Source organism: Scyliorhinus torazame, chromosome 4 (genome assembly GCF_047496885.1).
Source record: "Scyliorhinus torazame isolate Kashiwa2021f chromosome 4, sScyTor2.1, whole genome shotgun sequence".
Taxonomy (NCBI): domain Eukaryota; kingdom Metazoa; phylum Chordata; class Chondrichthyes; order Carcharhiniformes; family Scyliorhinidae; genus Scyliorhinus; species Scyliorhinus torazame.
The window spans coordinates 50,989,097-51,057,376 of record NC_092710.1 but is presented as its reverse complement, the minus strand read 5'-3'; the positions used below and the strand labels follow the sequence as shown (position 1 = coordinate 51,057,376).

The 68,280-nt window shown below is 46.7% G+C and overlaps 1 protein-coding gene, 1 long non-coding RNA gene and 6 other non-coding genes across 8 annotated transcripts; 1 reads left to right on the top strand and 7 right to left on the bottom strand.

Moving 5' to 3' along the window:
- Window positions 1–23,125: 23,125 nt before the first annotated feature.
- trnat-ugu (transfer RNA threonine (anticodon UGU)) lies at window positions 23,126–23,199 on the bottom strand. Its single transcript has one exon. It is a non-coding gene; the product is annotated as a tRNA-Thr (tRNA).
- A 1,371-nt stretch (window positions 23,200–24,570) lies between these two features.
- Window positions 24,571–24,644, bottom strand: trnat-ugu (transfer RNA threonine (anticodon UGU)). The gene has a single exon. It is a non-coding gene; the product is annotated as a tRNA-Thr (tRNA).
- A 1,590-nt stretch (window positions 24,645–26,234) lies between these two features.
- Window positions 26,235–26,308, bottom strand: trnat-ugu (transfer RNA threonine (anticodon UGU)). The gene has a single exon. It is a non-coding gene; the product is annotated as a tRNA-Thr (tRNA).
- A 434-nt stretch (window positions 26,309–26,742) lies between these two features.
- On the bottom strand, window positions 26,743–26,815 carry trnak-uuu (transfer RNA lysine (anticodon UUU)). Its single transcript has one exon. It is a non-coding gene; the product is annotated as a tRNA-Lys (tRNA).
- A 2,528-nt stretch (window positions 26,816–29,343) lies between these two features.
- LOC140411594 (uncharacterized) lies at window positions 29,344–43,410 on the top strand. The gene is made up of 3 exons (XR_011940886.1): window positions 29,344–29,428; window positions 30,982–31,083; window positions 43,009–43,410. It is a non-coding gene; the product is annotated as an uncharacterized lncRNA (long non-coding RNA).
- trnat-cgu (transfer RNA threonine (anticodon CGU)) lies at window positions 29,523–29,596 on the bottom strand. Its single transcript has one exon. It is a non-coding gene; the product is annotated as a tRNA-Thr (tRNA).
- Window positions 33,266–33,338, bottom strand: trnak-uuu (transfer RNA lysine (anticodon UUU)). The gene has a single exon. It is a non-coding gene; the product is annotated as a tRNA-Lys (tRNA).
- On the bottom strand, window positions 41,597–42,974 carry LOC140410979 (probable G-protein coupled receptor 139; the record flags this gene model as incomplete). Its single annotated transcript, XM_072499853.1, has 1 exon — window positions 41,597–42,974. A coding segment is annotated over one exon (1,014 nt), but the record flags the coding sequence as incomplete, so codon positions are not given.
- Window positions 43,411–68,280: the final 24,870 nt, after the last annotated feature.

Genomic DNA, 68,280 nt, shown 5'->3' with positions numbered 1-68,280 from the left:
TTCATTTCAATAATTGATGCATTTGCAACCCCGGTATCCTAATAATAGTCAGTGATTCAAATGAGAGTCCACTGTCTAACTGAATGATTTGAGCCAGGGAGGAATGTCTCCTATTCCGGGGATTGATCCGAATCCTGGATGGGTTACAACCTCGGGAGTGACCGAAGTCCAGAGAAGGGTTTGCCAACCGATCAGTTTCTTTGTTTCATGATTAGAATATTAAACATGCCTCACAGAATCACAGAAAAATACAGTGTAGAAAAGGCCCTTCGGCCCATCAAGTCTGCACCGCCGCATGGTCTGCCCATCCTAATCCCATTTACCAGCACTTGGCTCATAGCCTCGAATGTTAAGAGATGCCAAGTGCTCATCCCGGTAGTTTTGAAGGATGTGAGGCAACCTGCCTCTACTACTCTCCCAGGCAGTGCATTCCAGACCGTCATCACCCTCTGGGTAAAAAGGTTTTTCCTCAAACCCTCCCTGAACCATCTGCTCCTCACCTTGAACTTGTGTCCCCTCGTAACCAAGCCTTCAGCTACGGGGAACAGCTGTTCTCCATCCACCCTGTCCATGCGCCTCATAATCTTGTACACCTTGATTAGGTCACCCCTCAGTATTCTCTGCTCTAGTGAACACAATCCAAACCTATCCAACCTCTCTTCATAACTAAAATGTCCCATCCCAGGCAACATCTGTTGAAACGCCTCTTCAGGCGCTCCCGTGCAAACACATACTTACTATAATGCGAATACTAGAACTGCACACAGTATTCCAGCTGTGGCATCACCAATGCTCTACATAACTCCAACATGACTTCCGTGCTTTTACTATCTATGCCTCGATTGATAATTGCAAGTGTACCATATGCCTTTTTCACCACCCTATTAACCTGCCCTTCTGCCTTCAGAGATCTAATTACAAACACGCCAAGGTCTCCTTGTTCCACAGGACTTCCCAGTGTGGTGTCATTCATTGAATATTTCCTTGTCAATTTGCTCCTTCCAAAATGTAACGCCTCACACTTTCCGATAACTTTCCCTCCCTGTGACAACTTGCTCAATAACCTCACAATCTCTCTCCCAGAGTTCCATAGCTGCCTCCTCATTCTCCTGGGTGAAGATAAATGTGAAATATTAATTTAACACACTACCAATCCCTCTGGCTCCACCACAGATTCCCCCCTTGGTCCCGAATGGACCCTACTGTTTCTCTAGTTATCCTCTTCCCATTGATATACTGAGAGAATATCCTGGGATTTTCCCTACTTTTACCAGCTAGAGATTTCTCATATCCCCTCTTTGCTTTCTCAAGCTCAATCCTGCCCTTTCTGTACTCCACGAATGTGTATGTTGATTTGTTTCCCTTGTACTTATGAAGGGCCTCTCTCTTCCTTCTCATTGTATCCTGAATATCTCTGGCCATCCATGCTTCTCTGGGCTTGTTACTCCTTCCTGTTACCCTAAAGGGAACATGTTGGGCCTGTACCCTCCCCATTTCCTCTTTGAACCCACCACCCACCCCCCCCCCCCCCCCCCCCACTGCTCTTCCGTAGATCTCCCCGCCAGTAACTTTTCCCAATCTACCTTGGCCAGATCCGGCCTTATTTTATTAAAGTCTGCTCTTCCCCAATCCAACAAAACTTCCTGCAATTTGCTTATTTCCTTGTACATAATAAATTGACATTGCACCATGTTGAGGTCGCTATCACTAAAATGCTCCCCCGCCATCACGTCTACCACTCTGTCTGGCTTCATTCCCCAGCATTAGGTCCAGCACTGCAACATCACTTGTTGGACCCTCCACACATAAGTTTTATGAACTCTGCTCCATATAAGCCCTTAACACAATGACTACGCCAGTTAATATTGGGAAAGTTGAATTCACCCCCGTTTAATTACTCTGTTATTTTTACATCTGCAAATTACGCCCATATTTGCTTCTCAATTTCCCTCTGGCTATTCGGGGGTCTATAATAAACACCTAGCAATGTGGCTGTCCCTTTTTTATTCTAAGCTCTACCCACAAAGCTTCAATTAATGCAACCCCCAAGATGCAACACTAGGCAGCACGGTATCAGAAGTGGATAGCTCTGTGGCTTCACAGCACCAGGGTCCCAGATTCGATTCCCCACTGGGTCACTTTCTGTATGGAGTCTGCACCTTCTTCCCGTGTCCGTGTGGGTTTGCTCCGGTTTCCTCCCACAGTCCGAAGACATGCAGCTTGGATGGATTGGCCATGATAAATTGCCCTTAGTGACCAAAAAAGGTTCGGGAGGTTATTGGGTTACGGGGATAGGGTGGAAGTGAGGGCTTACGTGGGTCAGTGCAGACTCGATGGGCCGAATGGCCTCCTTCTGCACTGTATGTTCTCTCTCATCTCTCCTTACTGCAGTAATTGTCTTCGTAACTAATAGTGCAATTCCTCCCCCTCTTTTGCCCCCTCCCCTGTCCGTCCTGAAGATTCTGTATCCCGGGAGGTTAAGCTGCCAATCCTGCCCCTCTCTCAACCACGTGTCCGCGATGGCTACTATATCATAATTCCTCGTGTCAATCCTCGCCCTTAACTCATCCGTTTTACCTGTAATACTCCGTTAATAAAGCAGAGGCCATTCAGCCTTCTCTTACTCTCCTGCAACTTACTGCCACTGTATTCCCTCTGACTTGATTGTTTTTCTGTGATACACTCTGTCCCTATTCTGGTAACAGTCTGCGTCCCCTTCCCCTGCCACCTGCAAGTGATCTGCTGCATGTCCCAGCTGCTTATCTGTTCAGCCTGGAGGTTTAGCTCGGAGACAAGGTGAGGTCATTATTGCGATTTTTTACCTCTTAAGCAATCCCAAATCCAGTGTTTGCGTGACAAAAGCAGTCCTTACTACATGGGCTCAGAAACCAGGAATGTTTATTGGTAATTTTCAGTCTGCCCTCTTTCTCTGACAGCGAATTTAATGGTAATTGTGATCGTGTCGCAGGGAAAGTGTGGCCTCTCCGCTGGTACCGTTCGTTACCTGGTAGCCATGGCAATGGCAGATCTCCTGTCAATTATCACTGAGGTCATACTCAACCGAATCAATAATTATTATTTCCCAATGGTTTTAATGGAATTCACCCCTGCGTGTCGAGTTCGATATGTCCTGCTCCGTATAGGCATCGACTGTTCTGTATGGTTCACCGTCACCTTCACTTTTGATCGATTTGTCCTTATTTGTTGTCAGAAGCTGAAATCTAAATATTGCACCAAGACAACTGCGGAGGTGATACTAGCAACAACCGGCATTTTTCTCTGTTTAAAAACCATTCCCCTGTACTTCAGATTTGAACCCAGCAGGATAGTTAACAATGTTGAAATCAGATGTTCTAATAAGCCAAGCTACTTTACTGACCCGGTTTGGATTGGATTCAGAATGTTTGATAAGGTTTTAACTCCTTTGCTGCCATTCGGTTTAATTCTGCTGCTCCACGCTCTGACAGTCAGACACATTTTAGTGGCCAGTCGAGCCCGGAAGGCACTCAGGGGTCAGAGGAAGAGAGAAAATGTCAGTGACCCAGAGATGGAGAGCAGAAGGAAATCTATGATATTACTCTTCACTCTATCGGGCAGCTTCATACTCCTGTGGTTTATGTATATTTTATCTTTTTTTGATGTCGACGGATATTTAGATAATAGTTCTTCTTATATCTTTTAAAAATTCTCATACATGCTGCGGAATTTAAATTGCTGCACCAATGCGTTTATTTATGTGTTGACTCAGTCCAAATTTAGAGAACAGGTTGTGAAGTTAGTGAGATATCCGGCTGTGTCAATTATTAAATTAATGAAGAAACAGAAACACTGAGAGGAGCTCAATGGCCCAGTGCTCAAGGGTAACAGAGGAATGCAGGAGGACTGGAAGGGAATCCCCCGAGGAGGGAATACGACAGATCGGGCCACGATGGATAAGCGCTGACATTCAGAGGAGCAGCTGTAAAGGGGCCAGGAGGGCAGACAGCACAGTCTCTGAATATCAGGAAATACTGATGTGGAGATGCTGGCGTTGGACTGGGGTGGGCACAGTAAGAAGTCTTACAACACCAGGTTAAATCCAACAGGTTTGTTTCTAATCACTAGCTTTCAGAGCACTGCTCCTTCAGCAGGTGAGTGAAGAGGTGGGTTCCACAACCCATACATTGACAAAATCACTCGACACCAGCATCCCCCATGAAGACGGCATTGCTGCAACAGCCTCAGTCCTCAACACCAACAACTGCCAATCTCCACACGCAATTCTGCAACTCATCCGCTTCATCCTGGATCACAACGTCTTCACCATCGACAACAAGTTCTTCGTCCAGACTCACGGAACAGCCATGGGGATCAGATTTGCATCCCAATACGCCAACATCATCACGCACAAGTTCGAACAAGACCTCCTCACTGCACAGGATCTTCAACATCAGACACATTGATGACATTTTTTCCTTTGGACCCACAGCGATGAATCACTGAAATGACAACACAATTACATTAATAAGTTCTATCCCACCATCAGACTCATCATGGACTACTCTCCAGAATCAGTTGCATTCTTGGACACATGCATCTCCATCAAGGACGGTCACCTCAGCACTTCCCGCAAGCCCAAGGACAATCTCACGATGCTCCACTTCTCCAGCTTCCACCCTAAACACATTAAAGAAGCCATCCCCTATGGACAAGCCCTCCATATGCACAGGATCTGCCCAGTCAAGGAGGAACGTAACAGACATCTATAGACACTGAAAGACGCACTCGTAAGAACAGGATATGGTGCACGACTCATCGATCAACAGTTCCAACGTGCCACAGCAAAAAACCGCACCAAGCTCCACAGAAGACAAACATGGGACACAACCGACAGAGTACCGTTCGCCGTCCAGTACTTCCCCAGGGCAGAGAAACTACGACATATTCTTCGCAGCCTTTAACATGCCATCAATGGAGACGAACATCTTGACAAGGCCATCCCCACACCCCACTACTTGCCTTCAGACAAGCACACAGCCTCAAACACGCCAACGTTGTCTACCTCGTATGCTGCAGGAAAGGATGTCCCGAAGCGTGGCACATTGGCGAGACCATGCAGACGCTGCGACAACGAATGATCGGACATCGTGCGACAATCGACAGGCAGAAATGTTCCCTTCCAGTCGGGGAACACTTCAGCAGTCAAGGGTATATAACCTTTGATCTTCGGGTAGGCGTTCTCCAAGGCGGTCTTCAGGATGCACGACAATGCAGAATCGCCGAGCAGGAACTGATAGCCAGGTTCTGCACTACAGCCTCAACCGAAACCTTGGACTCATGTTGCATTACATTCATCCCCCACCATCTGGCCTGGGCTTGCAAACTCCTACCAACGTCCTGACTTGAGACAATTGACACCTGTTTAACCTGCGATGATACTTCTCTCCAGTTGCTCCGTCTGAACCTGTAAAGACATAATTACCTGCAAAGACTCGCATTCAAAGTATCGTCTTGCATCATTGACTTTGTCTGTATATGTGGATGTGGAACTCACCTCTTCATTCACCTGAGGAATGCGCTGCGCTCCGAAAGCTACTGATTTGAAACAAACCTGGTGGGCTTTAACCTGGACTTCTTGATGCATCAGGAAATACAACAGCAGGCCCGTGCCTCCTCCACCTCCTCTGTCTCGATTCTCAACACCTTCAGTCGTCTCAGAAGAAAGAATAGAGCTTTCACAAATACAACAGGCTGCCCATTGTGGAACCCTTGTGTGAATACATTTTATTTATTTATTATTCTATTTATTTATATGTGCCACTTTCATTCGCCCGCCTGATCATTGCGAACTCTCGCTCTCTCTTTCTATCCCTCCTCTCCCCTGGATAGACAGACAGTGGGTGGAGGGGAGGGGTGGTTATAAGGACCTCAGTGGGGAGCTGAGAACAGTAAGGGATGCGAGGGCAGTGAATGGATTGGCAAACGGTACTGACAACCCTTAGACTTAGCTTGGGGCTTTCTTGACGACTCCATCCCTCTTCCAGGGAACTGTCTGCAGCTGGCGGTGCCTGTTTGCAGACTGTTCATATCTGACATCAGACAAGTTTCCAACCAGATATCCACCACTCTGCTTCTCACTGCCAACACCAATATGTCTCTTCACAGTCCATTGTTCCCACCTTCAACCCTCAGGCTCCACTTTTGCTTTCTGCCTCCTGCTCAATACTCACTCTCCTACTTTATCTCTCACTCAACATCACACTGAATTCCTCTCCCATTACCTTTCCTCACTCTCCAGCATAATCAGTCCCTCTCGCCTCCCTATAATCATTTCCACACATTTTATTTTATTTCGCTCTCCCACTCTCTATTTATCAACCATACTGCTTGCTCCCCTTTCTCTCAGTCTCACCCTCTGTCTCTCCCCTTCCTTGCAATCTGTCCACACCCATTGCGTTTCTTCCAATGCAGGCCCCTGAATGGGTCTAACGAAAACGTGTAGAGACCCTTATTCTGCATCTAATGGGCACTTTAATTGCCCTGGAAATGTTGATGGGACAATCTAAAGGGGCATTTACTCTTCAATTACATCTTGATACACCTGCCCAGGACGTCGTTTTTGGACATTTTCGGGGACTGCAATCTCGAGAGAACCATTTGATGGAAGTGCTTGACAGGGACAATATCGAGGGAGCTTTGGATGTATCTAGCTCCATGTTCCCTAGGAGGGACATTGTAGAGCTAGCTTTACTTTGTATCGAACCCTGTGTTTGGGGGCATTTGATAAGTGCGGTGCAGAAGGAGATTTATTCTGTGGATAATCGAGTGTAAATACATCCCGTGAGTATTCAATGTCAACACTGCGGACATATTTGTACTCAGCGTTCCATCCAAATTCTTCCCCTTCCAATAAATAACAATAAAACCTAAGGAGCATTCTCTGACCTGTGATATATTTAGTCATGGCTTACTTTTCTGCATGTTATTTTTATCACAATCTCAGCTGGGACAGCACGTGACACGTGAACAGGAGAACACATGAACATGATATTTGAGGCATGCACTTTCAGCCACAATCGAGCCTGGTTCAGGGGAACCACCTGTGCAAAGTAAAGCTCTCTGTGGACCCCGAGATGTGGGACGAGGAACAACAAATATCTGTACAGAGCGGAGGGGTGACAGGGAAGGTCATGATGAGGAGGAGAATACACCAAATCCTACAGAATCTTACATACAGGGTCACAGAGTTGCTCACTTGGACAGGGATTGCCGAAGAGCAGAACTAGATTGACATGGGTGAGCAGTATGTTTGCAGTGTACATGACTCACAAAATGCAAATCGGATGCTCAACTTTATTACAAGTATAAAAGATGAGATTTCTTGATGTACATGGCATTGGAGAGAACACAGTGTTGGTCATCTCCAATTAGATGACACTCAGAATCGTTTCACTTGGCTTTTTCCTGTTATGAAGGTGTTGGTTAGGAGGAGACTTTGCCCATGTTGGGCAATACTCATTAAATCTTTGAAGAATGAGAGGTGATCCTAGTGAAACATGTCCCATTCCGAGGAGGCGTGGCAGGCAAGATTAGGAGAAGATGTTCCTCTCATTTCAGTAATCTGGAGCTTCGTGAACATTAAAAGCGGGGCGAGGTTAAATTTAAGATGGAGCGGAGTGAGAATTGGTTCAACCTGAGGGTCGCTGGTATTTCCATTCCCTTTCCCAGCCAGCAGTGGAAGCTCTGACCAGAGGGACTGTCAGGAAAGTGGAACTAAGATCACAATCAGGCCATCCACGGTATCGCTGCTCGATGGGCCGAATCGCCTATTGCTGATCCTGTGTATTACTATATTCATGATTCCAATTATTCTTAATTTATTTTAATTTATTCAAGATAATATTCGAGGTTGGAGTACATACTCCCAGTTCAGCCATTTTAACCATTGTGTTATTCCAATCAATCTGCACATCACAGCCCGTTTCTAGCATCAGAACCGTGTGAGTTCAAGTCAGCATTGAAGAGCGGCCGCATTGTCAGATCGTAATACTTGGGATAGTTCCACATAACAAGAGGTTTAGTGCTGTGAATAACAACTCACAGTCTGAGGCTCAGTGCTGGGGACAGGGCCACACTGACAGAGGTTCAGTACTGGGGATAGTGTCACACAGACAGAGGCTCAGTACTGGGGATAGTGTCACACAGACAGAGGCTCAGTACTGGGGATAGTGCCACACAGTCAGAGGCTCAGTACTGGGGATAGTGTCACACAGTCAGAGGCTCAGTACTGGGGATAGTGCCACACAGTCAGAGGCTCAGTACTGGGGATAGTGTCACACAGTCAGAGGCTCAGTACTGGGGAGAGTGCCACACAGTCAGAGGCTCAGTACTGGGGATAGTGCCACACAGTCAGAGGCTCAGTACTGGGAATAGTGCCACACAGTCAGAGGCTCAGTACTGACAATAGTGCCAGACAGTCAGAGGTTCAGTACTAGGGTTAGTGCCACACAGTCAGAGGCTCAGTACTGGGGATAGAGCCACACAGTCAGAGGCTCAGTACTGACAATAGGGCCACACAGTCAGATGTTAAGCACTGGGGACAGTGCCAGACAGTCAGAGGCTCAGTACTGAGGATAGTGCCACACAGTCAGAGGCTCAGTACTGGGGACATGACCACACAGTCAGAGGCTCAGTACTGGGGATAGTGCGACACAGTCAGAGGCTCAGTACTGGGGATAGTGCCACACAGTCAGAGGCTCAGTACGGGGGATAGTGCCACACTGACAGAGGTTCAGTACTGGGGATAGTGTCACACAGACAGAGGCTCAGTACTGGGGATAGTGTCACACAGACAGAGGCTCAGTACTGGGGATAGTGCCACACAGTCAGAGGCTCAGTACTGGGGATAGTGTCACACAGTCAGAGGCTCAGTACTGGGGATAGTGCCACACAGTCAGAGGCTCAGTACTGGGGATAGTGTCACACAGTCAGAGGCTCAGTACTGGGGAGAGTGCCACACAGTCAGAGGCTCAGTACTGGGGATAGTGCCACACAGTCAGAGGCTCAGTACTGGGAATAGTGCCACACAGTCAGAGGCTCAGTACTGACAATAGTGCCAGACAGTCAGAGGTTCAGTACTAGGGTTAGTGCCACACAGTCAGAGGCTCAGTACTGGGGATAGAGCCACACAGTCAGAGGCTCAGTACTGACAATAGGGCCACACAGTCAGATGTTAAGCACTGGGGACAGTGCCAGACAGTCAGAGGCTCAGTACTGAGGATAGTGCCACACAGTCAGAGGCTCAGTACTGGGGACATGACCACACAGTCAGAGGCTCAGTACTGGGGATAGTGCGACACAGTCAGAGGCTCAGTACTGGGGATAGTGCCACACAGTCAGAGGCTCAGCACTGAGGATAGTGCCACACAGTCAGAGGCTCAGTACTGGGGATAGTGCCACACAGTCAGAGGATCAGTACTGAGGATAGTGCCACACAGTCAGAGACTCAGTACTGGGGATATTGCCACACAGTCAGAGACTCAGTACTGGGGATAGTGCCACACAGTCAGAGGCTCAGTACTGGGGATAGTGCCACACAGTCAGAGGCTCGGTACGGGGGATAGTGCCACACAGTCAGAGGCTCCGTACTGGGGTTAGTGCCACACAGTCAGAGGCTCAGTACTGGGGGATAGTGCCACACATTCAGAGGCTCAGCACTGGGGATAGTGCCACACATTCCGAGGCTCAGTACTGGGGATAGTGCCACACAGTCAGAGGCTCAGTACTGGGGTTAGTGCCACACAGTCAGAGGCTCAGTACTGGGGACAGTGCCACACACTCAGAGGTTCAATACTGAGGATAGTGCCACACAGTCAGAGGCTCAGTACTGAGGATAGTGTCACACAGTCAGAGGCTCAGTACGGGGAATAGTGTCACACAGTCAGAGGCTCAGTACTGGGGATAGTGCCACGCAGTCAGAGGTTCAGTACTGGGGATAGTGCCACACAGTCAGAGGTTCAGTACTGGGGATAGTGCCACACAGTCAGAGGCTCAGTACTGGGGTTAGTGCCACACAGTCAGAGGCTCAGTACTGGGGATAGTGCCACACAGTCAGAGGCTCAGTACTGGGGATAGTGCCACACAGTCAGAGGCTCAGTCCTGGGGATAGTGCCACACAGTCAGAGGCTCAGTACTGGGGATAGTGCCACACAGTCAGAGGCTCAGTACTGGGGATAGTGCCACACAGTCAGAGGCTAAGTACTGGGGATAGTGCCACACAGTCAGAGGCTCAGTACTGGGGATAGAGCCACACAGTCAGAGGCTCAGTACTGGGGATAGTGCCACACGGTCAGAGGCTCAGTACTGGGGATAGTGCCACACAGTCAGAGGCTCAGTACTGGGAATAGTGCCACACAGTCAGAGGCTCAGTACTGGGGATAGTGCCACACAGTCAGAGGCTCAGTACTGGGGATAGTGCCACACAGTCAGAGGCTCAGTACTGGGGATAGTGTCACACAGTCAGAGGCTCATTACTGGGGATAGAGCCACACAGTCAGAGGCTCAGTACTGGGGATAGTGCCACACAGTCAGAGGCTCAGCACTGAGCATAGTGCCACACAGTCAGAGGCTCAGTACTGGGGATAGTGCCACACATTCAGAGGCTCAGTACTGAGGATAGTGCCACACAGTCAGAGACACAGTACTGGGGATAGTGCCACACAGTCAGAGACTCAGCACTGGGGATAGTGCCACACAGTCAGAGGCTCAGTACTGGGGTTAGTGCCACACAGTCAGAGGCTCGGTACTGGGGATAGTGCCACACAGTCAGTGGCTCAGTACTGGGGATAGTGCCACATATTCAGAGGCTCAGTACTGGGGGATAGTGCCACACCTTCAGAGGCTCAGCACTGGGGATAGTGCCACACATTCCGAGGCTCAGTACTGGGGATAGTGCCACACAGTCAGAGGCTCAGTACTGGGGACAGTGCCACACAGTCAGAGTTTCAGTACTGGGGATAGTGCCACACAGTCAGAGGCTCAGTACTGGGGATAGTATCACACAGTCAGAGGCTCAGTACTGGGGATAGTGCCACACAGTCAGAGGTTCAGTACTGGGGATAGTGCCACACAGTCAGAGGCTCAGTACTAGGGTTAGTGCCACACAGTCAGAGGCTCAGTACTGGGGATAGTGCCACACAGTCAGAGGCTCAGTACTGGGGATAGTGCCACACAGTCAGAGGCTCAGTCCTGGGGATAGTGCCACACAGTCAGAGGCTCAGTACTGGGGATAGTGCCACACAGTCAGAGGCTCAGTACTGGGGATAGTGCCACACGGTCAGAGGCTCACTACTGGGGATAGAGCCACACAGTCAGAGGCTCAGTACTGGGGATAGTGCCACACGGTCAGAGGCTCAGTACTGGGGATAGTGCCACACAGTCAGAGGCTCAGTACTGGGGATAGTGCCACACAGTCAGAGGCTCAGTACTGGGGATAGTGCCACACAGTCAGAGGCTCAGTACTGGGGATAGTGCCACACAGTCAGAGGCTCAGTACTGGGGATAGTGTCACACAGTCAGAGGCTCAGTACTGGGGATAGAGCCACACAGTCAGAGGCTCAGTACTGGGGATAGTGCCACACAGTCAGAGGCTCAGTACTGAGGATAGTGCCACACAGTCAGAGGCTCAGTACTGAGGATAGTGCCACACAGTCAGAGGCTCAGTACTGACGATAGTGCCACACAGTCAGAGGCCCAGTACTGGGGATAGTACCCACAGTCAGAGGCTCAGTACTGGGGATAGTGCCACACAATCAGAGGCTCAGTACTGGGGATAGTGCCACACAGTCAGAGGCTCAGTACTGGGGATAGTGCCACACAGTCAGAGGCTCAGTACTGGGGATAGAGCCACACAGTCAGAGGCTCAGTACTGGGGATAGTTACACACAGTCAGAGGCTCAGTACTGGTTTTATTGAAATTTTTTTTCCCTGAGCAACATTTTTCCCGCTTACAAAACAAACAAAACGATAACAATAACAAAACAGAATTTTTAAAAAACTTTTTAACAATAATAATAATAATAATAATATACAAGTAACAAAACCTCGTACTCTATTGACCTATACTGAACTAAGCCTCCTCCCCCCTCCCCGCCCCCCCCCTCCTCCCTGGGTTGCTGCTGCTGGTCATCTGTCTTCCCTCTAACGTTCCCCTTGGTAGTCGAGAAATGGCTGCCACCGCCTGGTGAACCCTTGAGCCGATCCTCTCAGGGCAAACTTTATCTGCTCCAGTTTAATAAACCCCGCCATATCGTTTACCCAGGCCTCCAGTCCGGGGGGTTTCGCCTCCTTCCACATGAGTAGGATCCTGCGCCGGGCTACTAGGGACGCAAAGGCCACGACATCGGCCTCTTTCGCCTCCTGCACTCCCGGCTCTTCCGCAACTCCAAATAGAGCTAACCCCCAGCCTGGTTTGACCCGGGCCTTCACCACCTGCGAAACACTCCCGTCACTCCCTTCCAATACCCTTCCAGTGCCGGGCACGCCCAAAACATATGTGCGTGGTTTGCCGGGCTCCCGCCACACCTCCCACATTTGTCCTCCACTCCAAAGAACCTGCTCAATCTTGCCCCCATTATGTGTGCTCTATGTAACACCTTAAATTGAATCAGGCTAAGCCTGGCGCATGAGGAAGAGGAATTTACCCTGCTTAGGGCATCAGCCCACATACCCTCCTCTATCTCCTCCCCTAATTCTTCTTCCCACTTTCTTTTTAGTTCGCCCACCGACTCCTCCCCCTCTTCCCTCGTCTCTCTATAAATCTCTGACACCTTGCCCTCTCCGACCCACACCCCTGAAAGCACCCTGTCCTGTATCCCCTGTGTCGGGAGCCGCGGAAATTCCCTCACCTGCATATATCTCAAGAAATTCCCCCGGGGTAACTTATACTTTTCCTCCAGTGCTCCCAAGCTCGCAAAAGTCCCATCTATGAATAAATCTCCCACCTTCCTAATTCCCAACTGGTACCAGCTCTGAAATCCTCCATCCATTCTTCCTGGGGCGAACCTATGGTTGTTCCTGATAGGGGACCCCACCAGGGCTCCCCGCACCCCTCTCTGTCGCCTCCACTGTCCCCATATGTTCAGTGTTGCCGCCACCACCGGGTTCGTGGTGTACTTTTTCGGTGAGAACGGTAGCGGCGCCGTCACCAGCGCCTCGAGCTTCGTCCCTTTACAGGACCTTCTCTCCAGCCTTTTCCATGCCGCTCCCTCACCCTCCATCATCCATCTATGTATCATTGCCACATTGGCGGCCCAATAATAATCTCCCAAGTTCGGCAGTGCCAGTCCTCCTCTGTGCTGCAGGAACCCCCTCCTTACTCTCGGAACTTTCCCTGCCCACACAAAGCTCGTAATGCTCCAATCTATTTTATTAAAAAAGGTCCTGGTGATTAAAATAGGGAGACATTGAAATACAAATAAGAACCTCCGGAGGACCATCATCTTAATTGCCTGCACCCTGCCCGCCAGCGATAAAGGCTGCATGTCCCACCTCTTAAAGTCCTCCTCCATTTGTTCTACCAGCCGTGTCAGATTAAGTCTGCGCAAGGTTCCCCAGCTCCTAGCGATCTGAATCCCCAAGTATCGGAAGTTTCTTTCCACTTTCCTTAGCGGCAAGCCTTCTATCTCTCTACTCTGGTCCCCTGGATTTATCACATATAATTCACTCTTCCCCATGTTTAACCTATACCCCGAAAATTCCCCGAACCTCCTCAAGATTCGCATAACCTCTATCATCCCCCCCGCTGGGTCCGACACGTATAGCAATAGGTCATCCGCGTATAACGAGACTCGGTGTTCTTCTCCCCCTCTAGTCACCCCTCTCCATTTCCTGGAGTCTCTCAGCGCCATGGCCAGAGGTTCAATTGCCAGCGCAAACAACAATGGAGACAGCGGGCATCCCTGTCTTGTTCCCCTATATAATCGGAAATACTCCGATCTATGTCGACCTGTAACTACGCTTGCCGTTGGTGCCCCATAAAGTAGTCTAACCCAGCGAATAAATCCGTTCCCAAACCCAAACCTCCTTAACACTTCCCATAAATACTCCCACTCCACCCTATCAAATGCCTTCTCTGCGTCCATTGCCGCCACTATCTCTGCCTCCCCCTCCACTGAGGGCATCATTATCACCCCTAATAGCCGTCGCACGTTAACATTCAATTGTCTCCCTTTTACGAACCCTGTCTGGTCTTCGTGCACCACCCCTGGGACACAGTCCTCTATCCTCGATGCCAGCACCTTTGCTAGCAGTTTGACGTCCACGTTCAATAGTGAAATAGGTCTATAGGACCCACACTGCATCGGATCTTTGTCCCTCTTCAAAATTAGCGATATCGTCGCCTCCGACATTGTCGGGGGTCGTGTCCCCCCTACCCTGGCCTCATTGAACGTCCTCGTCAACAACGGGGCCAACAAGTCCACATATTTTCTGTAGAATTCCACCGGGAACCCATCCGGCCCCGGGACCTTCCCTGCTTGCATGCTTCCCAGTCCCTTAATAACCTCGTCCACCTCAATCGGCGCCCCCAGGCCTGCCACCGCCTGCTCCTCCACTTTCGGGAACCTCAACTGGTCCAGGAACTGCCGCATCCCCTCCTCTCCCTCTGGGGGCTGAGACCTATACAGTTCTTCATAAAAGGTCTTAAACACCTCATTTATCTTTCCTGTCCTTCGCACAGTGTCTCCCCTTTCATCCCTAATTCCTCCTATCTCCCTCGCTGCTGCCCTCTTTCGCAGTTGGTGCACCAACAGGCGACTAGCCTTTTCCCCATATTCATACCTCCTCCCCTGTGCCTTCCTCCACAGTACCTCCGCCTTTCTGGTGGTCAGAAGGTCAAACTCGGTCTGGAGTCGTCTCCTCTCCCTGTACAGCTCCTCCTCCGGGGTCTCTGCAAATTCCCTGTCCACCCTTAAAATCTCCCCCAGTAATCTATCCCTTTCCTTGGCCTCTGTTTTCCTTTTGTGGGCCCCAATAGAAATCAGCTCTCCTCTGACCACCGCTTTTAGTGCTTCCCAGACCACTCCCACAGGGACCTCGCCGTCGTCATTGACCTCCAGGTACCTCTCGATACACCCCCTCACACTTGCACACACTCCCTCATCCGCCATCAGTCCCACATCTAATCGCCAGAGTGTTCTCTGCTCCCTGTCCTCTCCTACTTCCAGGTCCACCCAATGTGGGGCATGATCCGAAACCGCTATGGCTGAGTATTCAGCTTCTTCCACCCTAGAGATCAACGACCTTCCTAAAACAAAAAAATCTATCCGGGAGTACACTTTATGGACGTGGGAGAAGAAGGAATACTCCCTAGCCCTGGGTCTAAGAAATCGCCATGGATCCACTCCCCCCATTTGGTCCATAAACCCCTTAAGTACCTTGGCCGCTGCCGGCCTTCTTCCAGTCCTTGAGCTGGATCTATCTAGCCCCGGGTCCAGCACCATATTAAAGTCCCCTCCTAAAATCAAATTTCCTACCTCCAGGTCCGCTATACGCCCCAGCATCCATCTCATGAACCCCGCATCGTCCCAATTTGGGGCATACACATTAACCAACACGACCTCCATTCCCTCCAGCATACCACTCACCATTACATATCTACCTCCACTATCTGCTACGATGTTCTTTGCTTCAAATGCTACCCGTTTCCCCACCAAAATGGCCACCCCGCTGTTCTTTGCGTCCAGTCCTGAGTGGAACACCTGTCCCACCCATCCTTTCCTTAGCCTAACTTGGTCTGCCACCTTCAGGTGCGTCTCTTGGAGCATAGCCACGTCTGCCCTCAGTCCTTTCAAATGCGCGAGCGCTCGGGCCCTTTTTATCGGTCCATTCAGGCCTCTCACGTTCCACGTGATCAGCCTTACTGGGGGGCTACCTGCCCCCCTCCCGTGTCGACTAGCCATTACCTTCTCTAGGCCAGTCCCATATCCCGCCTCCGCGCTCCCGCTCGCTCCCCCAGCGTTGCATTCCGCCCCCGACCACCCTCTCTTTAGCCATTTCCTTTTGGATTTCACAGCAGCAACCCGGTTGTCCCCTCCCACCGCCCCCCCCCCCCAACCCCCCGCCCCCCCCTCCCTATCTAGCTTGATTGCTCCCCTCATATCACTTCCGTAAGTCAGCTGACTTCAACTGACCCCGGCTACTCCTGCTCCCTCCTCGACCCCCCCCGGTGTGAGGGAACTCCCATCCGCCTTGCGCCTATTTTCCCGCCTTATTCTTTCTGGCGCGGGAACATCCCTTTACCTGACCCGCCTCTTATGGCGCAGCTCCCTTTCCCCTCCCCCTCTCCTTCCCCATTCTCCGACTATGTCCCGCCTCTCCCCCCTCACCGGCGCCCACATTTCCCCAGTGTCCCCCCCTTCCCTGTTTACTTCCCCATCCCATTAACAAAAACAATAATAACAACAATAACAGTTCCCTGCAGCATCAGTCCCTCAGTTCCGGTCCAGTTTCTCTTCATTGATGAAGGACCATGCTTCCTCCGCCGTCTCGAAATAATAGCGTCTCTCCTGATGCGTGACCCATAGCCTTGCCGGCTGCAGCATCCCAAACTTCACCTTCCTTTTGTGCAAAACCTCTTTGGCTCGGTTGAAGCTCGCCCTCCTTCTCGCCACCTCCGCACTCCAATCCTGGTAGATCCTTACCACCGCATTCTCCCATCTGCTACTCCGCACCTTTTTAGCCCATCTCATGACCTCTTCTCTGTCATTAAGGCGGTAGAATCGCACGATTATCGTCCTCAGTGGCTCTCCCGCTTTTGGTCTTCTCGCCGGGATCCGATTTGCCCACTCCACCTCCATGGGGCCCGCAGGGGCCTCAGCACCCATCAGTGAGCTCAGCATCTTACTTGCGTACGCTCCACAGTCCACTCCTTCCACACCCCCCGGGAGACCTAGTATCCTCAGGTTCTTCCTTCGCGCTCCATTTTCAAGGGCCTCAATCCTGTCAGCACACTTTTTATGAAGTGCCTTGTGTGTCTGAGTCTTGACCGCCAGGCCCAGGACCTCGTCCTCAATACCTGACACCTTCTGCTCCACCACGCGAACTTCAGTCTCCTGGGTCTTTAAAGTCTCCTTAAGCCCCTCAATTGCCTGTAACAACGGGGTCATTACGTCCTTCTTCAGCAGGTCCACGCACCGTCTCACCACCTCGTCCTGCTCAGGCCCCCATATCACCTGTGGTTTCTCCGCCGCCATTTTGTTCCACTCCCTCTGACCTCCTGGCTGCAGATTCTTCGGGCTGTAGCCGCCGCCGCCGGTTTTTCCCTCCGTCGTTCGGGGGGGACTCCCTTCCCTCGCGCCTCGCACCGGGTTTTTCGGCCGTCAAAGTCCCCGTTGGGGCTCTTAAAAGAGCCCGAAGTTCCGTCGGAGCTGGAGCCGCCGAAACGTGCGGCTAGCTCATCCCTGCCGCAACCGGAACTCGGCTCAGTACTGGTTTAAGTTGGTGCTGTGACTTAGCTTGTTAAAGCGCCTGTCTAAGTAAACAGGAGATTCTAAGTTCAAATCTCAGCAGTGCCTTCATACCTTTACGTCAAAACAAGTAACCTGTTATGAAAAGCTCCCAATTTAATGGTGAGTGCAGAGTTTGTTGGCAAAATCTCCATGGCACTAACCTTGAAGGTGCCCTCCCTACTCTTAGACTAGGGAAAGAGTAGGACCAGTCAAGGACAGGGATGGGAAGTTGTGTGTGGAGTCTGAAGAGATAGGCGAGATACTAAATGAATATTTTTTGTCAGTATTCACTTAGGATAAAGATAATGTTGTGGAGGAGAATGCTGAGACCCAGGCTAATAGAATAGATGGCATTGAGGTACGTAGGGAAGAGGTGTTGGCAATTCTGGACAGGCTGAAAATAGATAAGTCCCCGGGTCCTGATGGGATTTATCCTAGGATTCTCTGGGAGGCCAGGGAAGAGATTGCTGGACCTTTGGCTTTGATTTTTATGTCATTATTGGCTACAGGAATAGTGCCAGAGGACTGGAGGATAGCAAATGTGGTCCCTTTGTTCAAAAAGGGGAGCAGAGACAACCCCGGCAACTATAGACCAGTGAGCCTCACGTCTGTAGTGGGTAAAGTCTTGGAGGGGATTATAAGAGACAAGATTTATAATCATCTAGATAGGAATAATATGATCAGGGATAGTCAGCATGGCTTTGTGAAGGGTAGGTCATGCCTCAAAAACCTTATCGAGTTCTTTGAGAAGGTGACTGAACAGGTAGACGAGGGTAGAGCAGTTGATGTGGTGTATATGGATTTCAGCAAAGCGTTTGATAATGTTCCCCACGGTAGGCTATTGCAGAAAATACGGAGGCTGGGGATTGAGGGTGATTTAGAGATGTGGATCAGAAATTGGCTAGCTGAAAGAAGACAGAGGGTGGTGGTTGATGGGAAATGTTCAGAATGGAGTTCAGTTACAAGTGGAGTACCACAAGGATCTGTTCTGGGGCCGTTGCTGTTTGTCATTTTTATCAATGACCTAGAGGAAGGCGCAGAAGGGTGGGTGAGTAAATTTGCAGACGATACTAAAGTCGGTGGTGTTGTCGATAGTGTGGAAGGATGTAGCAGGTTACAGAGGGATATAGATAAGCTGCAGAGCTGGGCTGAGAAGTGGCAAATGGAGTTTAATGTAGAGAAGTGTGAGGTGATTCACTTTGGAAGGAATAACAGGAATGCAGAATATTTGGCTAATGGTAAAGTTCTTGGAAGTGTGGATGAGCAGAGGGATCTAGGTGTCCATGTACATAGATCCCTGAAAGTTGCCACCCAGGTTGATAGGGTTGTGAAGAAGGCCTATGGAGTGTTGGCCTTTATTGGTAGAGGGATTGAGTTCCGGAGTCGGGAGGTCATGTTGCAGCTGTACAGAACTCTGGTACGGCCGCATTTGGAGTATTGCGTACAGTTCTGGTCCCGCATTATAGGAAGGACGTGGAGGCTTTGGAGCGGGTGCAGAGGAGATTTACCAGGATGTTGCCTGGTATGGAGGGAAAATCTTATTAGGAAAGGCTGATGGACTTGAGGTTGTTTTCGTTGGAGAGAAGAAGGTTAAGAGGAGACTTAATAGAGGCATACAAAATGATCAGGGGGTTAGATAGGGTGGACAGTGAGAGCCTTCTCCCGCGGATGGAAATGGCTGGCACGAGGGGACATAGCTTTAAACTGAGGGGTAATAGATATAGGACAGAGGTCAGAGGTAGGTTCTTTACGCAAAGAGTAGTGAGGCCGTGGAATGCCCTACCTGCTACAGTAGTGAACTCGCCAACATTGAGGGCATTTAAAAGTTTATTGGATAAACATATGGATGATAATGGCATAGTGTAGGTTAGATGGCTTTTGTTTCGGTGCAACATCGTGGACCGAAGGGCCTGTACTGCGCTGTATTGTTCTATGTTCTATGTAATCACTCAATCTTTGCTCACAGACATCGCTGACAAACATTCAAAATGTTCCTACTGGATTTCCTGAGGTCAATTTCCTGTCGTGCATTCAAAGGAAAATACTGCACATGTTGTGAATCTGCATGAGAAACTAAAAATGATTGGATTAAAGCTCATATAATGGGCCCTGGTAGCTCAGTAGGTCGAGCATCAGACTTTAAATCTGAGGGTCCAGAGTTCAAGTTCCTGTCAGGGCTTTGATTTAGATAGAGCAGACAAACACGTGGCTAAACAGCTGGTGTAGGAGGGAGGGTTTCCGTTATCTGGACCACTGGGAGCTCTTCCGGGGCAGGTGTGACCTGTATAAAATGGACGGGTTGCATCTAAACCGGAGAGGCATAAATATCCTGGCCGCGAGGTTTGCTCGTGTCACACGGGAGGGTTTAAACTAGTATGGCAGGGGGGTGGGCACGGGAGCAATAGGTCAGAAGGTGAGAGCATTGAGGGAGAACTAGGGAATAGGGACAGTGTGGCTCTGAGGCAGAGCAGACAGGGAGAAGTTGCTGAACACAGTGGGTCTGGTGGCCTGAAGTGCATATGTTTTAATGCAAGGAGCATTACGGGTAAGGCAGATGAACTTAGAGCTTGGATTACTACTTGGAACTATGATGTTGTTGCCATTACAGAGACCTGGTTGAGGGAACGGCAGGATTGGCAGCGAAACGTTCCAGGATTTAGATGTTTCAGGCGGGATAGAGGGGGATGTAAAAGGGGAGGCGGAGTTGCGCTACTTGTTCGGGAGAATATCACAGTTATACTGCGAGAGGACACCTCCGAGGGCAGTGAGGCTATATGGGTAGAAATCAGGAATAAGAAGGGTGCAGTCACAATGTTGGGGGTATACTACAGGCCTCCCAACAGCCAGCGGGAGATGGAGGAGCAGATAGGTAGACAGATTTTGGAAAAGAGTAAAAACAACAGGGTTGTGGTGATGGGAGACTTCAACTTCCCCAATATTGACTGGGACTCACTTAGTGCCAGGGGCTTAGAAGGGGCGGAGTTTGTAAGGAGCATCCAGGAGGGCTTCTTAAAACAATATGTAAACAGTCCAACTAGGGAAGGGGCGGTACTGGACCTGGTATTGGGGAATGAGCCCGGCCAGGTGGTAGATGTTTCAGTAGGGGAGCATTTCGGTAACAGTGACCACAATTCAGTAAGTTTTAAAGTACTGGTGGACAAGGATAAGAGTGGTCCGAGGATAAATGTGCTAAATTGGGGGAAGGCTAATTATAACAATATTAGGCAGGAACTGAAGAACATAGATTGGGGGCGGATGTTTGAGGGCAAATCAACATCTGACATGTGGGAGGCTTTCAAGTGTCAGTTGAAAGGAATACAGGACAGGCATGTTCCTGTGAGGAAGAAAGATAAATACGGCAATTTTCGGGAACCTTGGATGACGAGTGATATTGTAGGCCTCGTCAAAAAGAAAAAGGAGGCATTTGTCAGGGCTAAAAGGCTGGGAACAGACGAAGCCTGTGTGGCATATAAGGAAAGTAGGAAGGAACTTAAGCAAGGAGTCAGAAGGGCTAGAAGGGGTCATGAAAAGTCATTGGCAAATAGGGTTAAGGAAAATCCCAAGGCTTTTTACACGTACATAAAAAGCAAGAGGGTAGCCAGGGAAAGGGTTGGCCCACTGAAGGATAGGCAAGGGAATCTATGTGTGGAGCCAGAGGAAATGGGCGAGGTACTAAATGAATACTTTGCATCAGTATTCACCAAAGAGAAGGAATTGGTAGATGTTGAGTCTGGAGAAGGGGGTGTAGATAGCCTGGGTCACATTGTGATCCAAAAAGACGAGGTGTTGGGTGTCTTAAAAAATATTAAGGTAGATAAGTCCCCAGGGCCGGATGGGATCTACCCCAGAATACTGAAGGAGGCTGGCCTTGACAGAAATCTTTGGATCCTCGCTGTCTTCAGGGGATGTCCCGGAGGACTGGAGAATAGCCAATGTTGTTCCTCTGTTTAAGAAGGGTAGCAAGGATAATCCTGGGAACTACAGGCCGGTGAGCCTTACTTCAGTGGTAGGGAAATTACTGGAGAGAATTCTTCGAGACAGGATCTACTCCCATTTGGAAGCAAATGGACGTATTAGTGAGAGGCAGCACGGTTTTGTGAAGGGAAGGTCGTGTCTCACTAACTTGATAGAGTTTTTCGAGGAGGTCACTAAGATGATTGATGCAGGTAGGGCAGTAGATGTTGTCTATATGGACTTCAGTAAGGCCTTTGACAAGGTCCCTCATGGTAGACTAGTACAAAAGGTGAAGTCACACGGGATCAGGGGTGAACTGGCAAGGTGGATACAGAACTGGCTAGGCCATAGAAGGCAGAGGGTAGCAATGGAGGGATGCTTTTCTCATTGGAGGGCTGTGACCAGTGGTGTTCCACAGGGATCAGTGCTGGGACCTTTGCTCTTTGTAGTATATATAAATGATTTGGAGGAAAATGTAACTGGTCTGATTAGCAAGTTTGCAGACGACACAAGGGTTGGTGGAATTGCGGATAGCGATGAGGACTGTCTGAGGATACAGCAGGATTTAGATTGTCTGGAGACTTGGGCGGAGAGATGGCAGATGGAGTTTAATCCGGACAAATGTGAGGTAATGCATTTTGGAAGGGCTAATGCAGGTAGGGAATATACAGTGAATGGTAGAACCCTCAAGAGTATTGAAAGTCAAAGAGATCTAGGAGTACAGGTCCACAGGTCATTGAAAGGGGCAACACAGGTGGAGAAGGTAGTCAAGAAGGCAAACGGCATGCTTGCCTTCATTGGCCGGGGCATTGAGTATAAGAATTGGCACGTCATGTTGCAGCTGTATAGAACCTTAGTTAGGCCACACTTGGAGTATAGTGTTCAATTCTGGTCGCCACACTACCAGAAGGATGTGGAGGCTTTAGAGAGGGTGCAGAAGAGATTTACCAGAATGTTGCCTGGTATGGAGGGCATAAGCTATGAGGAGCGATTGAATAAACTCGGTTTGTTCTCACTGGAACAAAGGAGGTTGAGGGGTGACCTGATAGAGGTATACAAAATTATGAGGGGCATAGACAGAGTGGATAGTCAGAGGCTTTTCCCCAGGGTAGAGGGGTCAATTACTAGGGGGCATAGGTTTAAGGTGAGAGGGGGAAAGTTTAGAGTAGATGTACGAGGCAAGTTTTTTACGCAGAGGGTAGTGGGTGCCTGGAACTCGCTACCGGAGGAGGTAGTTGAAGCAGGGACGATAGGGACATTTAAGGGGCATCTTGACAAATATATGAATAGGATGGGAATAGAAGGATACGGACCCAGGAAGTGTAGAAGATTGTAGTTTAGTCGGGCAGTATGGTCGGCACGGGCTTGGAGGGCCGAAGGGCCTGTTCCTGTGCTGTACATTTCTTTGTTCTTTGTTGTTCATAAAATTTGAGGATGTCTGCGGAGCCAGACACAAAGATAATGTTTCAAATCCATGTGATCCTTATTCCGAGCTGAAGCGAGGTTACATGCAATGGAGTAGATGAGGAAAATGGAAGTTGCATGAAAAGTGGGAGATATAGAAGTTTGACATAAATCAAGGGAAAGCAATTTTGAAGGTCAGTACCACAGAAATTTTGTCAACGTTTTCACCATTAAATGAGGAGCATTCTTCACAGGCTACATGCTTTGACCTGAATGTATAAAGGTACTGCTGAGATTTGAACTCAGGAGCCCCTGTTTACAAGACAGGCGCTTTAACCATCTAAGCCACAGCACCAACCTGCATGACAGCTTTGCAAGTGTGGAACAGAGTGCAAATTAAAATATTCATCGGCAATGGGGTTTTGAAAGTGTAAAAATTGCAGTTATTTCTGAAAGTTATTAATTTAAAAGCAGTTCTGCAGGAAAGAAGTATACAAACAGGAAATATTTTGCGAATTGTGAAATTATTAAACATGGCCAGAAAACTATAGTGGTATAATGCAGGACAAGTCCAGGAGAGAGTTTAAACATCAACTGAAAATCTAGCAAAAATTCTTGAAAACTCTAGACAGCTGATGCAATTTGGCAAACACGACATTGTCACGGTTCTTCCACTTTCCATAAAGCATCCTGCATTCTTTATTTTTTATCCTACAGTTCATTGGGAAGCAAACGCCTTGAGCCAAAATCAAAACACTGACGGGGACTTGAACCCTCAAATTAAAAGTCTGATGCTCTACCGACTGAGCTATCAAGGCCCATTCCAAAAAGTTCTCACAGCTCACTTCAAAGTCTCATATTGTATCTTTTGAAATTCCTTCACTGGTCATTCAGCCTCTCCAGCTCATTTCCCTCGCAAGCAGACCGGCAGCCTCCCTTCGGCTTCCTTTCTCAAATTCTTCAACTTGGACTCGCATTTTACCAATGACCTGAGATGTGACAACTGTTGTGACCCAGGGACATGCACTGGGACTTCAAGACATTGAAGATTACGTTTAGTTCGCTGAGATATCAGTGGGAAGCTGCAGAGATACAGATTATATTTTGAGAGAGGTAATAAAGCATGTCATCTGTTGTTTGATGTGGCAGAGTGTGAACGCAAGTAAGCTCATCGAGTAAAGTCGCAAATTATGCAAATCGCAAAGTTTCAGGGTGTAAATAGATCTGTCAACGCCATATCTTCAGAGAAAACGCCCCATCCTTTATCCCGCCCAAATCGTTCTTGCTGACATGCAGCAACATATATCGTCCAATAAAAAGGCAAATTACTGCGGATGTGAAATCTGGAAAAAAACAGGAAATTATGGAAAATCTCAGTGGATCTGGCAGCATCTGTGAAGAGAGAACCGAGCTAACGTTTCGAGGCTGGGTCACTCTTCATCAGAGTAAATTAGAGGATGTCTGTGGAGCCAGACACAGAGTTAATGTTTCAAATCCGTGTGATCCTTATTCAGAGCTGAAGTGAGGTTACATGCAATGGAGTAGATGAGGAAAATGGAAGTTGCGTGAAAAATGGGAGATATGGAAGTTTGAATCAAGTATGACATAAAACAAGGGAAAGCAATCTTGAAGGTCAGTACCACAGAAATGTTGTCAACATTTTCTGTGTTCACCATTAAATGAGGAGCATTCTTCATAGGCTACATGCTTTCACCTTAATGTATGAAGGTACTGCTGAGATTTGAACTCAGGATCTCCTGTTTACAAGACAGGCGCTTTAACCATCTAAGCCACAGCACCAATCTTCAAGACAACTTTGCAAGTGTAGAACAGATTTCAATTGTTTTGATTCAACATCAGTATTGTTGATTTCTCCTGCTGACTTTGAGAGTGCAAATTAAAATATTCATCGGCAATGGGGTTTTGAAAGTGTAAAAATTGCAGTTATTTCTGAAAGTTAATAATTTAAAAGCAGTTCTGCAAGAAAGAAGTATACAAACAGGAAATATTTTGCGAATTGGTAAGTGATTAAACATGGCCAGAAAACTACAGTGGTATAATGCAGGACAAGAGCAGGAGAAAGTTTAAACATCAACTGAAAATCTAGCAAAAATTCTTGAAAATTCTGGACGGCTGTTGCAATTTGGCAAACACGACGTTGTCACGGTTCTTCCACTTTCCATAAAGCATCCTGCATTCTTCATTTTTATTTCCGACCGTTCATTGGGAAGCAAACGCCTTGAGCCAAAACCAAATCCCTGACAGGGACTTGAACGCTGGACCCTCAAATTAAAAGTCTGATGTTCTACCGACTGAGCTACCAGGGCCCATTATAAAAATGTTCTCATAGCTCACTTCAAAGTCTCATATTGTATCTTTTGAATTTCCTTCACTGGTAATTCAGCCTCTCCAGCTCATTTCCCTCGCAAGCAGACCGGCAGCCTCCCTTTGGATTCCTTTCTCAAATTCTTCAACTTGGACTCGCATTTTACCAATGACCTGTGATGTGACAACTGTTGTTACCCAGGGACATGCACTGGGACTTCAAGTCATTGAAGATTACGTTTAGTTCGCTGAGATATGAGTGGGAAGCTGCAGAGATACAGATTGGATTTTGAGAGAGGGAATAAAGCATGTCATCTGTTGTTTGTTGTGGCAGAATGTGAACGCAAGTAAGCTCATCTAGTAAAGTAGCAAATTATGCAAATCGCAAAGTTTCAGGGTGTAAATAGATCTGTCAACGCCACATCTTCATGGAAAACGCCCCATCCTTTATCCTACCCAAATAGTTCTTGCTGACATGCAGCAACATATATCGTCCAATAAAAAGGCAAATTACTGCAGATGTGAAATCTGAATAAAAACAGGAAATGATGGAAAATCTCAGTGGTTCTGGCAGCATCTGTGAAGAGAGAACCGAGCTAACGTTTCGAGGCAGGGTCATTCTTCATCAGAGTAAATCATTTAATTGTTCTATCTTTGCTCACAGACATAGCTGACAAACATTCAAAATGTTCCTACTGGATTTCCTGAGGTCAATCCTGTCGTGCATTCAAAGGAAAATACTGCACCTGTTGTGAATGTGCATGAGAAACTAAAAATGATTGGATTAAAGCTCATGAAATTTGAGGATTTCTGTGGAGCCAAACACAAAGTTAATGTTTCAAACCTGTGTGATCCTTATTCAGAGCTGAAGCGAGGTTACATGCAATGGAGTAGATGAGGAAAATGGAAGTTGCGTGAAAAATGGGAGATATGGAAGTTTGAATCAAGTTTGACATAAATCAATCTTGAAGGTCAGTACCACAGAAATGATGTCAACATTGTCTGTGTTCACCATTAAATGAGAAGCATTCTTCACAGGCTACATGCTTTGACCTGAATGTATAAAGGTACTGCTCAGATTTGAACTCAAGACCTCCTGTTTACAAGACAGGCACTTTAACCATCTAAGCCACAGCACCAATCTGCAAGACAGGCTTGCAAGTGTGGAACAGATTTCAATTGTTTTGATTAAACATTTTGCACTTTGAGAGTGCAAATTAAAATATTCATTGTCACTGGGCTTTTGAAACTGAAAAATTGCAGTCATTTCTGAAAGTTGTTAATTTAAAAGCAGTTCTGCAGGAAAGAAGTATACAAACAGGAAATATTTTGCGAATTGGGAAATCATTAAACGTGGCCAGAAAACTATAGTGGTATAATGCTGGATAAGAACAGGAGAGAGTTTTTACGTTAACTGAAAATCTAGCAAAAATTCTTGAAAATTCTGGACGGCTGTTGCAATTTGGCAAACACGACGTTGTCACGGTTCTTCCACTTTCCATAAAGCATCCTGCATTCTTTATTTTTATTTCCGACCGTTCATTGGGAAGCAAACGCCTTGAGCCAAAATCATAGCCCTGACAGGGACTTGAACCCTGGACCCTCAGATTAAAAGTCTGATGCTCTACCTACTGAGCTACCACAGCCCATTATTAAAATATTCTCATAGCTGAATAAAGCGTGTCATCTGTTGTTTGTTGTGGCAGAGTGTGAACGCAAGTAAGCTCATCGAGAAAACTAACAGATTATGCAAATCGCAAATTTCAAAAATCATTTAATCATTCAATCTTTGCTCACAGACATCGCTGACAAACATTCAAAATGTTCCTACTGGGGACTTCAGGTGATGGCGGGCGGGAGGCGGCCGCACAATGGAGAGCCCCCGCTCGGGAACGGCAATTTCAGGGCTTTAAGCCCAGTCCCAGGGTCCGCGGAGGCGGCAGAAGAAGGGAGAAGGCACGGAGGAGGCACTGAGAAGACACAGGAGGAAAAAAAGAACAAAGAAAAATGTCGAGGGTGAGCAGAAAAACGGCCGAAAAAAAACCAGCTGGAGGTCCGTCGGGGAGTGGAAAGGTCACCACGGGGTCACCAGGAGAAATGGAGGCTGGAGCACCAGGGAAGGCCGCACTGCTTACGGCTGAAGAAATAACCAAGGTGATGGCTGCGGAATTTGAAAAGCAGTTGGCACAGATTGCGAAATGCATGGAGATGGTGAGGAAGGAGATGAGGGAGGTTTTGAGTGTGCTGGTGGAGGAGGCGGTTTCCCCAGTGAGGACGGAGGTGGCGAGCGCAGTGGCGGAGGTGCGAGAGCAAGGAGAGGCGCTGAAGGAAGTGGAGGAGACGTTATTGCAGCACGGTGATCAACTTGCCTCGATGGGGAAAGAGATGCGGAAGGTGACGGATACTAACAAGGATCTGCGAGGAAAAATGGAAGACCTGGAAAATAGATCCAGGTGACAGAACTTGAGGATTCTGGAGCTGCCCGAAGGAGTTGAAGGACCAAAGCCGACTGAGTATTTTGCCGCGATGCTGGCAAAACTACTGGGGGAGGGAGAGGACCCCTCCCGATATGAACTGGATCGGGCTCATTGGTCGTGGAGGCCTGTACCAAAGGCGAGTGAGCCGCCAAGGGCAGTGACTCTGTGCTTCCGTAAGTACAGTGTGAAAGAGAAGGTCCGGAGCTGGGCCAAGCAGAAGCGGGTGGTGCAGTGGGCTGGAGCTGGTATGCGTGTATACCAGGACTTTACGGTGGAGCTGGCAAGGAAGCGGGCTGCCTTCAACCGGGTGAAGAGGGCACTGTACGTTAGCAAGGTGCGGTGCGGCATTGTATATCCAGCGAAACTGAGGGTGACTTATAAGCTCAGGGACTTTTATATTGGAACGGCGGAAGCAGCGGAGGAGTTTGCGAAAGCAGAAGGACTGTGGCAGAACTGACAAACTGAGGAATGGCCATGTGCCGATGTAACCTCATGACTGTATTTTCTTCTTTTTTGTATCACTGCGCGCGAGTGTAGAGATTAAAGGAGCCAAGGTGGTATATATTTGGACGAGGGAAGGGACGGGACTTTCACTCGAAATGAGAGTTCTTTGGGGTGTAGGTGGATATGCGGGGTTTGTGTGCTAAAAGGGGATCTTCGGGCTTTCCTGGGGCCGGGCAATTGGGAAAGGGACCCGGGCAGGGGCCTCCACGCTGGCCGGTTTAAGCCGGCCAGTGAACGGGAGTGAGGTGGGGGGAGGGGCTGCGGCCATCGGAGCCTGGCAGAACAGGGTCCGAGTGGTCTAGCCGGGGTGGAAAGTTGGGGGGAAGGAACCGAGGGTAGGGGGAGGAGTTTTACAAGAGGCAGTGGACGGGAGGAGCTGGAGACCGGGGGCGGCGGTAGGGGGAGCGCGGGGGGTGGTGGGGGGGGGGTGCTGGGGGGGCGGGGGGGGGGGGCTGCTGTGTAACATTAAGGGTGACTATGGGTAATTCCAGATTTATTTTTGTCATTTGTTTATGTAAACATGCGGGTTGAGGTTTGGGGGTTGGTGGGTAGATGGGATCGTTGTTGTTATTATGGGGATTGACATACCTTGCTGATTATTGTTTATTGTTGATGGATGTAAATGTGGGAGAAAATGTGAAAAAGGAGAATTTTTTTTAAATGAAAAAAAAAAATGTTCCTACTGGATTTCCTGAGGTCAATCCTGTGGTGTTGGGTGTTCTGACACACAGATGAGCCAACACAGTTGCATATGGTACAACGCTTCTTTATTTAAACTCACTATTTACAGTTTGGTCTTTGCACTCTGCACGTGGGGGGCTCCCTGCTTGTGGTGTTTCAACAGCTCTTTCTTGTTCCCTTCTCCCCAGACCTACTGACCACCAGCACTGACCACCAGGTGTCGTGCTCGTGCTTTTTATGTGGTTGGTGTTCTTGTCTGTGATTGGTTGTGGTGTTGTGTACTCTGATTTGCCTGTTAGTGTGTCCATCATGATGTGTGTGTTTGAATATCATGACAAATCCTGTCGTGCATTCAAAGGAAAATACTGCACATGTTGTGACTCTGCATGAGAAGCTAAATATGATTGGATTAAAGCTCAGAAAATTAGAGGATGTCTGTGGAGCCAGACACAGAGTTAATGTTTCAAATCCGTGTGATCCTTATTCAGAGCTGAAGCGAGGTTACATGCAAAGGAGTAGATGAGGAAAATGGAAGTTGCGTGAAAAATGGAAGTTTGAACCAAGTTTGACACAAATCAAGGGAAAGCAATCTTGAGGGTCAGTATCACAGAACTGCTGTCAACATTTTTTGTGTTCACCATTAAATGATGAGCATTCTTCACAGGCGACATGTTTTGATCCAAACATATAAAGGTACTGCTGAGATTTGAACTCAGGATCTCCTGTTTACGAGACAGTCGCTTTAACCATCTAAGCCACAGCACCAAACTGCAAAACAGCTTTGCAAGTGTAGAACAGATTTCAATTGTTTTGATTAAATTTTGTATTGTTGATTTCTCCTGCTGACTTTGAGAGTGCAAACTAAAATATTCATCGGCACTGGGCTTTTGAAACTGAAAAATTTCAGTTATTTCTGAAAGTTATTAATTTAAAAGAAGTTCTGCAGGAAAGAAGTATACAAACAGGAAATATTTTGCGAATTGGGAAGTGATTAAACATGGCCAGAAAACTCCAGTGGTATAATGCAGGACAAGACCAGGAGAGAGTTTATACATTCACTGAAAATCTTGCAAAAATTCTTGAAAATTCTGGACGGCTGTTGCAATTTGGCAAACACGACGTGGTCACGGTTCTTCCACTTTCCATAAAGCATCCTGCATTCTTTATTTTTACTTCCTACCATTCATTGGGAAGCAAACGCCTTGAGCCAAAATCAAAACCCTGACAGGGACTTAAACCCTGGACCCTCAGATTAAAAGTGTGATGTTCTACCGACTGAGCTACCAGGGCCCATTATAAAAATGTTCTCATAGTTCACTTCAAAGTCTCATATTGTATCTTTTGAATTTCCTTCACTGGTAATTCAGCCTCTCCAGCTCATTTCCCTCGCAAGCAGACCGGCAGCCTCCCTTCGGCTTTCTTTCTCAAATTCTTCAGCTTGGACTCGCATTTTACCAATGACCTGTGATGTGACAACTGTTGTTACCCAGGGACATGCACTGGGACTTCAAGACATTGAAGATTACGGTTAGTTCGCTGAGACATCAGTGGGAAGCTGCAGAGATACAGATTGTATTTTGAGAGAGGGAATAAAGCGTGTCATCTGTTGTTTGTTGTGGCAGAGTGTGAACGCAAGTAAGCTCATCAATAAAGTAGCAAATTATGCAAATCGCAACATTTCAGGGTGTAAATAGATCTGTCAACGCCACATCTTCAGGGAAAACGCCCCATCCTTTATCCCGCCCAAATCGTTCTTGCTAACATGCAGCAACATATATCGTCCAATAAAAAGGCAAATTACTGCAGATGTGAATTCTGAATTAAAACAGGAAATGATGGAAAATTTCAGTGGGTCTGGCAGCATCTGTGAAGAGAGAACCGAGCTAACGTTTCGAGGCTGGGTCACTCTTCATCAGAGTAAATCATTTAATCATTCAATCTTTGCTCACAGACATCGCTGACAGACATTCAAAATGTTCCTACTGGATTTCCTGAGGTCAATCCTGTCGTGCATTCAAAGGAAAATACTGCACATGCTGTGAATCTGCGTGAGAAACTAAAAATGATTGGATTAAAGCTCATAAAATTTGAGGATGTCTGTGGAGCCAGACACAAAGTTAATGTTTCAAATCCGTGTGATCCTTATTCAGAGCTGAAGCGAGGTTACATGCAATGGAGTAGATGAGGAAAATGGAAGTTGCGTGAAAAGTGGAAGATATGGCAGTTTGAATCAAGGGAAAGCAATCTTGAAGGTCAGTACCAAAGAAATGTTGTCAACATTTTCTGTGTTCACCATTAAATGAGAAGCATTCTTCACAAGATACATGCTTTGACCTGAATGTATGAAGGTATTACTGAGATTTAAACTCAGGATCTCTTGATTACAAGACAAGCGCTTTAACCATCTAAGCCACAGCACCAATCTGCAAGACAGCTTTGCAAGAGTAGAACAGATTTCAATTCTTTTGATTAAACATCAGTATTGTTGATTTCTCCTGCTGACTTTGAGAGTGCAAACTAAAATATTCATCAGCACTGGCCTTTTGAAACTGTAAAAATTGCAGTTATTTCTGAAAGTTATTCATTTAAAAGCAGTTCTGCAGGAAAGAAGTATACAAACAGGAAATATTTTGCGAATTGGGAAGTGATTAAACATGGCCAGAAAACTACAGTGGTAAAATGCTGGATAAGACCAGGAGAGAGTTTTTACATTCACTGAAAATCTAGCAAAAATTCTTGAAAATTCGGGACGGCTGTTGCAATTTGGCAAACACGACGTTGTCGCGGTTCTTCCACTTTCCTCGAAGCATCCTGCATTCTTTATTTTTATTTCCGACCGTTCATTGGGAAGCAAACGCCTTGAGCCAAAATCAAAACCCTAACAGGGACTTGAACCCTGGACCCTCAGATGAAAAGTCTGATGCTCTACCGAATGAGGTACCAGGGCACATTACAAAATTGTTCTCATAGTTCAGTTCAAAGTCTCATATTGTATCTTTTGAATTTCCTTCACTGGTCATTCAGCCTCTCCAGCTCATTTCCCTCGCAAGCAGACCGGCAGCCTCCCTTCGGCTTTCTTTCTCAAATTCTTCAACGTGGACTCGCATTTTACCAATGACCTGTGATGTGACAACTGTTGTTACCCAGGGACATGCACTAGGACTTCAAGACATTGAAGATTACACTAGTTCGCTGAGATATCAGTGGGAAGCTGAAGAGATACAGATTGTATTTTGAGAGAGGGAATAAAGCGTGTCATCTGTTGTCTGTTGTGGCAGAGTGTGAACGCAAGTAAGCTCATCTAGTAAAGTAACAAATTATGCAAATCGCAAAGTTTCAGGGTGTAAATAGATCTGTCAACGCCACATCTTCATGGAAAACGCCCAATCCTTTATACCGCCCAAATCGTTCTTGCTGACATGCAGCAACATATATCGTCCAATAAAAAGGCAAATTACTGCAGTTATGAAATCTGAAAAAAAACAGGAAATGATGGAAAATCTCAGTGGGTCTGGCAGCATCTGTGAAGAGAGAACCGAGCTAACGTTTCGAGGCTGGGTCACTCTTCATCAGAGTAAATCTGTGAATCTGCATGAGAAACTAAAAATGATTGGATTAAAGCTCATCAAATTTGAGGACGTCTGTGGAACCAGACACAAAGTTAATGTTTCAAATCCGTGTGATCCTTATTCAGATCTGAAGCGAGGTTACATGCAATGGAGTAGATGAGGAAAATGGAAGTTGCGTGAAAAATCGGAGATATGGAAGTTTGAATCAAAGTTAGACATAAAACAAGCGAAAACAATTTTGAAGGTCAATACCACAGAATTGATGTCAACATTTTCTGTATTCACCATTAAATGAAGAGCATTCTTCACAGGCTACATGCTTTGACCTGAATGTATAAAGGTACTGCTGAGATTTGAACTCAGGATCTCCTGTTACAAGACAGGTGCTTTAACCATCTAAGCCACAGCACCAATCTGCAAAGAAACATTGCAAGTGTAGAACAGATTTCAATTCTTTTGATTAAACATCAGTATTGTTGATTTCTCCTGCTGACTTTGAGAGTGCAAACTAAAATATTCATCAGCACTGGCCTTTTGAAACTGTAAAAATTGCAGTTATTTCTGAAAGTTATTAATTTAAAAGCAGTTCTGCAGGAAAGAAGTATACAAACAGGAAATATTTTGCAAATTGGGAAGTGATTAAACATTGCTGGATTACTACAGTGGTATAATGCAGGACAAGACCAGGAGAGAGTTTATACATTCACTGAAAATCTAGCAAAAATTCTTTAAAATTCTGGACGGCTGTTGCAATTTGGCAAACACGACGTTGTCACGGTTCTTCCACTTTCCATAAAGCATCCTGCATTCTTTATTTTTATTTCCGACCGTTCATTGGAAAGCAAACGCCTTGAGCCAAAATAAAAACCCTGACAGGGACTTGAACCCTGGACCCTCAAATTAAAAGTCTGATGCTCTACCGACTGAGCTATCAGGGCCCATTATAAAAATGCTCTCATAGCTCACTTCAAAGTCTCATATTGTATCTTTTGAATTTCCTTCACTGGTAATTCAGCCTCTCCAGCTCATTTCCCTCGCAAGCAGACCGGCAGCCTCCCTTTAGTTTCCTTTCTCAAATTCTTCAACTTGGACTCGCATTTTACCCGACCAGTGGAAACATCCTGCCCGCATCTATCCTTTCTATTCCCTTCATAATTTTATATGTCTCAATAAGATCCCCCCCGCATCCTTCTAAACTCCAATGAGTACAGTCCCAGTCTACTCAACCTCTCATCATAATCCAATCCCCTCAACTCTGGGATCAACCTAGTGAATCTCCTCTGCACTCCCTCCAGTGCCAATATGTCCTTTCTCAGGTAAGGAACACAAAACTGAACACAATACTCCAGATGCGGCCTCACCAGCACCCTATACAATTGCAGCATAACCTCACTAGTCTTGAACTCCATCCCTCTAGCAATGAAAGACAAAACTCGATTAGCCTTCTTAATCACCTGTTGCACCTGCACACCAACTTTTTGCGACTCGTGCACCAGCACACCCAGGTCCCTCTGCACAGCAGCATGTTTTAACATCTTACCGTTTAAATAATAATCCATTCTGCTGTTATTCCTCCCAAAATGGATTGCCTCACACTTGGCAACATTGAATTCCATCTGCCAGACCTAGCCCATTCACCTAACCTATCCAAATCCTTCTGCAGACTTCCGGTATCCTCTGCCCTTTTTGCTTTACCACTCATCTTAGTGTCTGCAAACTTTGACACATTGCACTTGGTCCCCAACTCTAAATTGTCTATGTAAATTGTGAACAACTGCGGGCCCAACACTGATCCTTGAGGGAACCCACTAGTTACAGGTTGCCAACCAGAGAAACACCAATTTATCCCCACTCTCTGCTTTCTGTTAGTTAACCAATCCTCTACCCATGCTACCACTTTACCCTCAATGCCATGCATCTTTAGTTTATGCAGCAACCTTTTGTGTGGCACCTTGTCAAAATCTTTCTGGAAATCCAGATATACCACATCCATTGGCTCCCCGTTATCTACTGCACTGGTAACGTCCTCAAAAATTTCTACCAAATTAGTCAGACACGGCCTACCCTTTGTGAACCCATGCTGCGTCTGCCCAATGGGACAATTTCCCTCCAGGTGCCCCGTTATTTCCTCCTTAATGATAGATTCCAGCATTTTCCCTGCAACCGAAGTTTAGCTTACCGGCCTATAATTACCCACTTTCTGCCGACCTCCTTTTTTAAACAGTGGTGTCACGTTTGCTACTTTCCTATCCTCTGGGACCACCCCAGAGTCTAGTGAATTTTGATAAATTATCACTAGTGCGTTTACGATTTCCCTAGCCATCTCTTTTAACACTCTGGGATGCATCCCATCAGGGCCAGGAGACTTGTCTACCTTTAGCCCCATTAGCTTGCCCAATACTGCCTCCTTAGTGATTACAATCCTCTCAAGGTCCTCACCTATCATATCCTTATTTCCATCAGTCACTGGCATGTTATTTGTGTCCTCCACTGTGAAGACTGACCCAAAAAACCTGTTCAGCTCCTCAGCCATTTCCCCGTCTCCTATTATTAAATCTCCCTTCTCATCTTCCAAAGGACCAATATTTACCTTAGCGACTCTTTTTTGTTTTAGATATTTGTAGAAGCTTTTACTATCTGCTTTTATGTTCTGAGCCAGTTTACTTTCACAGTCTACCTTACTCTTCTTTATGGCTTTTTTATAGCTTTCTGTTGTCCCCTAAAGACTACCCAGTCCTCTAGTCTCCCACTAAATTTTGCCACTTTGTATGTTTTTTCCTTCAATTTGATACTCTCCCTCACCTCCTTAGATATCCACGGTCGATTCTTCCCCTTTCTACCGTCTTTCTTTCTTGTTGGTATGAACCTTTTCTGAACACTGTGAAAGATTGCACGGAAGGTTCTCCACTGTTCCTCAACTGCTTCACCATGAAGTCTTTGCTCCCAGTCTACCTTAGCTAGTTCTTCTCTCATCCCATTGTAATCGCCTTTGTTTAAGCACAAAACACTAGTGTTTGATTTTACCTTGTCATCCTCCAACTGTATTTTAAATTCCACCATATTGTGGTCGCTCCTTCCAAGAGGATCCCGAACTATAAGATCATGAATCAATCCTGCCTCATTACACAGGACCAGATCTAGGACCGCTTGTTCCCTTGTAGGTTCCATTACATACTGTTCCAGGAAATTATCCCGGGCACATTCTATAAACTCCTCCTCAAGGCTGCCTTTACCAACCTGGTTAAACCAATCGATATGCAGATTAAAATCTCCCATGATAACCACTGTACCATTTCTACATGCATCCGTTATTTCTTTGCTTATTGCCTGCCCTACCATTCTGTTACTATTTGGTGGCCTATAGACTACTCCTATCAGTGACCTTTTCGCCTTACTATTCCTGATTTCCACCCAAATTGATTCAACCTTGTCCTCCATAGCACCAATATCATCCCTTACTATTGCCCGGATGCCATCCTTAAGCAACAAAGCTACACCACCGCCCTTACCGTCCATTCTATCCTTTCGTATAGTCTGATACCCTTGGATATTTAACTCCCAGTCGTGACCATCTTTTAACCATGTTTCAGTAATGGCCACTAAATCATAGTCATTCACGATGATTTGTGTCATCAACTCATTTACCTTATTTCGTATTCTACGAGCATTCAGATAAAGTACACTTATGCTGTTTTTTATGTTTTTGTCATGAATCCTAACACCTTGATCAGCAACTTTTCGCAATTTATTTTTCCTCTTACCCTTTCTCCTAATTTTCCTTGTCTTTGAACCCATATCTCTACAAAATAACCTGTCACGTAACCTGCTGCCTTGATCTCCATTAACCATTATACTGTCCATAGCTTTACACTTCCCTTCCCCCCAACTTGCTAGTTTAAAGTCCTTGTGACCAACCTATTTATCCTATTCGCTGGAACACTGGTCCCAGAATGGTTCAGGTGAAGACCGTCCCAACGGTACAGGTCCCTCCTGCCCCAGTACTGATTCCAATGCCCCATGAAATGGAATCCCTCTTTCCCGCACCACTCCTTTAGCCACGTGTTAACATCTCTAATTTTCTCAACCCTCTGCCAATTGGCACGTGGCTCGGGTAGTAATCCAGAGATTATAACCCTGGAGGACCTGCTCTTTAATTTAGTCCCTAGTGTTTGATAATCCCCAAACAGGTCCTCTTTCCTAGTCTTACCTATGTTGTTAGTCCCAACGTGGACCACAGCAACTGGATCCTCCCCCTCCCTCTCCAAAATCCTTTCAAGCCAATCAGAGATGTCCCTCACCCTGGCACCGGGCAGGCAACATACCATGCGGGACTCTCGATCTGGCTTACAAAGGATGCCATCAATCTCCCTAATTATAGAATCCCCTACAACTACCACTTGTCTTTTTGCTCCCCCCTCTTGAATAGCTTCCTGTACCACGGTGCAGTGGTCAGTCAACGCATCCTCCCTACAGCCCTCTTCCTCATCCACACAGGGAGCAAGTACCTCATACCTGTTGGACAAGGTCAAGGGCTGAGGCTCCTCAACTCCTAAACTCAGGATCCCCCTACCTGCCTCCCTTGCAGTCACACCACTCTGTCCCTGACCACTGTCCAAATTAACAGAACTTATTCTACCGGGTGTGAATGCCTCCTGAAACAAAGCGTCCAGGTAATGTTCCCCCTTCCTGATGTGCCGCAGTGTGTGCAGCTCGGTCTCCAGCTCATCAATTCTGAGACGAAATTCCTCGAGCAGCCAACACTTGTTGCAGATGTGGTCACTGACGGTCTCAATGGGATCCACCAGTTCCATCATCATACAGCAACAGCACATCACCTGTCCAGCCATATTCAACTAGTTAATTAATTTAAATATTTTAAAAAAAAAAACATTTTTTGTCGAACCTCAAGGATAAACCCAAACACCAACAAAAACATAGCCCTCTCTGGCCACTCACCCGAACTCAGTCACTCACCTAAACTCAGATGCACTCTGTTCCAATCAGCACTCCGTGACTAAAGGGACTCCTGCCACACCTTTTGTGCACTCACCTCTCCCAGCACTGTCCCGGCTCTCTCCTCCAGCGCTTTTTAAATCTCCCGGCTCTCTCCTCCCGTGCTTTTTAAATCTCCCGGCTCTCTCCTCCCGCCCTTTTTAAATCTCCCGGCTCTCTCCTCCGGCGCTGATTTCGCTGTCCCGGCTCTCTCTGCTCCCGCGCTGTTTTCGCTGTCCCGGCTCTCTCCTCCCGCGCTTTTTAAATCTCCCGGCTCTCTCCTCCGGCGCTATTTTCGCTGTCCCGGCTCTCTCTGCTCCCGCACTGTTTTCGCTGTGCAGCGGGACCTGGGTGTCCTTGTGCACCAGTCGCTGAAGGTAAGCATGCAGGTGCAGCAGGTGGTAAAGTGGTATGTTGGCCTTCATTGCGAGGTGTTTCGAGTATAGAAGGAGGGATGTGTTGCTGCAATTATACAGGGCCATGGTGAGGCCACACCTGGAGTATTGCGTGCAGTTTTGGTCTCCTCCTCTGTGGAAGGATGTTCTTGCTCTCGAGGGAGTGCAGCGAAGGTTTACCACACTGATTCCAGGGATGGCTGGACTATCATATGAGGAGAGATTGACTAGGTTAGGATTATTCTCGCTGGAGTTCAGAAGAATGAGGGGGGATCTCATAGAGACTTATAAAATTCTGACAGGACTAGACAGGGTAGATGCGGGGAAGATGTTACCAATGTGGGTGTGTCCAGAGCCAGGGGTCACAGTCTGAGGGTTCAGGGTAAACCATTTTGGACAGAGATGAGGAGATATTTTTTCACCCAAAGAGTGGTGAGCCTGTGGAATTCATTACCACAGGAAGTAGTTGATGCTAAAACATTGAATATATTCAAGAGGCGGCTAGATATAGCACTTGGGGTGAATGGGATCAAAGGCTATGGGGAGACAGCAGGATTAGGCTTTTGAGGTGGATGATCAGCCATGATCGTGATGAATGGCGGAGCAGGCTCGAAGGGCCGAAAGACTTCCTCCTGCTCCTATGTTCCACAAAAGGCCACCAGTGAGTCTGCACCGGCCCTTGGAAAGAGCACCCTACTTAAGCCCCACGCCTCCACCCTATCCCCTTTATCCCCGTAACCCAGTATCCCCACCGAAACGTTTTGGACACTGAGGGCAATTTAGGGTGTCCAATCCACCTAACCTGCACATCTTTGGACTGTGGGAGGAAGCCGGAGCACCCCGAGGAAACCCACACACACACAGAGAACGTGCAGACTCCGCACAGACAATGACCCAAACCAGAAATCGAACCTGGAACGCTGGAGCTGTGAAGTAACTGTGCTAAGCACTGCGCTAACGTGCTGCCTGAAGGCCATTGTCTGCAGGGGGTAAAAGTCAGACATGTTAGCATGGTGCGTACTCGCATGCCCAGCCAGGTCCAACAGGCTGTACTGCAGACCGTGCCCCCACTTGTCCTGCTCCCTCCCCCCCGGCCACTCCTCCAGCACTCTGCCCTCCACAACCCTGGCTCCATCGGTGCCCTGTGCCTTGGGGACCTATGGCCCTGGTGCCCATCACAATGCAGCATGAAGTAGACCGCTTGGACGCTCTCAAACAGCTCCCCATGAACTAAAAATGTCCAGATATCTGGGGGCCATTTTAGCTGCCCTCCTATTTTCTAAAAGAACAAAAATGGCTTCACATCATTCTCTTCAAATTTGGAAAGGAATCTCACAAACTTGATGGTCTCAGAAAGTAGTCCCACGTGAGAGGGATGGTGAGGGGGATGGGGTGGGTATTTCCTCATCGAGAGAGATATTAACTTGCAGCAACGCCGTCTATACTCTCCTTACCTTTGAGTTGCCAGCTCCATTTCCAATATTCGGAAAAAGCAAATTCTCTTTCCTTTTCTTGATCCCTCCCTCTCCCTTCCTTCTCTTTCTCACTTTCCCTCTCTTTAACATTCCCCACGCTCTCTTTCCCTCTCATGAGCTTCTTCCTCTCTCTCCACCTCCTCGTAATTGTAGCTGCAATTAAATTGACGAGGCCATAGATTTGGAGTCACCATTGAGCTATTGATCCGAGTGCTCAACGGGAGACGCGAGATCCAGATGTTCCACTGACGACTGGATCAGCCCATTTTGTTTGATTTTACTGGAAAATCGTTCACTGCTGGGAGCTGGGACCCCAACCAGAGGCGGTAAACGGGTGAGGGTGTCGGCGGACATCTTTCCCCAGCAAACATTTTCAACTGATCCGTTTTAAGGACGCCAAGGTTTCCCCATTTAAATTCTTTCGCTGAAAAAATATTTGGCCATTTTCTTTGCGTTGCAATGAGGAATTCGCTGTGCGAATGTGTTTGCTTTCAAATTGGTTCCATTTGAACATACAAAACTGGAGCAGAAGAAGGTGACTGGGCCTCTCAAGACAGCACCAACATTCAATAAGATTATGGATGTTTTGATTGTGTTTCGATTTTTAAATTCCCAACGACTCTCAAAAACTTTTGCTGCCCAACAAGAGCAATTTATCTCTGATTTAACAATATTCAGTGACCCCGCTTCCATTGCTTTCTGAGGTAAAGCCTCAAAGTTGGACAACCCATGGACAGAGAAAAATCAATCTTCTCTATCCCATAAGGGTGCCTGGATGTTAAAAACAGCGCCCCCTAGATCTCAGCTCAAAAGAGGAAACATCTTTCCACACAGACCTTGTCGATACCATTCAGGCTTTTATATACTTCAAAATTATGCCAAACTAAATTTATATGAGAGAGCTGAATTGCTGACACAGGCACCATGCCACCTGGATTATACACCCAGGTAGGGCAAGATTTATGATGATCAGTCTTTCAGATCTCAATTTAGCATCTTTGCTCCACCTGCGGGAGTCTGCAGGCAGATTCGGTTTATCACTATGCCTGGTGGCATCGAGCTGCCTGCTCCTGTGCTTACACTGCACCCTTACATGGTGCCACCTTCTTCAACATCTGTTGCCAGTTGAATAGGGGAAGAGGAAGAGGGAGCAAGCTTTCCATCTCCAAATGGTTCAGCGACCAAAGGTTGGCTCCAGGCAATTGAGTATTTGAAAATGAAGGGGAAAGCTCTTTCCATCATTTTACAGGGGACAGGGGTGGCAATTTGTGTCGTAGGCGATGTTGCTATGAGGGGTACTCGCTTAGAAAGAATGGACATAAAGTCCTTGCTCTCTGTCTCGGTCTGAAGCCTGAATAAGCAAAACTACACGAAACCCAGGGCAATATGAAGCTACAATTTGAGAAAGGAATCCTGTCCCTCCTACTTTTTGATCAATGATCTTTGTTGCATCACAACATCATCTATCATTGTTCCATTGTCCTGTCAGTTAGAATGATCTACCTGCAGGAGTTGCTGCTTCAGACACTGACCATCCCGACTGACATGACCAAGGATCTCTGCTCCCCCTCCCCAAGACCTCCCCACCCCGTCCTCCCACAGCCACCCCACAAGGAAAATGGGTCCTGGTGGTGACGACCAACCTCCACACCGCTCTGCCAGAGTCTAGGCTTGACCACACCCCACCTTTCACATCCAGCAAATTCACCATCCCCATCTTCCCCACCCCCCACATTCTGTGTATTCCACATTCCTCATTCCCAACATTCCCCATATCTGATGTTCCACATTCCATACCTTCTCCTGTCGCCACCTTCCCAATCATGAATGTTCCACAAAGGACACCTTTGCCATCCCAACCACCCGATCCCCTAACTTTCTCACCCTCACCATGCCAATACCCCACTCCACCCCCATGACACCAATTTTGCACCCACCTGTCCCAACAAAACATTCCCAATCCCACCCCCTTCCTCGTCACCCAACTTTCCCATTGCCCATTTTCCCATCCCCCAACTTAGCCATTCCTCAACTTGCCCCAACCCACATTTTCAATCCTCCACAATCCGCATCCACTACATTTCCCATCCTCCACATTCTCCACCCTCTCACCTTCCCATTTCCCACAAATTCCAGTCCCGCCTGCTCCATCCCTCGTGTTCATTGAGCCCATCTTCCACATCACCTAGTCAACCTTCCCACTCCACACACCACCTTTCCCAAACCCGCTCTTCCCCATTACCCACCTTCCACAAACTCCCATATGCCACATTCCCCATCTTCCCATTCCCCACCTTCCCAATTACCCAGCCAGGCGTTAAGAAAGCTCGGGACTCAGATTTAATAAAGCGTTTATTGACTCAATGAATATATTGATAAATAAATAAGAATAATGCATTGTCACAGTAATATTTCTAATATGCGAACAATTTTGTTTTTCCGTGAACTCGCTAAGTTTTACTTTTGGGAAAATGCGAGGAAATGGGAAATCAAGCAGAGGAGGTAAAGGAACGATGGTGTTTGCTGATTTATTTCCAGCACACCAGGAAATCATCTGACTCCTCTCCTGAAACATTCATATTCACCCTTGCCCATCCCTAACAGTTATTTTGTTTCCCCCACTCCTCCTGGCCTTTCCTTTCCGAGCTACCTGCTTTACCCTCTTGCATTTCAGCACTGCCTCACCATCTGATTGGTCTCAGATGTGTTGTTTATTAATTAATTTAATAATTGATATAACTGGGTATTTCAGCATGCTCTTCAATTGCTCTCTGAAGTTAGACTGAGTCAGGACGTAAATCAGGGTGTTTGTGCAGCAACTTAAGTTCCGCAGCATATAGGCAACATTTTCAAAGATGTAAAATGAATCATCATCTAAGAAGTCATTCACATCAAAGAAATACAAAACATAAACAAACCACAGGAGGATGAAGCTGCCGGATATGGTGAAGAGTAAAATCATCGACTTCCTTCTGCTCTCCATCTCCGGGTCACTGTGATTATCCCCCGCGCTCTGACCTCTCAGTTGCTCACGGACCCGGCTGGTCACCAAAATGTGTCTGACTGTCAGTACGTTCAGCAGCAAAATTAAAGCGAATGGTATCAGTGGCGTTAGAACCTTTTCAGAGATTCTAAATCCAATCCAAACAGGGTCAGCAAAATAGCTCCGCTTATTTGAACACATCCATGGTACATTGTCGATAATCCATCTCGGTTTAAATCGAAAGTAGATGGGGATGCTTTTCACAGTGAACAGAATGCCGATAATTGCTAGGACCACAGCTGCAGTTCTCTTGGTGCAATATTTAGATTTCAGCTTCTGACAACAAATGGCGACAAATCGATCAAAAGTGAAAGCGACAGTGAACCAGACAGAACAGTCTATGGCTATACGGAGCAGGACGTAGCGAACACTACACACAGGGGTGATACTTAGGAAATTCAATGGGAAATAATAATCATCGATTCGGTTTAGTATGACCTCAGTGATAATGACCAGAAGATCCGCTGTTGCCATAGCCACCAAGTAGCGTGTGGTGCAGGTGGAGAGGCTGCACTTTCCACGGGAAAGAATCAAAATTGACACCAAATTCACTGTGACACATAAAAAGGAAAAGAGAGTGGAATTACAGAAAATATTGCCTATTCCTGAGACCAGGCAGGAAGCATTAGCCAGATAATATGTGTGGCTTACAATTGGGTCATAGCTCAATAAATCCAACCATGACTCTTGCACTGTTTTTCAGGCGGACATGAGAATAATCTTCAGACACTCAGCTTCTAAATATGTGCCGCTGTGGGCACGCTCTGAAATGCAAAGAGCTGATTTCTTCAAGCGCCCAGTTGATCCGTCTCCTTTCTTCCAGATGTCAAGATCCTGGTCCAGAACACAAAATTGCATTGGTACGGGATGAGAATGGCAAATTTAAACAAAGAAGTGACCGCATTAACATCAAGGAAAATAACAGCAATTATCGGGTAAACAGTGTTTGAACACAAGGAAAAACTTCAACTCATGCCTCACACCTTCCCGATTTCTCTATTCCAACAAAGCAACACAATAAAGTTAAAATTCTACTGATAAATAAAGTTAGCAGAACATGATTACTTGCTTATTTGTGCAGACCTTTGGAGAGAGATTGCCTTTCAGGAACAAACTGAAAATTCTTCTGTCTTGTCAGAATTCTCCTCCCAAGCTGACCACATTTGGCAAAAGCGCTGTTCAACTTAGAATTTCTAGCAGACAGCAAAACTACAGATATACCTAGCCTGCATTCATTATATCCTTGTATCCCACTAAGTTCCATGGCCTGCTTAGCTTGGATTTAGCACCACTCTCCCATAAATTACCGACACTCCGGGGAATCTCCAGCAATCGGATCACAAGTTAATAGCCCATTTATCTGTAAAAAGTACTGAATGGTCGGAATCAAGCATTTCCCCACCATTTGCCACTCTTAATTACAGCTTTAACAGACATACAGTCTGGATATCACAACATAGATTCTGTAATAATATTACTGCATCAAATATATACCTCATCCAGGCTATTAAAACATTACTGCCTCAAATATAATTATTATATGTAATATATAACAATTTCTACATACATTAGACCTTCCCCCTAACTAGCAATATGAAGAGATTGTTTATTTTTTAAAGCCAAACTTGCAACTGCCAGTGTAAAAAATCATCCTAGCCTATGTTGAAATCATTGCATTCAACTGATCAACAGGACTCTATGCGAATGAATATGCCGCTTCCCAACAATTTCACGCAAATGCTGCGTTTGTCCAAAAAAACACCTTTTATCAGCAGATTTCTGAACTTTCAGTCAGCTCTTACAAAATGTTGTTTAAAACTAATACTATTGGGGAGACGGACAGGCCCCAAATTTTCTTTGAATACCAGACGGGAACCCAGAGCTCTTTTTCTATTTGTAAAACTGTAAGGAAGGGTACTTCACCCCAGGAATGATAACTCTGACCAATAAGTATAGTCTATGTCAAAACACATGTTAATTTAAACACAGAATTAACAAGATTAGCATCAAATAAATAACTTTGTTAACAGGTCTTAAATAAAATTTTAAAACGTGTACTTACTGTCTGCACCTCACTCACTCATTCCAATTAAACAACCCAATACAGTTCAAATATCATTTCTACGTAAAGTTGACAAAATAGGTTACTTGCTTATCTCGGCGTAGACCTTTTGGAGAAAGAGAGACTCTTTTAACAGCAGATCCAATACACTGCGTCTTAATAGGCTCTGGCAGAATTTGCATAACTGCTGTTCAACATAAAAGCTGATTACACACTGCAAAACTACAGCAATACAAGGCTCGTCCCATTAATTTCATCATTGTATCCCACTATAATATCCCGCCACTTAATCAGCTAGCACAAAATACAATCTCTCATAAATGATCTATTACCCAGGGGATTTCCAGAAACAATAACAATGTTTCATTAACTTTCTGTATGAAAAGACATAAATAGATAGAAACAATGGTTACCTAATGTTTTACTCATCTTAAAATAAGTTTTAACAGAAACACAGTCTGGATATCATAATCAAGGTTCTTTAATAATATGACTGCAACAGATATTACCTTAACCAGACTTTGAAGAGCATTCCTGCAACAGATATGAAATGCAATGGAAATATACCAATTCTGTACATTCCTCACACTTAACCCCTTAACAGAATGAACTAGCAATATGAAAATATGGCTTCATTTTGCATAACATTTTCAACTTTAAACACTACTCATTACTATACACTCACATTGCTCTATATGATACATATCCCCTCATATTTATGCATGAACATTTAAACAGCAGTATAGTACATTTAAGTCTGTCTTTCCCAATTTTGACGTTCCATTCTTCTTTCATCTCAAATGATGATAAAATATCGGCATTCACATTCTCTCTTCCTGCCACATGTATAACTTTCAAGTTAAATTGTTGTAGCAATAAATTCCATCTAATAAGTATTTTGTTTCAATCTTTAAACTTCACCAAATACTTCAATGGATTATAGTTTGTGTAAACAATTATCGCTGATGAATTTGTAGCAACATCAATGCCAAAAGGTTGCAAAGCCAATGCCAAACCCAACGCCTCCTTCTCAATGGTCGAATACATCCTTTGACGAGTATTTGGCTTTTGGGGGGTGGGGGAGCAAACAAGTCTTTCCATAGCTTCTTCATTTTCTTGTAACATAACAGCACCAAGGCCCACATCACTGGCATCAATGGCCACCTGAAATTGCTTGTGGTAATTCGGTGTGATTCAAACTGATGCGACAGCTAGCATAGTTTTCAGTTTGTCAGTACCTCCAAACGGTCAGCCATCCAAAGGAATTTCTAGTTCTTTCTTCCAAGGTCAGTCAGTTGTAAGGTGCCTTTTGTGGTGATTCCTTTATTTCCCATTCCTTTTACTTGGTGGTTATCATTTTGATCATGGATATTTTCTGAACATTTCCCTTTAAGGTGAAAGAGCAAGCAAGGGACTCAAACGTTGTAAAATAATGAACTGTGGAGTTTTTGAACAGCAGAACTCAGACTTTGTGGCACCCGAGAGATCGGAGGTAGGCGGTTCAATTGGTTGGCTGGTAGCCAATGAATTGGCAAAGGGCCATATTCTGCCCGGTGACAGGCAATGATGGGTCCTACCTGAGTGGAATTGTTTTCAGATCACCATAGAAAGGACATTCGGAGCCTGGACGCTGAGTTGAGCAGCTGTGAATGTGTATCTTTCTCTTTCACATTCTCCCTCTCGCTCTCTCTTCCTCCATTAATGCTGCCTAATGAGGATGTCTGTACCTGCGGAGAGCTTCTTTAGACTTGGATGAATCTGTATTGAAAACCATTATGGACTGAAAACAAAAACCTCGAACTGAAGGGCTAGACTGTAGAAAGGAGTACGAGAAGGCTAACGTATGAAAAAGCTGAACTATAATACAACCATTTGAAACAAAGACCCTTATCCTTTTACTTCCATCATTGTATTTACACCTTTTTCCCCTCTGTGTTTGTTTGTCAGTCTTGCGTTTGTGTGTACAGAGAGTGGGGGTGAGATAAAGAGGTGGGTTAGTAATTAGATAATCGTTAACCATTTTTATCTACTGCATAGTTAATTATAGTTATTGTTATTAATTTTTCAAAATGTGTTTACATTTACATACCTGATGACTGTCGTCTTTTGTCAGCGACAGTCCAGAGCCCGCGGATATTTTCGAAGAATTAATTGTCAATTTAAATTGTGCTGCGACTCAGGGTAAAGTGAGGCTGGAATTGACCGCGCACTAGCCCAGGGTGGCGGAACACAGTGGAACAACCATCATGGTGAAATGTGGCGTGGGGTTTCTGCCAAAAGGGACACAATATCAGAAATCTCAGAACTTCTCTTCTCGTCGATGGCATTGTGAAGTGCCCAATCGCTTTAAGTTTCTCATTCCATGCGTTAATCTGACCATGACTAACAATGTGGCTTCATAATGTGATTTAGCTTTGGTAAACAGACGTTGAGTCAGGTTTACCACCAAATCATCCCACTGTGGACAATCGAGCAAATCCTTCAGATGTTCCAAAAGCTCCTTTCGCAGAGACCTGAACACCACCAAACCTGCAGTGTACACTGCACAATTGTGTAGTCCAGTTAGTCTTCGCAATGTTGCTCACGCATTATTCATTCCAAATGGCACCACTTTAAACTGATGCATGCCATGTGGGGCAGCACGGTAGCCTTGTGGATAGCACAATTGGTTTACAGCTCCAGGGTCCCAGGTTCGATTCCGGCTTGGGTCACTGTCTGTGTGGAGTCTGCACGTCCTCCCCGTGTGTGCGTGGGTTTCCTCCAGGTGCTCCGGTATACTTCCACAGTCCAAAGATGAGCAGGTTAGGTGGACTGGCCATGATAAATTGCCCTGATTGTCCAAAATTGCCCTTAGTGTTGGGTGGGGTTACTGGGTTATGGGGATAGGATGGCAGTGTTGACCTTGGGTAGGGTGCTCTTTCCAAGAGCACTTGATGGGCCGAATGGCCTCCTTCTGCACTGTAAATTCTATGATCTATGATCAAAAGCCAGAATCTCCTTCACCCTTTCTGTTAAAGGTACTGCTCAGTATACTTTTAGTAAATAAACTTTGATATTACACTTTGCTTGTCCAACACACAATCGTTTCATTCCATCTGGTTTTGGTACCATCAGAATAGTTGATCTCCAATCATTGTAACTGACTTCAGTGATATTCTTAAGCATGCTTGCAATCTCCTTTTGTATCTGCGCGATCTTTGTAACTGTAGCCATCTAAAATGGCTACCTGCAAAAGATCATGGGAATTGTGGTCAGCTTGAACACAGACAGGAACACAGCCTCTGTGTATTGTGCAAAGAAGCCAGGCCTGACTGAAACTTGTACCCATAAAGAGTCAATCACCATTTCCGCCAGGACAATCAAGTTTGAATCAAGGAGTTACAACAGTAGCAGACGAACCGGCGCCACTTGCCATTAGTTGTAAAGGCCGTCGTGCCTATGACAATGGTAGCTAGGACCCGCCCAGCCACTGAGGTATCCGCCCCCTAATTGGCCAGAATCAATGAGGGTGATCGGAACTCTATCGATCTATTGGATCTGGAGTTCGGACCACCCCAAAGGGCGCGAAAGCCCAGGGGGATAAGAAGAACTGCAAACCGAAAGATCGGCCTCTTTTGGACCAGCCTGTGTGAGACCAATTGCAGCATATCAACTAGCCAAGTTCAAGGACCCACAATCGTTACCTGAAGGACGAGCCCAGCCGCGACAAACCTGAAGACTTCCAACCGACCCACGTGGACAGAGTTAAAGGCCTGATCTCTTGCACAGAGCCGGTCACCCCGAAGTGAAGTAAAGGTCATCTTAGTGATTAGGTCTAGTTTAGTGCGTAAACTAAATATCATTGCATATAGAAATAAGTTTTGTGTTATTAATAAACTGTCTTTGAACTAGTACACCAGTCATGTGGTCATTCAGTCAATATAGGAAACAGCTTGTGGTTCACAGAGAAATAAAGAAGACAACACAGTCAAAATGTTGGCAGCACGGTAGCCTTGTGGATAGCGCAATTGCTTCACAGCTCCAGGTTCGATTCCGGCTTGGGTCACTGTCTGTGCGGAATCTGCACATCCTCCCCGTGTGTGCGTGGGTTTCCTCCGGGTGCTCTGGTTTCCTCCCACAGTCCAAAGATGTGCACATTAGCTGGATTGGCCATGATAAATTGCCCTTAATGTCCAAAATTGCCCTTAGTGTTGGGTGGGGTTACTGGGTTATGGGGATAGGGTGGCGGTGTAGACCTTGGGTAGGGTGCTCTTTCCAAGAGTCGGTGCAGACTCGATGGGCCGAATGGCCTCCTTCTGCACTGTAAATTCTATGATAATATGGATGTTGTCTTTAAAGTCTGATTCCACTTATCAAATGCCACCTTTCTAAAGCTCCTTCTGATGCTGGATGATGCACTTTATTCCTCAGCTATTAATAACTTCCCTGAATAACGTTGCGATAAAATTGGATCCCTGATCCGACTAGATATCTTTTGTTAGCCCGTATGTGGCTAAAACAAAGTTAAGTCCACTACAACCTTCTTTGCTGCAATATTTTGCAACAGAATTGCTTCCGGAAATCTAGCAACCACACCCATTATTGTCAACAAACATTGATTACTTTTTATCATCTTAACAATTGAGGCCTCAACAAATGTTTCCTCAAATGCAAGAATGGGTATTAAGGTAGCTGGCTTGCTTGTTGTTTAAGATTTTCCAATACCAATCAAGTATGACATGTATGGCAAAGTTCAACTACATCCCGCTGCAGGACAGGCCAATGAAAATGTTTTTGTATATTTACTGGAGTTGTCCTTACTCCTAAATGACCCCCTACAGGAATCTCATGTGCTACCCACAGAACTTCATTTCTATAACGCACTGTTAATACCATGTGATCAAGTGCTGACCTTTTATCATCAACCTGAACATTTAAAGGGCTTCACTTCCTTATTAATATATTATTTATTGTGTAATAACACTCCTGGCTACTCAGATTCTATCTCTGTGTATGCTTTCTGATCAACTTTATCTCTGAATTCCTCTGTTGTAATTCTCCTAATTTTCTGGAACTAAAGATATGCGGAATTTTCCGGTCCACCAGTCCTGCACGTCGCACCCCCGTCGGCAGCAGGATTCCCCATTCCCGTAGCTGGCCAATGGAGTACCCGATTGTGGGCCGACCCTCGCCGTCAGCAAACGTGGTGTGGGTGTGCTACCGGCGGGCCGGAGGATCCGCTGACAGAGAATTCCACAGCTGACCTCCACCCTCCACTTGCTCTTGTTCTTTATCAGTCATCTGGTTAAAGGCTGGACCTGATAAATGAACCTCAATCTCGCTATCCGTACTCCTTGTTTTCTCCGCCTCATGTCTCAACCTGTGATTTTGTGATTTTATTCCCACACAATCTAGTAACACCACTCGGATATGATTCTTGAAACACCTCAGTCGCTTCACTTTCCACTGCCTTTCAACCACAGTAGGCATCACTCGCTATATAATTACCCACGAAGGACTGGACCTGCCTGTAAAAGATAATTACCCTGCAGCCACTTCACCAGTTTTACATAATGGAATACGACACACTTCATTGTGATCCCACATTTTACCACTTTATCGGGCAATTTTAATCTGAACTACATACCTCTGTCTCTCACCCATTAAAGATTGACTTCCTCCTGTATGCCTGAAGGTCTTAATCTCTTTACATACCCGCCTTGTCGACATGTGTAAACCCTACCCCACATCTAAAATATTTAAACAAACCAGACACCTTCCTAACATGCACCCTCTGAGCCAGTGTGCAGTATTGTGCACCTCTTGAGAGGTAACCACATTTTTTTCCCATTTTAATAAACCCTGTTAGTTTATCCTGTTTGTCTTCCTAGTTTTTATCTTAAGACATCAACACCGTGACTTGGTGGATCCAAACTTATTACAATGAAAACATTGAACTTTTCTTCAATCTCTTCCACACCCAGACGATTCCTTTCTGACCTGAGCTGAAAAGTCATCAATATCTCCGAGACTTGCTTTGCCTTCACTACCTGCAGTCTTCTCATTTCCCCAGCTCATATCCTTCACAGTTTAAAATTGGTGTTGAACTACAAACCTTGATTTATGAACTAATTGACAGTGCTCTGCTACCAGTCGAGTAATTTTAACCCTTTGCTCTTTCACAGCAGTTCTCACTACTCTAGGAAGTGAATCTTCACATTGGTCAACAAATAACTATGTCCCCATGGGTTTCATGCGTTCGGTCAATTTTTAATTCTCTTAACCACATATCAAAATTATTTTGTTTAATTCTTTCAAATTCCATATACATCTGACATGATTCCTTCCATAGATTTCTAAACTTTCATCCATAGGAATCTGGCACTAGTCCATATGCATTTAATTGGCTTTTATCACCTCATCATAATCCCTAGATAGCTCCTCTGCTAACAATGCAAACACTTCACTCGCTCCATCTAACAATTTTGTTTGAACCAACAATACCCACATGGTATTTGGCTAATTTCTCAACGAGACAAAAGACGTTTTTCGACATCTTTCTCGTCAACCGTCGGAAGTTCATGAATATATTCAAACATTTTCACTCGAGGCTTTTGACAAAGAGGGGTCCTGCCTTCCTCTGAACTTGCCTCTGTAGTGATCTCTGTATATGTATATACATAAAGAGTTAATGGTTAGTCAGTACAGTCAACTGATCACTAGAGGACAACACTAATAGGGGGTATAAATACAGGCTCAATCTGTTTCCCCGTTCTCTTTGGGTGTGTTGTGACTAGAGAACAGAAGCGTAGAGGTAGCTCAGAGAACAAGTATAATATTCATAGTTAATCCAATCCTATCTTGTTTAATTTAACTGGTAGTAAAAGTATTGATAAAAGTATTGAAGAATCAAACTCACAAGTTAATTGATTAGTTACTCAATAAATTATTCGCTATCACGAGATGACTTTGAGTATTCATCATCATCAAAGTTAAGAACTTCTCGGCATAAACAAATGTGTAACACGCATTACTTCAAGTAATATAACATGCTACCAGGAGAAGTAATATAATACAACAGCCTCAATGTCCGCATTTAACTGCAAACTTTTCAGTTTGTAATCTATTTGCAGATTCATTTTCCGAACTTCAAAATCTCTCTGCTTGTCTTTTCCCTCTACCGTTGCTGCTCTTTCCTTTACCTTTTCTTCTTCGTTTGCCTCTTTCCTTTTCATCCCTTGCTCATCTTTCCATTTCCACAATAAGTTTCCTCATTTCAATTTTCTTTTGAGGAGCTCAAGCTTTTCCTCCATTTCAAAATGTTTCACTCGTAATTAAATTTTAGCTAGTTCTACTGATTCCGAATGATGCCTTTGGTGAATTTGAATGCTGAGCTATCACTTTAATTATCTCCAACGTCTGCACCCCTTCAGGTAAAGTCAATTGCAGTTTGACCGCCAAAGCCAAAAGTTTTGTTTTAACCACTCTTTGCAAAACAACTAGAGTAACCTCTTCCACACCCAGGAAACTCGTCCTCACTGAAAGAGTAATCTTACTAGTAAATTCCCACTTAAACTGAGTGATCACTCTGATTAATAAGTATCCTTTATTTCAAACAAACTTTAATTTAAGAATAGAATTACCCACATTTAGAGCAAAGAAGCTAGTTTTACAATTATCAGTTAAAGAGCTCTTAAACATAAGGGAAATCTCAAACTGATGCCTTACACCATCGCCATATATATTCCAACTAAGCAACCCAAGATGTTTCAAATGCCACTTAGAAGTAAAGTTAACACAACGCTTTCCCTGCTTATTTGTGCAGACCATTGGAGAGAGTTCCCTTTCAGGAAGTCTGAAAATCCTTCTGTCTTATCAGACTCTTGTGCCCAGCCAGACTGCATTTGGCAAGCCTGCTATTCAACTCAAACCTTCTGGCAGACTGAAAAACTGCACACAGATCTGGCTTCTCCCATTGATTATATAATCTGTAGCCCACTAGGTTCCATGACCTGCTTAGCTAGGACTGACCACCACTCCTTGTAAAATTATCTGTACTCCAGTGAATCTCCAGCAATCAAAACACATTTCCATTGGTTGCTTGAATTTTAAATAATCAAGTGGTTGTCATCAATAATGGCCACGCCTTTTACAACACAGAAGCACAGCTTTAGCTGATATAGAGACTGGACACCTTAACATAGATTAGTTAGTCACATTAGTGCCACGAACATAAAATATATTATGTAACAATTTCTGCATTCAGCACGCAGACCAAAACCAAAAAACAGCTTGTAAGCCGTTTTCCAGGCACTTTTTAAAATGCTATGATTTCCAGGAACAGCAACAACCAGTGTCCTTGAATTCAACAATAATGTTCTTAATCCTTCGTGATGAAAGATTTTCTGTGACTAAAGCAGCCATGAGGAGGTGAATTCCGGAAACCAGCACATGTGCATAATTTCAGAACTTCATTTGTTATAAACCCTTACCTGGAACACCAATTATGGCAAGTATCAAGTAGTATATTTTCCTGACCATCTGAATTGGTCGATGCATTTTCTGTGTGGAGTGAATCTCTTCCGTTGATAAGCAACCAATGTCTCTCAATTAAACTGCATTCATTTTGTACTCTCCAGGATCTCTCCAGGGAAGCTGAGGTTAGAAAACGGTTCAAGTTTTTTTTTTGTAATTTCCCACAAACAAGTTTCGACAGCTGAATGAATTCCCTTGTAGAAACTCTGTGATGCAATTGTACTCCATCCACCTCCTTACCACAAGAGTGTACAAGTCCCATCACATGTAATAAAAAACATTTGGAAGCTATATTAACCAGCATTAGAATCGTTCCTGTAAACAGCATGATTCCCATATTTAGATTTCATATCATTTCACCCAATGGCCTTTGTCTTTATTATTTTTTACATTATTTTTATTCAAAATTTTTGTCAAATACATAATTTTTGCATAACCGTGCGCAACCATTAACATAACAAAATGAAGTAAAAGTTAATCATATATACAAAGAAAAGAACAATACAACATAACAATTCTCCTCCCCCCCCCTCCCCGGGATGCCGCTGCTGCTGAACATTACTGCTCTCCTAGAAAGTCGAGGAATGGCTGCCACCTCCGAGAGAACCCTCTCAAGGCAAACTTTATTTTCTCGAGACTGAGAAAGCCAGCCATGTCACTAACCCAGGTCTCTACACTCGGGGGCTTCGAGTCCTCCCACATTAAAAGGATGCGTCTCTGGGCTACCAGGGAGGCAAAGGCCAATACGACGGCCTGTTTCGCTTCCTGAACTCCCGGGACGTCTGACACACCAAAGATCGCTATCACTGGACTCGGCACCACCCGCGTGTTTAAGATCTTGGACATTGCCAGAGCAAAACCCTGCCAGAAACTCTCAAGAGCCGGCCATGCCCAGAAGATATGGACATGATCTGCAGGGCTTCCCGCACACCTCGCACATTTATCCTCAACCCCAAAGAGTTTGCTCATCCTGGTTGCCGTCATGTGTGCCCGGTGGACCACCTTAAACTGGATTAAGCTAAGCCTGGCACATGATGATGAAGAATTAACCCTGTTTAGGGCATCCGTCCACAGGCCCGCATCTAGCTCCCCACCTAGATTCTTCTCCTAGCAGCGGAAATGACACCAACTGTTTTTTTAGAAATGCGCGTACCTGAAGGTATCTGAAAGTGTTTCCAGGGGGCAAACTGAATTTCTCCTCCAGCGCTTTCAGGCTGGGAAAGGTCCCGTCTATGAACAGGTCCCCCATCCTTTTCATGCCTGCCCTATGCCAGCTTTGAAACCCTCCGTCTATCTTGCTCTGGACAAATCTGTGATTGTTGCGTGGCCTTTGTCTTTATTTACCATTCAGTAATGCTAACGTCAGCGTGCCCAGTTTGGGCAGTTCCTTTACACTCTCGCATATGGCTGCTCTCTTTCACCAGTTGAAATTCAATTGGAGAAATCTTCGAGTCCAAGGCAGATTATCGATGGGTAACACACAGCTGCTGTTGGCCATTTGGCACATGTTTCTCTTTCACACTCTCTGGAAGATCAGTTCAGCAAATCTCACTCCCCTTTATCCTCATCATTGGCGGGATTCTCCCCAGGCCGACTGGGAAATCGGGAAAGGAGATTGGGGGGAGAATTGGTCGTGAAGCCAAAATCATGGTGGGTGCCGGGCGTGCACCAATTTGTAATGTCCAGCACCTCGACAGCAGCATCAATGCGTTCTCCTCCACATGTACAGTAAATGATGTTTCCATATCATTAACGGTGTGGGACTGCGAGGGGCAGGATGGGAGAGGGGGACATGCGGGGGCAGGGTCTTCAATGCAGACCGGAACCACCGTGAATCCCTTTGGATCTGGTTGAGCACAGAGGTATGCACCATGCTACATGTCTGACCTTCATCCCTGCAGACAATGGGCATTGGGATTCAACCTTGAATGGTGGCCTTGTGCGTAGTCACGGCAGCCCTGGGATGCACAGGCTGTGCTATCTGGTGGTGATTGAGGAGGACGTTTCAGTAGCGAAGCCTGTCCCAGAGGCACGGGAGTCAGTCGCTTAGGATGGAAGGCAGTCGCCCAACAGGCCGAGGGGGAGGAGGTGCAAAGGAGGTTCCGTATAAAGCCTCATGTGTACCGGCAGCACATGTGATCCCAGGACCTGCCGGATCGAGCATGCCGTCTAAGACATATCTACCAGATCATGGTGCATCTGGCACCCCGGGGGAATGGGGGAGTACACCCGCTCCCATTGGCCATCAAGGTGATGGTCGCCCGGATCCTTTATGAAACGGGGAACTTCCAAGCGCTGAGTGGGGGCTTGTCGGGAATCTCACAGAGCTCGGTGATTGATGGGATGCATGTCACCCTACGAGCTCCGGTACAGGACAGGCTGGTCTTCACAAACTGAAAGGGGTTCCTCTCGATGAACGTGCAGCTGGTGTGTGACCATGAGATGTGCATCATGCACCTCTTCATCCGAAACCTGGGCATTATGCACGTCTGCACCCGAAACCCAGGTAGTGCGCGCGGCGCCTTTACCTTGGCGCACTTGGCGGTTCATGAACTCTTTGAGGCGCCCAGACCAAGGTCGCAATGCTCGTAGCCATGAAGGGCAGGGAGTGGAACTCATCCCTCTAGGACTGCGCCATTTCACCCAGGGACTGGGCCACCACATTCTGGGTCTGTGCTACATCGGACAGTGACTGTGCCACCTCCCTCTGGGTCTGTGGCATGGCGGCCAGCACCCGGGCAATGCTGCCGAGGCCCTCAGTCATGGTCCCCCTGTGACTGGGCCGTGCCCAGGAGTGCTGCTGCAAAATCCAGGTGGCCCTGGCACATGGCTGCCTGTGAGAGGGTAGCCCTGTCCTGGGCCTTGGCCACTGACAGTGCAGAGTGGCCCAGGCCTTGGACATCTTGACCCATGGCCGAAATCTTCACCCTCAATGCCTCCATTGCAGATACTGCACGTACGGTGTTGACCTCAGTAGTACGCATGGTCGGCACCATCTCCTGCCCTACAGCTGGTTCACCAGCTCTAACTGCACCTTCAGGCGATGGGTGGTTGCCGACTCCCCTCATGTAGTCCCTGGCTCTGAGACTGCATCTCCACAATAGATGGGACCGCCCTTTCCTGAAGGCCGAAACTTGCCCACAAGGCAGCTGGTCCCTGGGAAAGGGTCACCGTCCCACCGTCCACCCCTTCGGGGGATCCTCCCTCCACCTGCTGTACTGCTCCACGTGAGTGATGTGCACCAGATCCTGCCACAAGGCCCACTTCACTGAATTGCCCAGCCCAGGTGAGTGTCTCTAGGATGGTGGAGGGTGTTGGAGACAGCTCTGATGGGAAGTCAATTTCATCCCCAGACTGGTGCTCTGGGGTACCTCTGGCTGCGGGTCGAGGGCGCCCACCCGTGCCCGTGTCTGCATCCTCCTCGCTGCTCTCCTGGTATTGGGGTTGGGGACACCAGAAGGGCCCGCATCATCGCCCGGTGATCCTGCAAGACACAATTCGTGACCCATGGATGGAGGGTGATGGTGAGAGGATGGTGTTGGGGTGGTGAGAGGATGGTGAGGGGGTGGTGGGAGAGTGGGGTGGGGTGGGGGTAGGGTGGGGTGATGAGGGAGTGGTGTGGGGGTGGGCCGGGGTGGTGTGGGGGTGGTGTGAGGGTGGGGTGGGATGGTGTGGGGGTGGTGGGAGAGTGGTGATGGTGTGGGGGTGGTATGCGGGTGGTGTGGGGGTGGGGTGGGGTGGTGTGGTGTGGGGTGGGGTGGGGGAGGGATGGTGTGGGTGTGGGGCGAGGTGGTGTGTGGGTGGTGTGGGTGTGGGGTGGGGTGGTGGTGGGGTGGGAGTGGTGCCCATGCGTGCCATGGGAATCCAGCATGCAGCGAGGAGCTCACTTGGTTGCCCGATTCAGATCTCCATCTCGGTGACTGCCCTCTCTCCGAGCCAACCTACAAAGTCCAGTGCCCGCTGTTCCGCAACTGCTGAGGTCAAGCGGTCCCGCTGCGGTCCCCTCTCTCACTGTGGTTATTCGCCATCTTCTCCTGCGTCAGGGAGGAGACAGGAAGTGGACAGTGTTCGGCAATCAGACCCGTGCCACACTCGGTGGAGCAGCTGGTGGCGTCCGTGGTCAGGGCACCAGCCATGGTGGCCGATATGGGTGTTGACATTTGTTGCAGTGTGGGGTGCGTGCACACCGCCGGCGGGTGGGGTTTGGTGTGGGGGAGGGGGGTTACAGGTGTTTTGGATGGGCGTTAGTGCCAGGGGCACAATTCTGCCTACTCACCCTGACGGCCCTGAGAAACTGGTGCAGCGTCTTCCAGCATTGCTGTCCAGTCCTGATGGTGGGGCCCACGGCACTCACAGCCTCTGCCACCAGCGCCCAGGCCCATTGTATGATGGCAGTTGGCATCCTCCTTCCCACCTTGGGGAACAGGGTGTCCCACCTTTCTTCCATGGCGTCCAGCAGGGACCTGAGCTCTGCATCTACGAATCGGCTTCCGCTCTCTGTGCTGTCGTCTTCCTGGCTGGAATGAGTGTGTGTGGGGATTGGAGAGCTAACCTGCTGCTGAGGTTTGTCAGTCTCCTGTTGTGCAAAATCGCTCTATTTACTTATTGAGCCTCCATCACATTGCTGGCAGTCCCTCTGAGCTACAGAGGAAGGGTTCCTGACCTCATCCTCATGCACACTTCTAAATGGGCCTCCACCAAGACAAGCATCTGCTGGGTGGCACCCTGCGTCTCCTCCTCTTTATTTCCCATCGGTTAAAATGTTTGTGCAGGAGACAGTCACAAATGCTTCTCTCCATCTCTGGGAGGGAGCCATGGGAGTCACTGGGACGGAAGGACAAGATCACGAGGCTGCAAACCTTTCTCCGCCCATTTAAACCTGGGGAATAGGCACGACACAGATTAATAATGTGAGGATCTACATCTCGTCCAGCCATAACTCCTCTTATTTAGGTGTGATAGTAATTCCACTCCGTGCCCAGGGTAACTCCAGGTAATGAATTGTAACTAGGGGCTGATTCCCGTCTCCAGCTGACATCACAAATGGAGCCGAGGACCAAACAATGAATCTTTGAGACACAAACCCTCGCATATTGATGGACCCTTAACTGCAACAATGAAAGGCCCCTCACATTTGTATTGTCTAAAACATTGATCCTTAGTAACCTAACCTTACATGCCCGCCACATCACATGGGAAACCTTCTACTTTTGGCTTGTTCTACGCCTCACTGACCCAGGGTCTGAGTTTAGGTGGGAACCGGATTAATCGGCAGCACGGGAGCACAGTGGTTAGCACTGTTGCTTCACAGCTCCAGGGTCCCAGGTTCAATTCCCGGCTTGGGTCATTGTCTGCGTGGAGGCTGCACAGTCTTTCTGTGTTTGTGTGGGTTTCCTCCGGGTGCTCCGGTTTCTTCCCACAAGTCCAAAGATGTGCAGGTTAGGTGGATTGGCCGCAGGGAGATACGGCGGAGGTGTGGGCTTAAGTAGGGTGCTTTTTCCAAGGTGCAGACCCGACGGGCCAAATCACTGTAAATTCTATGTAATATGTTACTCTCACTGGAAGTGTGTGCACCGTGTTATACAGTCACTTCTAGGTTCTCTGCACTGGAGTCATCTGTTCCGATTTTTGGTTTAATGTCATGACAGAAAAAATGTTCTCTGAACATGCAGAACATGCTCAAGGAATTTGACCACAAAGAGGCAATGGAGTAGTCGAGAAAAGTGGCGCCGAGGAGTGCCTGCTTTGTGTCCCTGAAATCTGATCAGGTGTTTCTCAATAACTTCGCCAAAGTTAGCCTGGACAATGAAAAATAACAAGGTGACCGGGACAACCAGTGGAAAGGGCGGAGGTAGCAGTGCCAGCACTCGATGGTGAATCATTCCAGGATATTCTCTCTGTATCTGACCACAGAGGTAAGAGTGGGACCAGGCGAGGGCAGTTCCACCCACCTGCTAACTGGAGCCTTGAGTTTAGAGTGGAAGTCGCGCTCCAACCATGTCAAAGACAGGATGAATGACACCATCGCCTTTTTCAAACTTTGTGAAAGGTTATTTCACTGCTGTGTCAAAGGCACAAAACTGAAACCTCAGGCGGATGAGAGGTTTGGGCAGACGAGAAAACATTGAAGGATTCTGGAGAGGGAATGCAGGATGGAGCTGGGCTAGTAGATTAGAACCACAGGACCCAAAACTGTATTTGGTCGGAGCTACGAGATTTTGGCTAATTGAAAAGGGAGACGGATATAATAAACCATTCGTATTATCAGCTAGCCTGCAGTTCGGAACGATCAACAGGTGAATCGGGTTAAGAGGTCACGAGTTGGATAGAATTCGCACTAATGAGCTTAAAGAATTAAGACCGGAAACAGAGAAAACAGAGGGGAGGTGGTAACACAGGAGCTCATTGAAGAGAGAGGGAAGTGAATTGAGGGGAATTGCTTAATTACAATGGGAATAAAGGAAGTTCAAAATTGGTAACTCGTAAACTGTAACTGGAGGATATTGGAATTTTGAGGAATGCAACAATAATGTAATTTGTCAAAGCAAAGTGGATTTAATGGGACAAAGTGACTTATTATTAGAATAGAATAAAAATAACTTGAATGAAGTGCTGTGATGTTTAATTAGGAATAGAGAAGAAGGGAACTTAATGGAACATATTGATTGTTAGGTAAGAAATAGGACAGAGGAGAGTTGTGTAGAAGGTTTAACTATAGGATGTATGCAATGTTTGTAGGTAAATGACGGGGAAGGCATTCAGTGTTTAAGAAGAAATAGATGGTGCAGAATGTCAGAGAAAAACTTACCGTGGAATTGGAAAAGAAAAACTCAAGACTCGAGGCAAAAAACAATAAAAGAGGGTATGGGAAATCTCTCCCCTATCTGGCTGTGATTGAGACGGAAATGTAACAGTTATTACATGAGTAATCAGTCAGTCGCAATTGTCGCTGCGGGTCGATAAATCATTGACTGGTGAACACCTTTCTCCAAATTCCCCACTGATCAGAATAAAGATTGATGAAATATACATCAATGACCTCTGTTCATTCCATCGCTTGTCATTTCACTCTGAAACTGACCTTGGCTGCCAGGAGAGCCCACTCGCGTTCTCCTGAGACACATTTTATGCAATAAATTGACACTGTAACAACCCATATTCTGGACTCATCTTCAGAGAGTCTAAATCATGTACATAACATGATTCAGATGTGACACATTCCTTATGTCCACCTGGAACGCTAGTGCAGTGGTTAAATTACTGGGGTAATAATTCAGAGTCCTGGAGTGAATGTTCCACCAGCTGGTGGAATGTATTTGACGAAAGAAATAAATCGTGAACAAAATTGAGTCTCAATAATAGTGAGCGTATCATCACAGAAGTATGACAACAAAGGCAGAGATTAGCATTGTTTTACAGGGTGGTGGCTGGGGAAGCTCGAAAATTATGTTACAGTTATACAAAACATTGGGGAGGCCACATTTGGAATACTGTGTCCAATTTTGATCACCACACTACCAGAAGGACGTGGAGGCTTTGGCGAGAGTAGAAAAAAGGCTTACCAGGATGTTGCCTGGTATGGAGGGCATTAGCTATGAGGAGAGATTGAATAAACTGGGATTGTTTTCCCTCGAGAGATGGAGGCTGAGGGGTGACCTGAAAAAAGTTTATAAAATTATTAGTGGTATAGATAGGGTGAACAGTTGGAGACTTTTCCCCAGGGCACAATTGAAAATTACAAGGGGGCACAAGTTCAAGGTGAGGGGGGAAGGTTTTTACACAGAGGGTGGTGTGGCCTGCAATGCATTGCCAAGTGAGGTGGTTGAGGCAGATACGTTAGTGACCTTTAAGACTTATCTGGATAGGCACATGAACAGACGGGGTATAGAAGGATACAGGCGGTTGGTCTAGATAGGACACGTGATCGGCGCAGCCTTGGAGGGCCGAAGGGTCTGTTCCTGTGCTGTATTGTTCTTTGTTCTTTGTTCTATTTGTTCTTTGATATGAACACTGTTACAAAAGAGTGGGCGTTGAAGACGCTGTTTTTATGGTGATATTTTGGGAAATGTGGATGTACAAAGTGTTTCCTTGTAAACAAAAGTGAAGAGGCAGATGCAGCAACAATTAGAAAGACAAATGGCAAGTTAGCCTTCATCGCAAGAGGATTTGAGTTCAGAAGTACACATATCTTAGTGTAGTAACACAGGGCCTTGGTGAGACCACAGCGGGAGTACTGTGTTCAGTTTTTGGCTCCCTACCTGACAACGGATATAACTACCAAGGAGAGCATGTAGCACAGGCTCAGTACACTGATATCAGGATTGCAGCAACTGTCCTTTGAGGAGAGTTGGTTTGATTGGGCCTGTATTCGAGATAAAATTAATGAGGTTTCCGAAATCAGAATGAAAGAATGAATTGAAACAAACGCAGTCATCGCTGTGTAGGATAAAGATGTTAAACAGGTACCCTGAGAATTCCAGAGATGGAGTGATAGAGATTTACACCTGAGGAACAATGTGAACGCATTTCAAAAGTCGCAAAACGGGCGTGAGATTTTTCCAGGTTTGAGGAACTTCCGTCTTGCAGATAGATTAGAGAAACTGCATTTGTTTTCTCAGGGAAGGGAAGTTTGAGAGTAAATTGAATTGTGCTGAAAATCAGGATGGGGTCGAGGTTGGAGGACTCACTTTATAATGGGTAGACAGAGAATAACAGAAAATACTGGGCAATCTCAGCAGGTCTGGCAGCATCTGTGGAGAGAGAAGGGAGTTAACATTTCCAGTCGGGATGACACTTTGTCAAATCTTTTGATTGTCCAGTATTTTCTGTTTTTGTTTCAGATTCCAGCAGCCGCAGTAATTTGCTTTGATCTCAGATAGAGAATAAATGTCAAAAACCATAGGACACAGGTTTCAGACGATTAACAATGTAACCAGGGGCTGGTTTAGCACAGGGCTAAATAGCTGGCTTTTAAAGCAGAACAGCAGCACGGTTCAATTCCCATACCAGCCTCCCGAACAGGTGCTGGAATGGGGCGACTAGGGGCTTTTCACTGTAACTTGATTTGAAGCCTACTTGTGACAATAAGCAAATTTCATTTCATTTTTTAATCAACAGTGACATTAAGGAAATTATATTCTAAGTTATTCTTTCACAGGATCTGGACACCGCAGGGGAGGCCAACAATTATTGCCCATCCCGAATTGCGGTTGAGATATTGGTGCGGAAGCAATTTCTTGCACCTCTGCAGTACAAGTGTAACAGGGACACCCATAGTCCAGTCACAGAGGAGTTCCAGAATATTGATCCAGTGACAATGATGGAATGGCGATAGATATCCAAGACAGCATGGTATGTAGCGGTGCTGTTGACGGAGTCTTGGTGATTTTCTGCAGTGCATCTTGTAAATGGTTCACACTGCTGCCACTGAGTGTTGATGGTGGAGGGACCGGATGTTAAAGTTGGTGAATGGAGTGCCAGTCCAGCGGGCTGCTTTTTCCTGGGCAGTGTCAATCTTCTTGATTGTTATTGGATCTGCACTCATCCAGGCAAGTGGAGAGTGTGCCAAGACACCCCTGGTGTGTACTTTTCAGATTTTGGCCAGAGCTTGGGGACTCAGGACGTGAGTTACTCACTGCAGAATTCCCAGCATCCCACCTGGTCTTGTAGACCCGATATTTATATCATTAGTCCAGTTCAGTTTTTGTTCAATGGTAACTTTGTTGATCATGAAATATTCAACGATGGAAACGTTATTATATGTCAAGGTAATATGAGTAGATTATCTCTCGCTCCGTATACTAATTGCCCAGCACTTATGTCATTGTCATTGTTTAAGAAGGGAGGGAGGCAGAAGACGGGAAATTATAGGCCGGTTAGCCTGACTTCGGTCATTGGTAAGATTTTAGAGTCTGTTATTAAAGATGAAGCAGTTGGAAGTGCATGGTAAAATAGGACTGAGTCAGCACGGCTTCGTCAAAGGGAGGTCGTGTCTGACAAACCTGTTAGAGTTCTTTGAGGAGGTAACAAGAAAGTTAGATAAAGCAGAACCAGTGGACGTGATTTACTTAGATTTCCAGAAGGCCTTTGACAAGGTGCCGCACAGGAGACTGTTAAATAAGTTAAGGGCTCATGGTGTTCAGGGTAAGATCCTGGCATGGATAAAGGATTGGCTGACTGGCAGAAGGCAAAGAGTGGAGATAAAGGGGTCTTTTTCAGGGTGGCAGCCGGTGCCTAGTGGTGTGCCTCAGGGGTCTGTGCTGGGACCACAACTTTTTACAATATACATCAATGATCTGGAAGAAGGAACTGAAGACACTGTTGCTAAGTTTGCAGATGATACAAAGATCAGTAGAGGGACAGGTAGTATTGAGGAAGCAAGGGGGCTGCAGAAGGACTTGGACAAGCTAGGAGAGTGCGAAAGGAATTGGCAAATGAAATACAATGTGGAAAATTGTGAGGTTATGCACTTTGGAAGGAGGAATCTAGGCATAGACTATTTTCTAAATGGGGAAATTCTTCGGAAAGCTGAAGCACAAAGGGACTTGGGAGTCCTTGTTCTCGATTCTCTTAAGGTTAATGTGCAGGTTCAGTCGGCAGTTAAGAAGGCAAATGCAATGTTAGCATTCATGTCAAGAGGGCTAGAATACAAGACCAGGGATGTACTTCTGAGGCTGTATAAGGCTCTAATCAGACCCCGTTTGGAGGGTTGTGAGCAGTTTTGGGCCCCATATCTAAGAAAGGATGCGCTGGCCTTGAAAAGGGTCCAGAGGAGGTTCACAAGAATGATCCCTGGAATGAAGAATTTGTCGTATGAGGAACGTTTGAGGAATCTGGGTCTGTACTCATTGGAGTCTAGAAGGATGAGAGGGGACCTTATTGAAACGTACAAGATACTGCGAGGCCTGAATAGAGTGGACGTGGAGAGGATGTTTCCACTTGTAGGAAAAACTAGAACCAGAGGACACCATCTCAGATTAAAGGGACGATCCTTTGAAACAGAGATGAGGAGGAATTTCTTCAGCCTGAGGGTGATGAATCTGTGGAACTCTTTGCCGTAGAAGGCTGTGGAGGCCAATTCACTGAATGTCTTTAAGACAGAGATAGATAGGTTCTTGATTAAAAAGGGGATCAGGGGTTATGGGGAGAAGGCAGGAGAATGGGGATGAGAAAATATCAGCCATGATTGAATGGCAGAGCAGACTCGATGGGCCGAGTGGCCTAATTCTGCTCCTATGTCTTATGGCCTTATGGTCTATGGTGACAAAAATATTGTTCGTACTTGTCAACCCAAGACTGAATACCGTCCAAGTATTGCATCAGATGGTCACGCACTGCTTGCGTATCTGTGGAGCCGCGGGTGATGTGGAACTTTGCACAATTATCAGTGAAAATGCCAATTCTGACCTTATGGTTGAGGGAATGTCATTGGTGAAGCACCTGAAGGCGGTTGGACTGAGACCAATACAGTGAGACTCTCCTGCAGTGAAGCACCGGGTCGCAGAGGTTTGATGTCCAACCACTGCCACCATTTTCCTTTGTAACAGGTCCAACTGGGAGTTTGCTGTTCCTCGTAACCCTCATTGACTTCAGGTTTGCTCGGGCTCCTTGATGCCACATATGGTCAAACACTGCCTTGAGATCAGCTGAGGATCAGGGAGGAAGTTATTGCTGTGTAAGTGCCTTATTGTGGCACTATCGATGACACATTCCATCACTTAACTGATGATCGCGAGTAGAGTGATGAGGCGTAATTAGCCTGCTTGGATTTTATCCAGTTTCTGTGGACTGTGCATAACTGGGCAATTTCCCAAACTGCTCGGCAGATGTCAGGGTTGTAGCGTGAGAAACGTGACTAGTGGTGCGACTAGTTCTGGAGACCAAGAATTGCACAGAATAGTGTCAGGGCCCGTAACTTTTGCAGTATCCCTTGATTGGATATCACACAGAGTGAATCGAATGGGCTGTGGACTGGCATCTGTGATTAAGGGGACCCCCGGAGGAGGTCGAGTTGGATTATTCACGTGAAACCTTTGTTTGATTTTTTTTTGCAAAGGGTTCAGTACCGTCTTTTGCAATGACTGGCTCTGACATCACAGCGCATGGGGATATTGTCGATGCCTCCTCCTCCAGTTCAGTGTTTAATTGTCCACCGCCATTCAAGACTTGATCTTGAATTTAAATCTCAACCATCGTTTGTGGACTGGTTCATCTTTGGACAGTCCATGGTTAGGGTCTGAAATGAACTGCCTGAAAGGGTGGAGAATCCAGGCTTAATCAGGAGAGAACTGGATAAGCAACTGACGAGAAAATAAAACAAGGAGATTATGAGGAGACTTGAAAATGAGAGGTGGTGTTCGTGCAGCGCGCCGATACGGACAGACGAGTCCCAATACCCAACTGCTGGATTGCAACCATTCTATGATATTTTGGTCTCACTGATGTTTCCCAACAAATTACCATGGTGAAAGAGAGCAATCATGTCCATGAGTATGACTGAACATCACCAATATCAGTAAGAGTAGGAACTTAATTTCTGAGGAACATGAAGGGTGCAGGCCATTCACTGGACCAATATGAGAACCAGGGATGGGATGTCTAATGTTTGAAGGAAGAGTTCCTTGGTTGTTTAGCACATCTTCCAATGATGATTTGCTATTCTGCATAATCAGACTTGTCCTGACTTGAGGTTCCAATTAACTCTCAGCTTTGATTACATTTCAACCACAGGGAATTAACATAGTTGTCGTCATCTGTTTAAGCAAACTTCAAAAAACACATTTGGAATAATTCTTCAACCTCAATATCCCCGTGGGGATCGTCGGGGTATAAAGTAATTGCACTTGTAATGCCTAACCTGAGTTTATTTCAGAGATATTGTCTCCTGCACGGAAGAGAAGATTTCCTACGCACAGGAAAATGCACCGTATAATGATACCGGTCAGGAAAATATACTGTACGATTCTTGCGATAATTGGTGCACCTGGTAAGTGTCTCTAAATAATAATAATTAAATAAACAAATTGCATTCACCTGAGGAAGAAGCTGTGCTCCAAAAGCTCGTGATTCGAAACAAACCTGTTGGACTCTAACCTGGTGTTGTCAGACTTCTTACTGTGCTGGCCCCAGTCCAACGCCGGCATCTCCACATTATAAATAATGAAGTTGTGTAAACCTTTGTTTGAAATGATTTCTGTTATTACGCTGTGAATGATAATGTCCCAGCGGATTAAATTCTCACAGTTATACAGGCACACACTCAGTAATATAATAACGTTAATTAAATGACCTGAATTACCTGAGCTGTTTTATTCTGTTGTCTCAATTGTTTCTAGTTCACAGGCACTCCACAGTATAAAGTAACTGCATTCAGTGAAATATTCTTTAATGTTGAAACAAATTTAAAGCAGGAAACCCTGTGAGTTGTAAGTATTACTGGGATTATTTATAGTTGTTGAATTGTGGATTCAGTGGGTGAATTATTGCAGTGGAACATTTCACCCTTGTAAACGTGTTATACTGAGAGTATCTGTGAATGCAGAATTATACTGATTTCTGTCACTAACCAGGGGCGTCATTCTCCGACCTCCCAGCGGGTCGGAGAATGGCCGTTGGCCGCCGTGAATCCCGCCCCCACCGGTTGCCGAAGTCTCCGGTACCGGATATTCGGCGGGGGCGGGAATCGGGCCGCGCCGGTTGGCGGGTCCCCCCGCTCGATTCTCCGGCCCGGATGGGCCGAAGTCCCGCCGATAAATTGCCTGTCCCGCCGGCGTAAATTAGAGTAGCTATTTACCGGCGGGACAAGGCGGCGTGGGCGGGCTCCGGGGTCCTGGGGGGGGGCGCGGGGCGATCTGACCCCGGGGGGTGCCCCCACGGTGGCCTAGCCCGTGATCGGGGCCCACCGATCCGCGGGTGGGCCTGTGCCGTGGGGGCACTCTTTCCCTTCCGCCTCCGCAACGGTCTCCACCATGGCGGAGGCGGAAGAGACTCTCCCCACTGCGCATGCGCGGGAAACTGTCAGCGGCCCGGCGAAATTCTCCCCAAACGGCGCGATGTCCGCCGACTGGCGCCCAAAACGGCGCCAATCAGACGGGCATCGCGCCGCCCCAGCGGTGCGGAATGCTCCACATCTTTGGGTGCCAAGCCCCAACATTGAGGGGCCAGGCCGGCGCCGGAGGGATTTCCGCCCCGCCAGCTGGCGGAAACGGCCTTTGTTGCCCCGTCATCTGGCGCGGAAATGACATCTCCGGGTGGTGCATGCGCGGGAGTGTCAGCGGCCGCTGACAGTTTCCCGCGCATGTGCAGTGGGGAGAGTCTCTTCCGCCTCCGCCATGGTGGAGACCGTTGCGGAGGCAGAAGGGAAAGAGTGCCCCCACGGCACAGGCCCGCCCGCGGATCGGTGGGCCCCGATCGCGGGCCAGGCCACCGTGGGGACACCCCCAGGGGTCAGATCGCCCCGCGCCCCCCCCCAGGACCCCGGAGCCCACCCACGCCGCCTTGTCCCGCCGGTAAATAGCTACTCTAATTTAAGCCGGCGGTACAGCCAATTTATTGGCGGGACTTCGGCCCACCCGGGCCGGAGAATCGAGCGGGGGGGCCCGCCAACTGGCGCAGCCCAATTCCCGCCCCCGCCCAATCTCCGGTACCGGAGACTTCGGCAACCGTTGGGGCGGGATTCACGGCGGCCAACGGCCATTCTCCGACCCGCTGGGGGGTCCGAGAATGACGCCCCTGATCTCAATGACCCTGTGTTACTGTGGCTATTTTTGGGAGCAGAATTGTACAGATTGCGGGTCACTAACAACAGTGCCTCCCTGACCCCATATGTTTCTGGGTTCACCTGTCAGTGTAGAATTGTACTCAGTGTGGGTCACGAACAAGAGTGGATTACATGACCCCGGTTGCCATGTGTTACTGGGAGCAGCTGTCAGTGTAGAATTGTACCGAGTGTGAGACACGAACTATAGTGTAATACCGGTCCCCAGTTAGCATGTGATACTGGGAGCACCTAAATTTTGCTGACTGTAAGGCACTAATACAAGTGGAATAGGGTGACCCTATTTTGAAATGACACTTTATTTGGAGAGTATCTCTCCAATTAATGGAGCTCCATCTGTGTTTCACCAAGACAATAGTTTAAAAACAGGAAGAGCTTTTCTGTTGGCTCGTGATGTGTGGCAGTGCACGTATAAAGAGAAATGTCTTGATATTTTCCTATTTCCCATTGTTGATGTAGAATTGTCTTGACTGTGAATCATGAGTAATAGTGGAAGACCTGACCCTACTGATGATGTATTACTGAGATTTACTGTCTGTCTAGAATGTGGGCCACTAATCAGAATGAATACCTGACAGTAGTGACCATTTATTACTGGGAGTTCCTTCAGGGAATAATTCAAC